The sequence below is a fragment of the Henckelia pumila genome, chromosome 2, assembly GCF_033568475.1.
Source record: "Henckelia pumila isolate YLH828 chromosome 2, ASM3356847v2, whole genome shotgun sequence".
In the NCBI taxonomy this organism is placed as follows: Eukaryota; Viridiplantae; Streptophyta; class Magnoliopsida; order Lamiales; family Gesneriaceae; genus Henckelia; species Henckelia pumila.
The window spans coordinates 98,819,691-98,891,779 of record NC_133121.1 but is presented as its reverse complement, the minus strand read 5'-3'; the positions used below and the strand labels follow the sequence as shown (position 1 = coordinate 98,891,779).

Genomic DNA, 72,089 nt, shown 5'->3' with positions numbered 1-72,089 from the left:
TTCACAACATTTTTATGCAAACATTTTTCAGAAAGAGTAAGAAACAATTAAAAGACAAATTTGATAAATAAAATTTTAGTTTAAGTAAAATAATATCATTGTTATAATAATATACAATAATTTTTGCTATAATATATAGATGCTAATTAATAAAAAAATTAGTTTAAGTAAAATAATATCATTTTTATAATTAAAAATATATAGTTTATACAAAAATCTTGTAATTGGAAGCTAAGGGAAAAATATGAAAAATGATCTTTGGTATACATAGTATTAAGTATATTATTAATGACTCTTTTAAACTATATAGAGAATGCTATAAATAACCTTATGTACAATGAACAACTAAGAGGTCAAAATAATATACAATAGTTTTTTCTATAATATATAGATGATAATTAATAAAAAAAAATTAGTTTAAGTAAAATAATATCATTTTTATAATAAACAAAATATTACTTTATACAAAAATCTTGCAATTGAAAGCCAAGAAAAAAATGAAAAATTATCTTTGGTATACTTAATATTAAGTATATTATTAATGAATCTTCTAAACTAACATATAGAGGGACATAAATAACTTTATGTACAATGAACAACTAAGAGGTCAAAATATGAAGCTCACATTTCAAACTCACATATTTATAATATAGATAGATAGATAGATAGATAGATAGATAGATAGATAGATAGATAAATAGATAGATAGATTTTGATACCTTGCACGAATGTGTGTGAGGTATTTTTTACGTCCACTAAAACCCGGTGGTGTGTTTAAAAAACCTGATGACCAAGCATTTTTTTTTTCCTAAAACACACCATTGGGTTTCTGAAGGCGCCGAATGATTCCTTGCCTACCTTTATAAAATAATCAACGTATTTAAAGATAAAGTGTGGTGAAAAAACAAACAAAAAATGCACAAAACAATTAATGAGGAAATGAAAAAAAAATACAAAAAAATAATTAATAAGGGCATTGAAGTAAATTCACAATAAAAATCACATATTTATATATAAAAAACAAAATTTATATATAAATAAAATAAATAACTATAAGATATGCACATCTAACATATAAGGATTATCTAAGGAGAACAATCATCCGCTTACTTTCACTATCTCTTATTTTTAACCATTAATTTAATCTATGAAGTCTCGATAAACTCAAATAAAAATGAGCAAATAATAAATAATAGATGCACAAAATATGAAAGTGGAAAACAAAAAATACTGTGTAAAAAACAAAAGCATTTAAGTTATTTCACAATTATTACTCAGATATTTATAATCGTAATAGAATTGATAATAGATAGATTAATAGCAAAAATAAAGTTCAATATGAAACTTTTTTAATTTCAAGTATACATAAACTATTTTGTAAAATTAATATAAAATACCATGTATTAAATAAGTTAAAATATTTTTTAGGAAAAAACTCAAATAAAAAGAAAAAATAATAAATAATATATGCATAAGATATAAAAGTGGACAACAGAGAAATACACAAATAGTGCATAAAAAATAAATTTTTTAAGTTAATTCATAATTTTTATTCATATATTTATAATAGTAATAGATAATAGAATATATAATAAATAGATTAATAAGAGAAAAAAAAATGCGATGTGAAATTTTTATTTTAACTATCTATAAATTTTTGTGGTCCCTAAATATTTCTATTTAATATTTGTGTCTCTGAACTTAAAATTATACAATCATTTTTCATAATCAATCGACTAACCATAAGTATTGAGGTATAAATAAGTCAATAAGTCAATACATTTTTTTTTTATTATAATCATATCTATGACAAATAAATATAATAATTTTCAAAATGGATTTAAATTAGAAATATAAACATTTTATTCGATTATGTTAAGATAATGAATTTCTTTCAAAACAAAGGAATATATAAAAAATCGGACGAGAGTTATAAATAAAATAACTCAGAAAAATATATATAAGTAACTCAGCGAAGATAAATATGGTGATGGAGTAAAAAAATTTACTTTTTCAAAGATTGTGATAAATAACCAAAAGTTATAAAAATAGTTAGTCAAAAATAAAAACATGTTGTTTTTTAAAAAATAAATAAATAAAAAACTGTTGTAAAACTATGTATTACAGCACCATTAGGGCCAAGAAATGCATTGTTTGTACTGGGTTGGAACGACAAAAAACTCTAGATCCAGGGGCTCTCGCTATAGCACAACATATGAAACGATCATTTATATCCATATTAAAAGAATATGTTTATCAGAGAATTGAGATATTCTAAACATTCCATTAATTATATATGCATGAACATTTCAATAAAAATACTTATCTGCATCAAAAACCCCAAACCTCGATTCGAACAGGAAGATTACACCATGCTAATGTGTCTTGGATGATCAACATCTCCAGGTCAGGCACGATGAACACATTGAACTATCCAAGTGACTGGGAGCTTTCACAACCCAGACACAAATCACAATGACACAATTATCAAGTGCGTGTTATACCACTGAGCTAATAGTCTGTCGTGCGATTCTCCCACTGGGAAAGGAAAACGATTTCTCTCGATTTTTAGCCCAATAAAAAAATGATTTGGTTCGATCACGCTAGCTATATATTGTGTATTATCAACTATTTCTACTCAAGGAAGTCAATACATATCTTGAGAAGTTACATATCCAGTACTCTGACACAAATAGATGCGTTACAAGTACCATATAGATTACTTCCAATGTCCCCGTGGATGGCTAACTCTTGTGTATTCAAAACATGTGTCACAAGAGAATTTTCAGTTTGGTTAACATCACAAACCAAACCGAAATCGATTATTCGATTTTTGAGTTTTTGTCATTTTCAATTTTCAGTCAATTCGTTTCTGCCAGTTAACTGAACCAAATCGAAAACCGTTCTTGTTTATTTCACGGACATAAATTTCATCATTTATGAATAATTGGGAAATATAATTTTTTTTTGTTAAATACAAGTTAGAAATCTTCCTAACTTTAAACATATTGTCTTTTGTACATCAATGACCCCATGGATAGCTCAGTATTGTGGATTCAAGACGAGTTGTCTCGCATAATTGATATTTACATTTCGGTTAATCACCCGAACCAAAATTAAAATTCCAGTTTTAGTTTGTCATGTATTTTTTTCGATTCAATTTTTTTTTCTTTCGGTTGACCTAGCCATACCAAAAACGTTATTTTTGTGCCAAAAATTTAAAATTAATTATGTATTTCATAAATTTTCTTATTATTTAAATTTGAAATCTAGGTAACTATATTTTAAATTTTATTAATTATGTATTTCATAAATTTTATTAATTATGTATTTCATAAATTTTCTTATTATTATATATTGTATTATTTATAATAAATTTTAAAATTTATTATATTATACTATATATTAATATGAATAATTGGCATTTTTGTGCCAAAAATTTAAAATTAATGCCATAAATGTATAATGATAAATCGAGGTTAACCAAGTAAATTTAAAATTTTATATTATATAGATATAGATTATTTTTTTAAAAAAAACTACTCTGTTATCTAATTTTTCTACATAATATTACGTATTTTGTGTGTCACGATATGCTAGTATTTTCAATGTCTATTAGAATTATAGGCACTGATCGTGACCATAAGAAAATACATGGAGATAATGGCACGTATCAACACCCCCTACAATTTTTAACAATGCTAAAGAAATAGAGACAAACAAGTAGAAGATAGATAGAAGAAGAGAAGAAGAGATAGATAAATAAATATATATATATATATATATATATATTATATTTTAGCATATTCTACTATGCTATAAACAAGAAATAACTTGATTTTTTAAAGTAATAATAATTTTTGACTACGTTAAAAAATAGGAACAAGTAAGTTTTTTCATCAAACTCATATATTTATAGATAGTTTTTTATTATATTTTAGCATACTTTACTATGTTATAAACAAGGAATAACTTGAATTTTTAAAGTAATAATAATTTTGACAATGATAAAAAAAATAAGAACAAGTAAGTCTTTTCATCAAACTCATATATTTATATGTAGTTTTTCATTTTTATTATATTTTAGCATACTCTACTATTCTATAAAGAAGGAATAACTTGAATTTTTAAAGTAATAATAAATAATAATTTTTTACAATTTTAAAGAAATTGGGAAAAAGAAGTTTTTTTACAATTAAAATCATATATTTTGTGATGACCCGAGTTCTAATCTCTCATTAATCAACACTGTTAGCCAATAATCAAAGTCTAAACAATTAATCAACAATGCTAGACAATAATCAAAGTCTAAACAAAAGAATAAAATAAAAAAAAAATTTTAAAATGGATTGCCCTGCGCACGCGCGGCCTGTCCTCTCGTGCGCGCGCCGGCACCCAAACCCGAAACTCCAAGGGTTGGCTCGCGCGCGCGCGAGCAGGAGCTCGCCCGTGCGCCGGCCACTGCACCAGAAAAAAATGTTGGCTCAGCTGCTGTCAAAAATGAAATCAAGCCTACAATTGATTCAAGATCATCTCCTACAAAAGTCTAGACATGGTTTAATCAATCATAACATCTAACATGCATTCTAACATGCTATAATTGTTAGGAATAAACCATTCCAAGGCTTTACAACATAATCAAAATCTCATAAACATGCAATAATCATGTCATATAAAAATTAGTTCAAGATACAACATGTTGGAGTCAAATATTTGAAACATTACTCAAATTTCAAATATAATAACAAGACCTTTAGATCATCCTTAACAAGTCTTGATACAAGTAACTTCTAAAATGATCATGTTTACGACTCAATAAACTTCATGACAGTTCAAACAACTCCTAACTCGGATCCTCACCCTATATCTCTTCAATCCTTGTTCTTCATGATTGCTTTTGCCCTGTTCCAATCCCCCTATTGCAATGACACATACAACAAAACAATAGCCGGATAACTCCGGTGAGAAATATATTTCCCAGTAAAAGCAACTAAACATGCATATCAAACATATATCAAGATCATGATATAACAGTAAATACAATGCATGTTTTCAAAACAAGGTTCATTTCATCATTCGTCGGTTGGGATCCCGAGAAGTAGATATCATAACTAATCCACCGACTCTCCCGCTCGAGGTGGGGTTACTTATCATTCTTCTCTAGACTTTGAAGCAATCATATATGAAAATCAGACGCTAGGCTAAATCAACCACCCAGGCCATACATATACGATTCCTCAAATCGTCTATTCGAACGTTTCCGTTCATTTCAAAATCAAGGAATAAGTCTTCAAGATGAATGCAACATATATCATCATCAAGGCATTCATTATATCAAGAACTTATTCAACAACTCAAATGAAAACACATAAGATCAAATAAACAAGCAAGTATGTGATTTAGGGGAACTCGATACAAACCATCTCGAGTTGTATTCCCAATCAAATAGTAGTCTACTTTTACCTTCGTATTTCGTTTGTTCTGAATTCTTCAACCTCAAAACATGTACATCAACCTTCATTCAATTCAATCCTTTCAGAATCGAGTCGAAATCATCAGCACATCTTCAATCAAACCATTTCAAATTTCAAGCGAACTTCCTCGGTTCACTATTCGACTTCTTGAGTTGCTTGAGCTCGTAGCATGTCTGAAATATACAGATTGCATCTAACAAAATCAGTATACAATCCCAAGTTCATTAGCTCAATCGTAGACTATCCATATGGTTTCAAAACATAACCAATCATCGTAGCGATTGACAATCGGGAATCGTTACGGTATCGAATTCATTTCTAATTTCAACTCAATTCATACAGCTTTTCAAATCAATACTACATCGTTTGAATCTTCAAAACAGTAGCTAAACATATCAAATAACATCTTATCTCGACAATCATCTATCAAACTTGTCTCAAAACATCAATCGACGGTGTAGCGATTAAAAATCGATACCCGACAAAATATCGTATTCGAATCCATTTGTAATTCAAATCATACGTATATGCACTTCATGAACCAGCATTCATATCATCATATCCACATCTATAATCCTGGATATACATGCTAACATCAACATTGAATACCATTAACATGAATTCTTCAAGCCGGTATCGAATATACAAACAATAGAATTCCAAAAACATTCTAAACTCATAACATCTGATCTCTGCCCAATTTCGTTCTAAAAAAATACTTAAAGTACTCAGAAACTTACTTCAAATCGAATTACTTATCGCGAGGATTCCAGAACATCTTTCGGAATTGAAATCGGACGAACGGATCAAAAGTTACGGGGTTTTGAAAATTGGAAAGAAAAATGAATCAAAGGTCTCGGCTCTCGGCTCTCCTCTGTGCAAAATTCTGAATGAAATCTGAGTGATACACGTATTCATGCTGATAATTATAATTAAAATCAGATAAGTGTTGACTAATTGCCATTTAGTCCCTGAAACCTCAAAAATTGCAATTTAGTCCTCGGCCTTCGTTTTAATTCAATTTCAATCCTAAATCATTTAAGAATATTAGAATTTAAATCAAAACTCTAAATATTCCCAAATTAAATATACTCGGATTAAAATTAAATAAATTCGGATTAATCAAATAATCCTGGTTATTTGCAATTTAGCCCTTCAACGTCGATAATTGCAAATCACTCCCCGATCAGGTTAAATCTTCACAATTCATCTTCTTTAATTTCCGAAACATGAAATTAAATCTTCAATTCCATAAATATTCAAATCGAATATTTATTCTTTTAATTTAAGAATTCTCAGAATTTAATTCTCAAAATCCGTAAATTCTCAAATCAAATATTTTCAGCTCGGAAATTAAATCTATCATTTTCAAAACTTCTCAAATCAATATTAGCCCATAATATGGAATTTAATTCTCAAATTCCATAATTAATAATTGAATATTTTCGGGCCTTACAATTCCTCCCCTCTAAGAAATGATTTCGTCCTCGAAATCGTAATCAAGTCAAATATCAAATCTGATAGACTGAATGATTATCTGAAGTTATTCTCACTTCAATCATCAGTTGTACTCAAGTACTGCAAAGAATTCTCTCTGAGTTGTTTATATTCTAAATCAAGAATCTGTCGAATATTCGACTTATCTCAGAATCTTTTCATTAGTCCTCTTGTCTGATTTAAGTCCACAGAAGGAATCTATCAATACTTTCTTTTTTTAGATACGTGAAACAATTCAGATTCATTGTATCAAGCTGAAAAGAATAAATCTTTCCCATCGTCAATTCCATCTGACATCTTATTCAATGAAGTTCAATATTCAACTTCATATTCTGAATCTGTAAATGAAATTCTAATTTTTTCTCTATTCTGAATTGAATGATGTTTCAAGAATAACTTTTCCGCTTAACTAATCAGTTTCAGCTTCACAAGTTATATCTATCATTCAATTACTAATTCTGGTTCTTCTTTTCCGTTTTCATTTCATACAGATTCATCGTCAAATTCGTTGTGTATTTCGAATCAAGTCCGATCGGATATCGACAAATCATGTCTGATCTGATGTCATATACCTCGGTAATATCATTACAACACAAGAAATCGGAGTTTTTTTCATCATATTATCATATCATTATCTCAAAATTGGCTCAATAGCTATTACAGGAATTATAATCCTTAAGTGGCAACATATCAAATCAAATAATACCGAATCAGGTATTGAATTTCTGAGAATATCCTCAATATTTGGAAAATCGACTAAGATAATCCATCAATCGAATTCAACTCTCAGAATATCAGTCAATCAATCGATGCCACATTCTGTCAAATAAATCTAAAGTCTTAATTCGGACAATAGATTTTAATCATTCCTGTATTTTCATCATATCTCTATCTTCTTCACGGATCTGAATAGATAGCTATTCATCACATCTCATACAGAGTATTCTGCCAAATTCTGATTAGTCTATTCGGACTATCAATTAATCAGAGTATAATATATTGTAGTCACAGATTTCAAAGTATTCAGAACTGTTGATAATCGGTATCATATCAGATAAAAAGTTCATTCTCACAAATTCGATTCATCATCTCTGACTATTCTTCCCATTCAAGGATAATATATTGTACCTTTTCCTCAAAAAGTACTCAAAGTCTTCGGATCTTCTGTATTACAATTAATAGTAAACCCAATGTTTCAATCTAAAACATTATTTCCTGGCTTACTGTTCATCTTGCAACGAATCTAATCACAATTCAATGATTTGTTCATACAGACAGATCATCGTATACAGTAATGTTCATGAATCAGTTCATAGCTACCACCTGTTTACCTCATCTATACTATTTCATCACGGTAGTTGTTGCAAAATATTCTTTCAAATTATAATCTTGGTTCAATGTTTGGAGTTTCCAAACTAATATTGAACTCATCTGATCAACGATTTTCAACTTCATCAGAATTTCTCTGTATATTTAACTTCAAAAACGTACTATTTCTATTACTTCTATTTGCTTTATCATCTGATAAAACAATTATCGAATGAATATTGAATTCATTGTTGTGCATTTCCTCAAATTCTGATATCTCTTTTCGGAAATATCAGGCACAATCAAATAATCAATCATAATATAATTCATTCATTCGGATCTGAGGCTTCAATTCATATCTCAATCTGGCATTCTGTACTGAATTCTAATTACTTCAGTTTACTTTCTGTGTTGTTTTCATCTTTTGAACAATTCTTCCTTACTTCCAATCGAAAAAATCATTCTGATTGGTGTTATATTCATCTGAATATTCAAATCAGAATACACAGAAATCTAAAATCAATTCATCGGATGCCTATTTTATTCCTTATTCCTATCTCCATATACCGACAAATCATATCATCTAACCCAAAAATCATGGATCATATTCAAATTCTTCTATCAGTTACGAGTCACTATCTTAAAATACGCTGAAATATCATCAAAGGATCAATAATTCTCAAAATCAAAAGAAAAAAATCAAGATTGAGAAAATCCCTCAATCAAGGTCATCCAAAATCAAATCTTCTGGATAACAAACTCTGCAAAGTGAAAACAACTCACTTGCATCACATAACTCAGAATGAGTAAATCAACACAGGCTCTAAATGAAAGCAATGTGCCATGAGAGCCAATCAATATTAACTCATTCAAGAATTATATCTCCAGTTGATGTAATCGATTCAGCATATTCAAAGAAAAGACTCATCTGTAACCAATTGTCATATCATCATTTATCTTCTAAACCTCAAAATTAATATCCAATTCATAATCTCATCAAGTCGGTAATTCATAAATTCTTCAATTATTCAATTCAATATTGAATTCCAGTTCACAACTTAAACTAAAGTCAAAAAATCTTACTGAAATATATCTGTAATCTCTATTCATTGGCATACCTATCAATGCTGATTTAGATCTTGAACATATTTCGTGCATCGAATATACTGATTTTGGAATAGTTCTATAATCAAACAGTATATATCAAATCAAAATCACAGAATCTTAATTCGAGATTCTATATCATATCATCATATTCATACGCACACTATGTTCTTGTTGATCTAATTTTATCGCTTCTGATCATCATTCTGATTGGGTAAATCACAAAATCCAGTGATTCAATAATCTGCAACTATCACTAATCAGTACTTAGGTAAATTCTCTCATGAACAATATCATGTTCAGTTTCAGTTCATCGAAGCAATAGTTCTATTCTTCAGTTCAATTCACAAAATCTCTTTTCTGATACAGAGGTAATCATATAATAAGCTTTCCGCTATCATATATCTATTGCACCATAATAACCAGGTCAAAACAAAATAAATCTGTTACCTGAAATTTCATTCTCAGGTGCAATTTCATTCTGATCCTCTGTATACTTTTGCTATTTATTCAATGAATAAATTTTAGCACATCTGTCTGACTTATCCTTACACTGTTTGTTCAGATATCCTCTTCCACAAAAAGTGTAATAATTTCTAATATACTCTGCATTCAGAATCAGACTAATTCATCTCGATTCGCTAGAGTTAGAGATTTATTTTCATATCATTCGTTTCATATTCATTTTGGAATAAAAATTGTAGATAACGTTGTGAGTATCTCACAGACTCTTTCATGTCTACAGTTTCATTTTCCTAACTCATCATTCAGCTTCAATTCTCCTAGACAAGGCTATGTCTTTAAACAAATATTTCAGTCGTCAACATTTATTCAGGCATAATCTGCGGATTCAAGACATTAAATAATTCACTCAATCTTGAGCTTTTCATCATCTACAATTCAAAGAATTGTAATAGACTTGAAAATTCTAATAAGGCATTCCTCAAATTCAAAATATTCAACTTCTACAGGGTATATTTTTCTTTCTCATCATTTCTATCTGTTGTGGCAAAGAACTATAAACAAAATTCTGTTCTAAGCACTTACCAACAATCAACATACCTCTGCCTTCTTATCATTTCTTTATCAAAATTCACCAGCTGGTTGCTAGGTTTCGAAGTTGGTATTCAATCAATCTGATCCGATATTCATCTGAATCTTTCCGGTATTTGAACAACTAGTCAAGTTCTTCAAGCCAACTGTTACCTACAACATCATCTATTCATTTGCTGATATTCTGTTCTGTTCAATCAGAGATACTTCATTCAGCTGAGTAATACCGTTCTGTTCTGTTCAATCTGACCATACAATTCTGTTCAGTCTGGCCATACTAGTCTGTCAGTCTGGGGTGCTTACGTCACCCAAAGAACACTGTTCTATTTACTATGGGTGCTTACATCACCCGGGAAAAATCTTATAACAAAACGGTAAAAATTTCAAAAATTTACAAATCAGTAAATCAGGCAATTGAATTTCAAAGATAGATCATGCTCACATGAAATTTATCAAATCATCGAATCATCAAATCAAGTAATGCATAATCATGCTATACTGTAAATGCATGTGACTCAATCTACCCCGCTCAGCTTCTATCTCAGTCCAAGAACTTACGCTTTGATACCACCTGTTGTGATGACCCGAGTTCTAATCTCTCATTAATCAACACTGTTAGCCAATAATCAAAGTCTAAAAAATTAATCAACAATGCTAGACAATAATCAAAGTCTAAACAAAAGAATAAAATAAATTTTTTTTTTTTTAAATGGATTGCCCTGCGCACGCGCGGCCTGTCCTCTCGCGCGCGCGCCACCACCCAAACCCGAAACTCCAAGGGTTGGCTCGCGCGCGCGCGAGCAGGAGCTCGCCCGTGCGCCGGCCACTGCACCAGAAAAAAATGTTGGCTCAGCTGCTGTCAAAAATGAAATCAAGCCTACAATTGATTCAAGATCATCTCCTACAAAAGTCTAGACATGGTTTAATCAATCATAACATCTAACATGCATTCTAACATGCTATAATTGTTAGGAATAAACCATTCCAAGGCTTTACAACATAATCAAAATCTCATAAAAATGCAATAATCATGTCATATAAAAATTAGTTCAAGATACAACATGTTGGAGTCAAATATTTGAAACATTACTCAAATTTCAAATATAATAACAAGACCTTTAGATCATCCTTAACAAGTCTTGATACAAGTAACTTCTAAAATGATCATGTTTACGACTCAATAAACTTCATGACAGTTCAAACAACTCCTAACTCGGATCCTCACCCTATATCTCTTCAATCCTTGTTCTTCATGATTGCTTTTGCCATGTTCCAATCCCCCTATTGCAATGACACATACAACAAAACAATAGCCGGATAACTCCGGTGAGAAATATATTTTCCAGTAAAAGCAACTAAACATGCATATCAAACATATATCAAGATCATGATATAACAGTAAATACAATGCATGTTTTCAAAACAAGGTTCATTTCATCATTCGTCGGTTGGGATCCCGAGAAGTAGATATCATAACTAATCCACCGACTCTCCCGCTCGAGGTGGGGTTACTTATCATTCTTCTCTAGACTTTGAAGCAATCATATATGAAAATCAGACGCTAGGCTAAATCAACCACCCAGGCCATACATATACGATTCCTCAAATCGTCTATTCGAACGTTTCCGTTCATTTCAAAATCAAGGAATAAGTCTTCAAGATGAATGCAACATATATCATCATCAAGGCATTCATTATATCAAGAACTTATTCAACAACTCAAATAAAAACACATAAGATCAAATAAACAAGCAAGTATGTGATTTAGGGGAACTCGATACAAACCATCTCGAGTTGTATTCCCAATCAAATAGTAGTCTACTTTTACCTTCGTATTTCGTTTGTTCTGAATTCTTCAACCTCAAAACATGTACATCAACCTTCGTTCAATTCAATCCTTTCAGAATCGAGTCGAAATCATCAGCACATCTTCAATCAAACCATTTCAAATTTCAAGCGAACTTCCTCGGTTCACTATTCGACTTCTTGAGTTGCTTGAGCTCGTAGCATGTCTGAAATATACAGATTGCGTCTAACAAAATCAGTATACAATCCCAAGTTCATTAGCTCAATCGTAGACTATCCATATGGTTTCAAAACATAACCAATCATCGTAGCGATTGACAATCGGGAATCGTTACGGTATCGAATTCATTTCTAATTTCAACTCAATTCATACAGCTTTTCAAATCAATACTACATCGTTTGAATCTTAAAAACAGTAGCTAAACATATCAAATAACATCTTATCTCGACAATCATCTATCAAACTTGTCTCAAAACATCAATCGACGGTGTAGCGATTAAAAATCGGTACCCGACAAAATATCGTATTCGAATCCATTTGTAATTCAAATCATACGTATATGCACTTCATGAACCAGCATTCATATCATCATATCCACATCTATAATCCTGGATATACATGCTAACATCAACACTGAATACCATTAACATGAATTCTTCAAGCCGGTATCGAATATACAAACAATAGAATTCCAAAAACATTCTAAACTCATAACATCTGATCTCTGCCCAATTTCGTTCTAAAAAAAATACTTAAAGTACTCAGAAACTTACATCAAGTCTAAGTACTTATCGCGAGGATTCCAGAACATCTTTCGGAATTGAAATCGGACGAACGGATCAAAAGTTACGGGGTTTTGAAAATTGGAAAGAAAAATGAATCAAAGGTCTCGGCTCTCGGCTCTCCTCTGTGCAAAATTCTGAATGAAATCTGAGTGATACACGTATTCATGCTGATAATTATAATTAAAATCAGGTAAGTGTTGACTAATTGCCATTTAGTCCCTGAAACCTCAAAAATTGCAATTTAGTCATCGGCCTTCGTTTTAAATCAATTTCAATCCTAAATCATTTAAGAATATTAGAATTTAAATCAAAACTCTAAATATTCCCAAATTAAATATACTCGGATTAAAATTAAATAAATTCGGATTAATCAAATAATCCTGGTTATTTGCAATTTAGCCCTTCAACGTCGATAATTGCAAATCACTCCCCGATCAGGTTAAATCTTCACAATTCATCTTCTTTAATTTCCGAAACATGAAATTAAATCTTCAATTCCATAAATATTCAAATCGAATATTTATTCTTTTAATTTAAGAATTCTCGGAATTTAATTCTCAAAATCCGTAAATTCTCAAATCAAATATTTTCAGCTCGGAAATTAAATCTATCATTTTCAAAACTTCTCAAATCAATATTAGCCCATAATATGGAATTTAATTCTCAAATTCCATAATTAATAATTGAATATTTTCGGGCCTTACATATTTATAGATAAAATAAAATAGAAGAAGATAGATAGATAGATAGATAGATAGATAGATATGCTATAAACAATGAATAAATAAAGTGTTTTGATTATATTTTAGCATATTCTACTATGCTATAAACAAAGAATAACTTGAATTTTTAAAATAATAATAATTTTTGACAATGTTAAAAAAAGGAAAAATAAGTTTTTTGGTCCAATAACTTGTCAATGTTTTGGTTTTGGTTCATTAACTTTTTTGATGTGGGTTTTGGTACACTAATTTTGCATTTTCAGTGTTTTTTTGTCCAACTGCACATGTGTCAACTTATGATTGGTCCAAAATGATGACGTGGACCAATTAGAAGCTGACACATATGTAGTTGGACAAAAAAAAACTGAAAATGCAAAGTTAGTGTACCAAAACCCACATCGAAAAAGTTAATGGACCAAAACCCAAAGGAAGTAAAGTTACTGGACTAAAAAACTTATTTTTCCTTAAAAAAATAGGAACGAGTAAGTCTTTTCATCAAACTCATATATTTATAGATAGTTTTTTATTTTTTATTATATTTTAGTATACTCTACTATGCTAAAAAGAAGGAATAACTTGAATTTTTAAAGTAATAATAAATAATAATTTTTGATAATGTTAAAGAAATAGAGACAAAGAAGTCTTTTTAAAATTAAAATCATATATTTATAGATAAAATAAAATAAGAAGAATAGATAGATAGATAGATAAATAGATAGATAGATATGCTATAAACAATGAATAACTTAAAATTTTAAACTAATCATAATAATAATAATTTTCATTTACAAATTGCTATATATAAAGGTGTCTTAAATTTTACGAGAAGTTAGCACAATGATTAAAATTTTTAATTCATTTATGATATAGATTTAAGAGCAAAATGATACCTACAAATTATTTTATGACATAAATTTCATGAACCAAATTGCATGAGTAGGAGAAATAAATGCAAGAATTAAAGTGTCTTACTTAATCAAGCTATGCAAGACGACACCAACACCCCCATAAATTTTTTAACAATGCTAAAGAAATAGAGACAAACAAGTCTTTTCACAATTGAACTCACATATTTATATATGTAATATAATATAATAATAATAATAATAATAATAATAATAGATAGATAGATATGTAATTGTTTTCAGATGTATAAACGTTTAATGCATTAGATTATTATATACTTTAAAGATCGCCTGATATATGCCATGATTCTAAATGTTGGAAGATGAACAACATGCAGTGACATGCATCTATACTTGTGATGCCATCGAGCTTGTTCCCTTTGAAAGGAATATTTATTCTTTAAATTTTTTCTATTTTAATAAGATTAAATATGATCTTTTGTCTTTCTTTTGCTTTAAGTTTTAAATTATTTTTGGAGATATTTTAGATTTGAGATATGATTAAGTTTCTCATAATATTTATTATCTTATCTCTAATGATTTGATTCCTTTGCTTTGTAGATTTAACTTGATAAAAAAGGAACAAGATCTAGAATCCCATGTCTACAAGGAAACATCTACAAAGAAGGATTCTAGCCTATATATGGAAATATGTGTGCAAAGAGAAACATACCGAGAAAAAATAAAAAGACCGAAAAATTGAGTTTTTCTAAAGAGCTTTATGTACGTACTTTGAGAGAAGAACTGAGATCTTCTCAAGCTTACATCGGTAGTGAGTACTTGAAGTCTTGAAGATCACTTGAAGATCATTGATCAAGAAGTGTGCTGCTCACGTGTTTTGGCTTCAATATTTTTCTCCTTGTCTCATTTTATTATTCTATCTTGCATATAATTTTTAGGAGAACGTTTATTCGTTTATTTTCTCACATGTTTGGAGAAAATTGATTTTGACAATAATTCACTAGAATTAGGGTTTTGTAAACTCTTTGATTGTTTTCTAGTGAAAGTTTTGCCCTGAGGCGCTGCAAGAGTATTTTATACTCTTGATTAAAATATTTGAGTCTATTTATTTGGTTGCTTGTTTATTTTATTCACGTTTAAATTATATTCCGCTGCAAATTACTCAAGGTTTTATTGTAGGTGTTGTCAACATTTTGTGACAACATCTCAAACTGTTTATGTGCAACCACTATTTCCTAAAAAGTGGCATCAGAGCCATATTTTTGATACACTAAGAACCGATCTTGGTTTTTTTATTTTATTACAGGGAATAAGATGGACTCATCGTCTGTTGCGAACTCGTTTTTGAAACCTCCGATTCTTGATGGCACGAATTACGCACTATGGAAGACTAGGATGCGATATACTATCAAAGCAATGGATGTTCCTGCTTGGCAAAGCATTCTGACTAGTTGGACTCCTCCAAAGATGTTAGATCCAGAAGGAGAATACATTATCAAGCCAGAAGAAACTTGGACCGTCGAGAAAACACAAAGTTCAAGATACAATGCTAAAGCACTCAATGCAATTTTTTCATCTGTGGATATGAGAATGTTTGGACTCATAGCTGACTGCACTGTTGCTGAGGATGCATGGGAAGCTCTTCAAGAACACTGTGAAGGAACTGATAGTGTGAGAAGAACAAGACTGAGATTACTAAACACAAAATTTGAGAATATCAGGATGGATGAGAATGAGACTATTTCTGATTATGATAAGAGACTTAGGGAGATAGCTACATAGGCGCATGCTCTTGGAGGGCCTATTTCTAGTGAAAGTATGGTGAACCTTTGATCTTTGCCAAAGAGATTCAATGGGAAAATTTGGACGCTTGAGGAAGTGAAAGACACCTTAAAGATGAAGATGACTAAACTGATCAGTATCCTTCATGTTTTTTAGATGAACCTTACAACACAAGAAAAGGATAAAGGGAAATCAATAGCACTTCAAGCTTCAAAGCCCTCATATGAGGAGTATGTTAAATTTCACCAAGAAGTTCATCACTCTGATTTAGAGGATGATTCAATCTCTCTCATGACTAGGAAATTCAATGATTATCTGAAGAAGATGAAAGAGACAAGAAAAACGGATAAAAAAACTCAAGGCTCCAATGTTTCCTAGCAAGCCTTTGAGAATTACTGGACCAGAACAGTCACCAAGGAAACCTACTGATACTCCTAATCCTCGACTGATGTTGGAAGGTAATAAGAAGTCAGTACCAAAGAAGTTAGACACGGTACAATGTCATGCTTGTCAAGGCTTTGGGCATTATGCAAATGAGTGTGCTAACACGCTTAGGAAAGATATGAATATGTCTTTAAGTGATGAAGAGTCTGATGAAGAAGAACAGGAAGATGAAGAAAGCCACACTGCTCTATCTTCCCTACTGGAAAGCAAAAAGAAGTTTCAAGTCAATCCTTTAGGTGTTGCCACACCTGGTCGTAACACCTCCCAAAGGTCAGTCTGTTTAAATTCTTCCATTACTGATAATGTGTGTGATAATGATTCAGGTGATGAGATAATATCCATGGAAGAAGCTCGGATGAGGTTTGAAGAGTTACATGCTGATTGGATTGAAAGGAATAAGATGAATACTATTCTTTCAAAAGAAAATTCTGATCTAAAGGTTGATGTGTCAAGGCTTGAAGTTATGCTGACTAAGAAAGACATGGAATTAAGTCAAGTGAAGGAAGAACTCGGAAAAGCAAAAGATACATTGGCCAAGTTTAATTCAAGCACCTCCAAGTTTGATTCTCTACTCATGATGGGAAGAGATGGTACGGCTGGTTTAGGTTTTGAAAACAGCAAATTTGAGGTTGGTGAAAGTTCGAAAGGCCCTGTGTTTGTCAAGGAAAGTAGCAGTACTGAAAACTCAAGCAAAAAGGCCTTACCAATTGATCCTCCAAAACCAAAGCCACAGCCTAATGCTCCTTCAATGTCTAGAAGGAAACGTAAGTATATTTGTCACTACTGTCATAGACCTGGTCATATCAAACCATACTGTTTTAAGCTGCAGGAAGACTACAGACAGATATCTGCATCAAAGGTGTTGCCTAAAGTGTTGCCAACACCCTTCCACAACATCTATAGAAACAGATTTTCTATAAGAAAATTTTGGGTACCAAAATCTGATAATAACTGTCATATGATTTATACTGCTTTGAGAACTAATGTTTCAGGTGCATGGTACTTTGATAGTGGCAGCTCACGTCATATGACAGGTTCCAAGAAGTTTCTCACTGATTATGTTGAACAAAAAAGTGGAAAAGTAACCTATGGAGAAGGTTCAAAGGGAAACATTGTTAAAAAGGGAACTCTGAATGTTGCTGGTTTGCCTAAGCTTCGCAACATGCTTCATGTTGAAGGACTATCTGCAAATATAATAAGCATAAGCCAACTTTGTGATGATAATTTGCATGTGTAATTTGATAAAAAAATTATGCAAAATTTTTTATGATTCAAATCTCTATGTCATGATAGGTACTAGGTCAACAGACAACTGCTATCGACTTGGAGAAGAGATGGCTTGTAGACACACAAAGTGAATGAGTTTGATCTATGGCATCAAAAATTGGGTCATGCAAATTTCAAGACATTAAAGAACCTAAATCTAAAGAAGAAAACAACTGAGGATGAAGTTGACGATCTGCTGGATAATTCTGGAAATTCAGATGTTGTTCAAGGTGTTACAACACCTCCGACAACACCTCCTGCAGAAATTCCAGAAACAAAAGTTGAAAAGCCTACTAATGAGAATATTGATGAGGACAGTGAGGTAAACAAAGCTGGAAAGAATGTTCCAAGAAGAATTCAGAAGAATCACCCAACCTCACAAGTAATTGGAGATGTGCATGGAGACTTGCAAACTAGAAGGAAAGAGAAGGTGGATTATCGAAAGATGGCAGGTTTAATGTGCATGAGTTCTACGTATTCTCAGGTAAGATTTTCTTGTTTCGTGTCAAACATTGAACCCAAAAAGGTTGAAGAAGCTTTAAAAGATGAATTTTGGGTCAATGCTATGCATGAAGAGTTAGAACAATTTGTTAGGAATGATGTTTGGTACTTGGTACCGTGTCCTGCTCATGGTAATGTCATAGGAACTAAGTGGATTTTCAAAAATAAAACTGATGAGTCGGGAAACATCATTAGAAATAAAGCTAGGTTGGTAGCTCAAGGGTATACACAGGTTGAAGGGGTGGATTTTGATGAAACCTTTGCTCCTATAGCCCGCATTGAGTCAGTCCGACTTCTACTTGCTATTTCATGTAATATGGGAATGAAACTTTTTCAAATGGATGTAAAAAGTGCCTTTTTGAATGGGATCATAAATGAAGAAGTTTATGTGAAACAATCTAAAGGGTTTAGGATCCAAATCATCTTGATTATGTGTATAAGTTGAAAAAGGCATTGTATGGATTGAAGCAAGCACCACATGCATGGTATGTAAGATTAACCGAGTACTTGCTCAATATTGGCTTCAAAAGAGGTGAAGTTGATAAGACTTTATTTGTGCGAAAGTCTCAAGGTAATATCTTAATTTGCCAAATTTATGTAGATAATATAATCTTTTGTGCTTCAAATGATAAACTTGTTGATGACTTTGTGAAGTGCATGTCCTCTACATTTGAAATGAGCATGGTTGGTGAGTTAACTTATTTCTTGGGTTTGCAAGTGAAACAAATGCATGATGGTATATTTTTGTGTCAATGCAAGTATGCTAAAAATCTTGTGAAGAAATTTTTTAATGACAACACTAAACATATGCGCACTCCTATGGGGTCTAATGAGAAGCTGTCTAGGGAGGATGTTGCCGAGGGTGTTGACAACACCCTCTAAAGAAGCATGATTGGTAGTATTTTGTATTTAAGTGCTACTAGACCTGATATCATGTATAGTGTTTGTCTGTGTGCTAGATACCACTCTAACCCAAATATTACTCACCTAAAGGCCGTGAAACGTATACTGAAATATGTGGCAGGTACTTTGAATTTGGGTTTGTGGTACACTAAAGAAACCAATTCGAATTTGGTAGGGTTTAGTGATGCTGATTGGGCTGGGGATTTAGATGAGAGAAAGAGCACTTCGGGAGGATGTTAATACTTGGGGAATAACCTAGTGTCATGGTATAGTAACAAACAAAATTGTGTCTCTCTTTCTACTGTCGAGTCTGAGTATGTTGCTGTTGGTAGTTGTTGCTCACAACTCCTATGGATGAATCAAATGCTGAATGATTATGGAGTTAAGAGTGATACTCCTATTGTGTACTGTGATAATTCTAGTGCCATTGATATATCCAAAAATCCAGCACAACACTCTCGAACCAAACACATTGACATTAGACATCACTTCATTCAAGATTTGGTCGAGAAAAGCATGATCTTAATTGAGTTTGTTGGAACAAATAACCAATTAGCTGATATATTCACAAAAGCTTTGGATTTCGAGAGATTTTCCAGTCTAAGGAATTCTCTCAGTATGTGTGCATTATAAACATAACTGAGATGTTTTCAGGAGTATTGCCAACACCTTGTGACAACACCTTTTGTGAATATATCAGCTAATTGGTTTGGATTTCGAGAGATTTTCCAGTCTAAGGAATTCTCTCAGTATGTGTGCATTATAAACAGAACTGAGATGTTGTCAGGAGTGTTGCCAACACCCTGTGACAACACCTTTTCATGCATGTGCATTTTTAGGGTCATTAGATATATTGCATTCATGCATTCATTCTGTTTTGTGATGTGTTGGATACTTTGTAACCATCTACTGTTTTTCACTCAGGATTCTTTGCAAAATTGTTTTTCAGTTTAATATGAATTAATCAAAGAAGAGTTCTGACTAAGTCACAAAGTAGTGGAGGGATGTTCGTGAATTTCATGTTCTTGTCCCAAATGAAAAATGACTTTGCAATATTAGAATCTCAAATGAACAAAAGAATTAAACTTGAATTGAGTCAATCATCAAATTTGATTGAAAATCAGAAGCAAATGGAAAAAGCTACCTAAAGAGGTTCATTGAAGATCGTTTCCTTTAGTGTGCAGGCTACCACTTCTGTAATAATGAATTGGATACCAAAAAATTTTCTGAATCCTGAAGTGTTGCTGGAAGATGTTGCCAACATCGTGGAAAACACCTCAATTGTCAACATTTTTTTTGTGATCGCATTTTATTTTTATGTCACACTCTGTTTTAGACATAATTAGGACATGAATTTTTTTATTTGTGAATATCTTGGGCCGAAAGGTTATGAATTCTGATCAAACAAAATTATTTAATTTTGTCCTATCCTCAGAATTTTTGAATTTGATTGAATTTTATTTCAGTGGTGTTGTATTCTGATGAGGAGTTAAATTTGGAAATATTTGGTGAAATATTTGGGCCTAGATTATCAGTGGGAATCGAAGAGATTTATTGCCTAATTTAAATCGGATTTGTTACCGTTTTTGGATTGTTACCATTGGGAACTTTGTTACCGTTAGAGGGGCTGTAATTTGAGTGAGATTAGGAAAGCTTGTGTGTTATAATTGGGTGTTTATCTATTTTTGGGAAGATATTATTTCCTTTGTTTTCACCCTCACATCGCAACATTCTCATTACCCCTACTGTTTATTGGCCTAAATTTCTTTTTGTGTGTTCACTTTCGCATATTCAAATGGCATGAAAGGGTTTTTATTCGCACGTCATCCGATCGGAGATGGGCTATACGGAAGATGATACTGAAGGTGTTACAACACCTCAGTCACCACACCCCATGATTGAGCAAGCCATCGTTCCTGTTGCTGAGGAACCCATGCCTCTGGATGTTATCGCACCTGGAGAGCCTGGAAACGCACTTGATGTGGATAATTTGCCAGACATGGCCGTCCTGAACAAGGTACTCCCTGCGAAACCCTTGACCCATCGTTCCAAGAGACATGCCGGATACAATCCTGACTACACTGCATCTAAGAGATTCTGTGGGAAGGGTCAACCATCAAGGCCTTCTATGATGGATAAAGAGTATTCTTCAGGTGATGCCAGTGATGATGAAGATTACAAGCTAATATATCAAAAAAGAGGAAAATCTAGTGCTATGGAACCCACTGTTCCAACCATCCCAGTTCCATTTGATGTTGTCGAAGCATCTGAGGATGATTCCAGCTATGATGATGAGTTTTTTGCCTCAGAGACTCAAACTTTTGTTCCTGCTGTCGAGGAAGATGCATCTGTATCTGTTGCTGTTGAGGAGACTGGCCGGCTAAATCGGTATGATTAAAAATCAACTGGCAAGCGCACCAGGTCAAATTATAATATAGTGGACAAAGGTAGATGTCGAACTCACAGGGACTGTATATATATGAATACCAAAATATATTTATTTCTACTTAATCTAGACTAATAAAAAAAAAGGGATTTTAGATTTTAAACTAATAATTAAAATTGCAATTAAAATAAAATTAACTAAAGCGCATCAGAAAAATTTGGATTTAACTCAAATTTGGGAAAAGCTCGATCAAGGACTCACGTAGGTACCAGATAATTCATGTAAAAAGCAGTAGATCTAAGACATCAGACTTAATCTTAATTCACGGGAATTTTCCTGATTTGTTCGAAGGACTATTTTTAGAACAATCAAACCTATTCAAATATTGATGAACTAATCTTTCGTAATTCTAATCAAATTTGAATTCATAACGAACTGTGAAAATGCAGTAAACACCTAAACCGCATAATGAAACCGAATTCTATTTCTAGTCAGTTTTACACTATGTTAATTATTGAAGTGATCAAAATCGAAACCTCCTCTGTCGAATTGGAATCAATTAACAAGCAAGTAAATAATTGGCCAGGAAATTCACAAGACAAATATAAATTCGACAAACAATAAATTCAAATCAAGTCTAAAAATCTCAAATAAACAAATCAAGTTTTCTACATCAATTGTCTGGCCCAATCACGTGGCCTTGATAAAAAAAAAACTACTCAATAAATAAATTCATGATCAAACAAGGTTTTTAATCATGAAAAGTAAAAATAAAATAAAATAAAAGAATAAGAAAATCTCCCAAGCAGTAGCAGTAGCCGCCTCTGCGTTGTGTTCTCTCTGCTGCGATCCGGAACCCTTTCTCACGTCTGAATGAGTCCCTTAAATATGGGTTCAAAAAGCCCATGAAAAATAGCCCGTAAAATAAGACTTTTTAATTTCCAAAATTCTAATTTTTTTTGATTCCCGACGTCGCGCTCGAGCGAGCACAAATCTCGCTCGAGCGAGAGACTCTCTGTTCCGAGGATTTTAATTCACGTATTTCTCACTCGAGCGAGCACAAGCTCTCGCTCGAGCGAGCATGGTTCTGCCCCAAAGAAAATAACACAGCACAAACTTAGCGCGGTTCCCATCTCCTCAGCGCGATAGCGCTTCCACCTAGCGCTAAACACCATGCGCGTTAGCGCCTTTCCTTGCGCGATTGCACTGGTTCCAGTGCTATTTCCCATCGTCTTAAGTGCGATAGCGCTGGCTCAAGCGCTGATAACATGCTTGTTAGCACAACATGTTGCGCCTTTCATTGCCAACTTCGCTGCATCTTGATTCGTCTTCAGGTTCTGCACAGCTGCTCTTCTTCTTGTTCTTCATCGCTTCGAGCATACGCCGTGCACAACAAACTCACAATTGTGATCTGATTTCTGCTTTCGTTCATGCCACAGCAGCTGTGCTCCATTCCTTTGTTCTTACCATGCCCAACTTTATTTCTTCATTCTTCCAAATGCAGTAGCTATCTCTTCTTTAAGGTATGCAAATACTTCAATAATTTAGCTGCCTCGGCTCTCTTTTGCACTTGCTCAAGAATCCGGATTTTGTGTAAATTTCCAACAAAATTACCAAGGATAGTGAAATACACACGCATGCATAAATAATAAATAAAATACACAAAGACACACAAAATGAATGCAACATAAACATAAAAACATCACAATAATATGCATACAAAATGTAGTTATCAAAACCCCCATACTTAACTCTTGCTCGAGGGCGAGCAAGACATGCAAAAACAAAATGCAAACAAAAACATGAGTAAGGACAAGTCATGAATGTGCACAGCCTCTGAGAAATTCAATCACAAAACCAAAAACACAGACATGCTCTCAACTTTTCATAATACACTTTCGGTTTAACGTGAACGTGTGTGTGTGAAATGTCATTCCAGTTTCATGCAACTTAGACCAAATTCGTCTCAAATCTGTTTAGCGACCTATAACAAATCAGTGCAAGTTTCACTTTTCAAGTGCCCATTCCTTCAAACGACCTCTAGACATACCCACCTCCTTTGAGATAATGAATTACACACCTCCGGATTTTGCACCCAGTATTGCTTTAGCCCCAATAATTACCCGCTGACTTAGCTATAACTGGCTAGGATACGAAAAATCATTCTATTTTTTCTTTCTAATCCCCTCGTCTATAGCCCGGATGGAGCATCAATCCCATTTAATCCGCATACTTAGCCTTAAATTTAATTTTTTATAGGATTTTAATCCTTTCAAAGCCCGGATGGAATTGAATAATTTTTTTTTCTAGGTGCGCCCAAGATCATAAGTGTCTTACTAGAGCCTCATCAAAATTCATAAAACACAATTAAGATCCACAAACCACCTATTGTCGTGCAATGGTCAAACAGACAGAAACTTCATCAAATCTTTCGCTACAATTCACTCGTCTAACATTAGTGCTTAAAAATATTCACGGTTCAACCTACAGTTTCTCATGTCCAGTCAAGAGCAAAATTTTTCAAAAAACCATTTTTTTTTTTCAAATAAACTTCATCATCATTGGCTATTATGACTCATCCAACTCATGCAAGACAACACAAACGAACAAAAACAAACAATATGAAAACAAACACGAAACATGACAGATGCAACACAAAAACATAGATAATAATGCAATAACTAATCTACCCCCCCCCCCCAATACTTATCCAAAACATTGCCCTCAATGCTCCAGAACAATAAACAGAATGCAAGACAAACAAAAACACAATGAAAACACAAATAACACTCCCCTGGTTTTTGATTCATCCTTTTCCTTCTTGACAGTATCCGCTGGGATGGTATCAGCAGTCTAGATTTATCGGCGGGCATGGCAAACTGGCATGGGAAAGAAACAAAAATCAAATAAAAACAAAACAAAAACAAAATAAAAAGCAAAAACAAAAACACTAGGTTGCCTCCCAGTCAGCGCTAAATTTATAGTCTATACCCCGAATCTACTCCTCTCTTGAGTGGCGACATTCAAGGTGGTTTATCCATCGTCTTTGAAAAACTCAGATTAGTCATGCACTTGCATGTCACACCATTAAAGAAATTGTGCAAGGGACTAATTCCTGCAAGAATTTGCACCTGCAGACATGCACCAACATCATGCATCTCATCAACTAAATAAACAGCAGAGCAAGATTTTAAAATTGGGCTCTCAGTAGCCGACTTTAACATTTTAAATATAACTTGCTCATCCTTCAGTCTCAAAACTAACTCTCCTCTCTCAACATCAATTAACGCCCTACTAGCAGCAAGAAAAGGGCGTCCTAAAATCATAGGCACCTCACAATCCTCATCCATGTCAAGAATAACAAAGTCTAAAGGATAAATAAATTGTTCTATCTTGACTAGGACATTCTCTACGATCCCCCTCGGGTATTTAATAGATCCATTAGAAAATTTAAGGGAGATAGCAACAGGTTCAATATTTTCTACACCTAGTTTGCGAGCAATAGAATAAGACATTAAATTTATGCTCGACCCAAGATCACACAACACATATTCAAAAGATAGACTTCCAATTTTACAGGGTATAGAAAAACTCCCTGGATCTTGAGATTTTGTTGGAAACTTCTTTTTCAGCACTGCCGAGCACTCCTCATTCATTGTGACTTGCGTTATATCATTCAATTTCTTCTTATTTTTCAGCAAGCCTTTCAAAAACTTTGCATATCTCGACATCTGAGCTAATGCATCTGCAAAAGAAATGTTAATATGCAGTTTCTTGAAAATTCCAAGAAACTTTTGAAATTGAGATTCAAACAACAGTTGCTTAGCTCTATGGGGGAAAGGTAAAGTAGATATATCAACATTCTCATTAACTTCAAATTTCGAAGTCTTACCTTTCTTACCTACCGTGGAGGATTTTTCAGTACGCACCTTCTCCTTCTTCTCTGAAGTTTTCGCCCATTCCATAGTTTTCTCTTCTTCCGGTTGCTTCTCAGACTGTTCAGATTGTGATCTCGTCACTACCATAATTGCATTCAGGCCTTTGGGATTTGGTTCAGTGTTGCTCGGCAAAACTCCAACAGGACGTGTGGACAATTGGGTTGCAATCTGGCCCATCTGAATTTCCAGCTTCTGCAGCATGCTCTCCTGATTCTGCAAGCGAGCCTCAGTACCCGCCACGTACTTCATCATGATCTCCTCAAAACTCGGCTTTTTCTCCTCTTTCTTGGTCTGCCAGTTCTGACTGTAGTTGTTGTTTGAGTTGTATGTCTGCCTTTCTTGATTGTCCATAAAATTCACAGCCTCAACTTCAAACAACTGCTGGTCTTGTTGCATATTCCCTTGTGCTTGATTTACCGGCGCTATTTTCATGAGTGCCACTTGGTGTGTCAGCGCGTCAATCTTAGCATTCAGGGCCATTAAAGCATCGACCTCTAAAACTCCAGCCTTCTTCTCTCTCTTTACATCCGGCCACCCAATGTTACTCTCTGCCATGTTGCCAATGATCTCCCAGGCTTCAGCTGGCATCTTCCTGAATAAGCATCCATTAGCAGCAGCATCTAGCATAGAACGCACTGAAGGATCTGCTCCATTATAGAACGTCTGGGTTTGCTAGATTTGTGTGAGATTATGCTGAGGACACATCCTCAACATCTTTTTAAATCTGGTCCACGCCGCATGTAGAGATTCTCCCTCCTTCTTCTTGAAAGATATAATGTCTGAGAACAACTTCGCCATCTTCGTAGGATGGAAATACTTGTTCATAAAAGTCTGAACAAGTTGATCTCATGTAGTAATGGAACCAGCAGGCAGATCATCTAACCACTCCGTAGCTTCCCCTTGTAGAGAGAATGGGAATAACCGCAGTCGCACTGCATCAGATGTTACCCCATTCACCTTGAACGTGTCACAGATTGATAGAAATCGCTCCAGATAAGTGTAGGGGTCTTCCAAGGATGTGCCCCCAAATCTAGCTTTCAATTGAATCAGCTGAATAGTAGAGGGTTTCAGCTCAAAATTGTTCGCCTCAACAGCGGGGCAAACTATGCTAGATCCATAGCCTTCGGTTGGCGGACGGATAATATCCCAAACAGTACGGTTGTCCGCCATGTCTTCTTTTGATTCAGATTCTGTTTCAAGTACTAGATTAAGATTCTTCCTTGCTTTTCGGATCTTGCTGAGCGTGCGTTCGATCTCCAAATCAAGTGGTAGAAGCTCCTTAGATCGAATTTTATGCATGCACAACAAGCTAGTACCTGAAAATCACAAAGAACAGAAGAAAATTCAGAATTTTTAATAAAATAAAAAAATAGTCTAATCTCAAGCGAAATAAAAATTCTGATATCAACACAGTCCCCGGCAACGGCGCTAAAAACTTGACCGGCTAAATCGGTATGATTAAAAATCAACTGGCAAGCGCACCAGGTCAAATTATAATATAGTGGACAAAGGTCCAGATGTCGAACCCACAGGGACTGTATATATATGAATACCAAAATATATTTATTTCTACTTAATCTAGACTAATAAAAAAAAGGGATTTCAGAATTTAAACTAATAATTAAAATTGCAATTAAAATAAAATTAACTAAAGCGCAGCAAAAAAATTTGGATTTAACTCAAATTTGGGAAAAGCTCGATCAAGGACTCGCGTAGGTACCAGACAATTCATGTAACAAGCAGTAGATCTAAGACATCAGACTTAATCTTAATTCACGGGAATTTTCCTAATTTGTTCGAAGGACTATTTCTAGAACAATCAAACCTATTCAAATATTGATGAACTAATCTTTCGTAATTCTAATAAAATTTGAATGCATAACGAACTGTGAAAATTCAGTAAACACCTAAACCGCATAATGAAACCGAATTCTATTTCTAGTCAGTTTTACACTATGTTAATTATCGAAGTGATCAAAATCGAAACCTCCTCTGTCGAATTGGAATCAATTAACAAGCAAGTAAATAACTGGCCAGGAAATTCACAAGACAAATATAAATTCGACAAACAATAAATTCAAATCAAGTCTAAAAATCTCAAATAAACAAATCAAGTTTTCTACATCAATTGTCTGGCCCAATCACGTGGCCTTGATCGAAAAGAAAAACTACTCAATGAATAAATTCATGTCAAACAAGGTTTTTAATCATGAAAAGTAAAAATAAAATAAAAGAAAAGAATAAGAAAATCTCCCAAGCAGTAGCTGTAGCCGCCTCTGCGTTGTGTTCTCTCTACTGCGATCCGGAACCCTTTCTCACGTCTGAATGAGTTCCTTAAATATGGGTTCAAAAAGCCCATGAAAAATAGCCCGTAAAATAAGATTTTTAATTTCCAAAATTCTAATTTTTTCTGATTCCCGACGTCGCGCTCGAGCGAGCACAAATCTTGCTCGAGCGAGCATGGTTCTTCCCCAAGAAAATAACACAGCACAGACTTAGTGCGGTTCCCATCTCCTCAGCGCGATAGCGCTTCCACCTAGCGCTAAACACCATGCGCGTTAGCGCCTTCCCTTGCACGATTGCGCTGGTTCCAGTGCTATTCCCATCGTCTTAAGCTTGATAGCGCTGGCTCAAGCGCTGATAACATTCTCGTTAGCACAACATGTTGCGCCTTTCATTGCCAACCTCGCTGCATCTTGATTCGTCTTCAGGTTCTGCACAACTGCTCTTCTTCTTGTTCTTCATCGCTTCGAGCATACGCCGTGCACAACAAACTCACAATTGTGATCTGATTTCTGCTTTCGTTCATGCCACAGCAGCTGTGCTCCATTCCTTTGTTCTTACCATGACCAACTTTATTTCATCATTCTTCCAAATGCAGTAGCTATCTCTTCTTTAAGGTATGCAAATACTTCAATATTTTAGTTGCCTCGGCTTTCTTTCGCACTTGCTCAAGAATCTGGATTTTGTGTAAATTTCCTACAAAATTACCAAGGATAGTGAAATACACACGCATGCATAAATAATAAATAAAACAAAGACACACAAAATGAAGGGAAAATAAGTTTTTTGGTCTAATAACTTGTCCATGTTTTGATTTTGGTCCATTAACTTTTCCGATGTGGGTTTTGGTACACTAACTTTGCATTTTCAGTGTTTTTGGTCCAATTACATACGTGTCAAATTTTGATAGGTACATGTCTCATTAAGTGGACCAATCAGAAGTTGACACGTATGCAGTTGGACCAAAAAATACTAAAATGCAAAGTAAGTGTACCAAAACCCACATCAGAAATGTTAGAACGGAATTAGGGATAGAAACAATCATCGATCTCTAATCAGTAACCGATAGATTAAATTCGATCTTTAAATATGACATTTTCTAAAAAATTAAAAAATATCTTTTTTACGACCGAGATTTCATATCTGGTCTCTAATTTTGAAACGTACAATATATTTTGGTCTCAATTTTGGAACAGATTGATTTTCAGTACAAATTAGGTATTGGTAATTATTTTGATCTCTAATTTGAAACCGATAATTAATTTGGTCTCTAATTTGGAACCAAATCCAAATATTGGTCGCTAATAAGTATTTTTCTTAAAAATATATAAAATAAAATCCAGTCTCTCCCTCCGTCAGCTGGCATTCATTATCCAGGGCAGAATTCCACCGCTGCTATGCTCGATCTCCTCCGCCATCCGCCCGTTGCGCCGACTCTCCTCTCCGATTAGAGGTTTTTTGGTCTAATTTTCTATTTGTTTTCTTGTTTTTACAAGATTCGATCTCAACTTTGTTGGTGTTTAGGGAAATCTCTACAAGATTCGATCTGAACCATTCTCATTGCCTGCCCCCTTTTCCGATCAGAGGTTTATTTGAGGTACTCTCTGCTCTGAGTTTTTTTTTTAAAAAATTTTGATTCCATTCAACAACGTGGTTATGAGCTGGGATATGGAAATGTACATAAGGAGAATTGGTCCTTTCGTTCAAAATGATATATTTGCGGCTGTGTCAAACTCTGTATCAGTTTAAATTCATGTTGCTACATCTTTAGTAGCCATCAAGGGAAGAAATTGTAGTGTTTATTTGTGAGCAAACGTCTTAATCGTGACCGATCCATTGTCTTATGGTCATGAATTCTCGTAGCTTTTGTATAGATGTATTAATGAAGGAAAACTGTTAAAAGATTTTTGGTCCAAATTGGCCATCTTTACTGAATTTCCAGATGCGTAGCCCCTCTACAAAGGATAAAGAGATACTGGAGATTTCAAGCACATCCCTTGGTAGAAAAAGTTCTTCCAAAAGTTCGAGAAATTGGAATAAGTAGATATTCAGACACTTTTATTGAGTCAAAACTAGCCGGTATTGAAGTGTCCACATATATAGGAGTTATTGGTATCCTCCACACAAAACTTGGGTTTGCCCCTATGTTCGAACTTCGAACACAAAAATTCCCTTCTTTTGTTTAGTTTTTCACACCTCCGACTCCTCTCTCAAGGTTTTTTTTTTTATAAAATATTCATTTCTAGAGTAAATAATGTGATAACATATTTTTAGTTTGTTCTGAGTTAAATAAAGCTTAATTGTTAAAGAGAATAAGAACACTGGAAAAAATCGACTCATTCATTCACAAGTTTAATTACAAACGGATACATCCTTAATTGAACAGTGAAATTCATTTGCCGGGAGTGAAGTTTGTGGCGTAGGCCCATGCATTGTTGTTGACTGGGTCTGCAAGGTGGTCGGCGAGGTTCTCCAATGGACCCTTTCCGGTGACGATAGCCTGAACGAAGAATCCGAACATGGAGAACATGGCAAGCCTTCCATTCTTGAGTTCCTTCACCTTCAACTCAGCGAATGACTCAGGGTCGTCAGCAAGACCCAATGGGTCGAAGCTGCCACCTGGGTACAGTGGGTCAGTGATTTCTCCCAATGGCCCTCCGGCAATACGGTACCCCTCAACAGCTCCCATCAGTATAACCTGGCTAGCCCAGATGGCCAATATGCTCTGTGCATGCACCAAGCTCGGGTTCCCCAAGTAGTCCAGTCCACCCTCGCTGAAGATCTGTGAACCAGCCTTGAACCACACGGCTTCACCGAATTTCACACCGTTGCGAGACAAGAGCTCTGGGAAGACGCATCCCAGGGCTCCAAGCATGGCCCATCTGCTGTGGATCACCTCCAGCTCACGGTTCTTGGCGAATGTTTCAGGGTCTGCCGAGAGTCCAGCGGTGTCCCACCCGTAGTCTCCGGGGAACTCACCGGTGAGGTAGCTTGGGGACTCACCAGAGAATGGTCCCAAGTACTTGACACGGTCGGGGCCATACCACGGGCTGCCGGATGAAGCAGGTTTTGAAGCAGTCTTCCTCATGGAGATCCTCCCGGCGCCGGTGATCTCTGAAGTTGATGGTGATTTGACCGCCTTTCCGGCCAAGGCTGGGGAAGAGAGAGCCATTGTAGATGAAGCCATTGCTGTTTGTAGAAGGCTGGTTTTGCTAATTGTATTGTTTTGGAGTAGTGGTTGATTTTTGGTTGAAGTGCTAGTAAGGTATTTATACAAGTGGGCTCTATCGTATTCTTTATCTTTGGAAATCAAATGGGGTGTTGTGATTGGTTAGGGACATTTTGATATCACCACTAGATTCAGATTTTTGTATGTTTGGTGACAAAAATCTAAAGATTTGTTGTTGCAACCAATGGGAGTTTGCCAAGCGTACCATTTGATACGATGGAATTTAGATTAGTGGTGAATTTATCTCAAAGGAGGTTGGTAGAGGGGTTGTGTGTGTGTGTGTATATCAATCAATTGACGTTTTCCGATGTTTTAATTGTGTGGAAGAATTAATTCGACACTCGATTTTGTGTAGCGACAAAACGAAAAAAAAATGACAAGAGTGAAAATGTCCCAAACCGATCACAACACACCATTTGATACGATGAAATTTAGATTAGTGGTGAATTTTATCTCAAACGATGTGTGTGTGAGTATGAATGGATGATAGTGAAACTGTCATCTTTTGACAGCCACGTGAAAATTTCTAGACCTTGGGAAAGCATTAAAATTGGATGAGTTGGTTATTCATTGCCAACTAGACAAGAATAAATTGCCATATATCTTGTGTAGCAACTAAACAAAAAAATGACAGAGTGAAAATGTCATCTTTTGACAGCAACGTGGAAATTTCTAGACAAGCATTAACACATTTTTTCTTTATTTTTTTAGCATAAATTGTTTCTATATTTAGAATAATATAACTGTGTAATATTAATTGGAAAATAAATTTATATATATGTGTATTATTGTTTCAAAAGTGGAAATTCCATCCAAAAACGAATAATATGTAGAGATTGCTTGCAATAACACAAAAGTGATTATTGGATTTCAATTTTAAAATTTTTTTAGTTTTGTGTGTTTCTACACCTATAGGATATTTCCTTTGATCGGAGACCATATTATTTGCCATAAATTATTTATGTAATCGACATGAATGTTAACATGGATTTTGGAATGAAACTTTGTAATTTCTTTAGAATATTATGTGACCTTTCAAAAATACATGTCGCCATCCGTGACCACCACAGAAGCAATTTTTCGCTAACATGATGGACTCCAATAAAAAAAGAAAAAAAAACAAGTTTCAAGATTGAAAACAAAAATTCATTATTAACATATCAAAATAAAAAAATGTAAATTACAGGATCCATTGATGAATAGATTGTTAACCTTCCCATGGTATGATAATCGAATCTGGTAATTTTATAAAATCCTCATTCACAGTATGTTGCAATCCATCACCTACACGCAAGAGGAATTGTGAAAACTCCATATCTTGAGCATATCTCATATTTTCTTGAAGGCGTATTATCTGAACGCAATGCCAGAATGTTGACCTTGAAATGCTTGCAGCAATCTGTGCTGCTTTTGATCCTCGTTTAACAACCGGTAGTACTTGCCGAAAATCACCACCAAAAATAATTGTCTTCCCTCCAAATGGAAATTGGTTTTCCATAATATCTTGAAAACTCTTATTAACACTCTCAAAAGCATAGCGATTTGCCATTGGAGCCTCGTCCCAAACTACAGCTGATGCACGCCTTATGAGTTCTGCAAGATCTGCTGTTTTTTTATTCTGCAAAGTGTTGATGCGGTTGGTGTAAGTGGAATTTGAAAACGTGAATGTGCAGTTCTTCCACCTGGCAACAATGTAGCAGCAATTCCAGATGTTGCTACCGCAATGATTATTTTACCGGTTTTTCTTAATTGTGCCAACATTGAGCGGTACAAAAACGTCTTACCAGTACCTCCAGGACCATCAATGAAAAAAAGTTTTGATTGGTTTTGCATAATACTTTCCATGATGGTGTCAAATGCAATTATTTGTTTAGGATTTAAACGTTCAATTGATCTCAAATCATCATCAGAAATCTGGATAGAAAGTTCATCTTCAATTATTCTAGGTAGTGGTGTGTCTTCAAGAAACTCAGCACTTAATGATGGCAAATCGAAATCATCAAGTTTTTTGTTGTACTAATGCAAAAACCTTCGTAGCTCAAGCAATAATTTGTTTATAATGAAGTTACTTGATGAAATTGCTCTACCATAATCTTCACACATATAAGGATGGTACTCATCCCATAGTTCTCGAACTCTGCCTGGTTCACAGAACACCAATATGGATACAAATAATCTTCTTAGGGAAGATGGCATTCTAACAGAGCATGCTTCTCGCATACATTAGTGGACATAATCATCTTGTTGCAAAAGTCCTCTATTTTCAGCAGCCTCTTTAAATGTTGAATATCGAACCTCATTTACAGTCATCAGTTCCTCAAAGGATCTTGGTCCCCTCACATGATTTAGAAGGACACGAAGATAAAACCTCTCACCTTCAGATGGAGACACGACATATACTCTTCCGACCACTTTATTGTTGCTTCTTCGACGAATCCACTTTTTTCCCGCTTTTATCCATGTGTAATATTGTGGAAATTCTTGATATAAATACTTTCCAGTCAACTGAGAATCACAATTCATTTTGAAAAACTCAGTAAGCATTGTCTTAGAGTTACCATCATCTGCAATTAGGTCACTTACGTGTTGTTCGGGATGAAAATAAATCAAATGTTGGTTAGGTGTATGTAATTGCAGCCTAATTACTGAAGGATACATCCTACTGAAGTCAAAAGAGAAAATTCTCCACAATGCTTCAGGTGCACAAATCCACCTTCCATCCACGTATTGTTGGATTTCATCACAGTTTTGCCCATTTCGTATCTCTAGTGCAACCCGATCAGGACCTTTATGGATGTACTTGTATATGTACTTGACACATTTGATTCCTCCACACACTTCAACATTAATATGACAATCATATTTCAATAATAGGTACGGATTATATGGGACAACCCAACCATTATCAATGAAAAATTCATGATTGTTTGGAACTGATACTTGTGCACCTTCACATCTTTGATACAAAGGATATGAATCATTTCCTCGAGATGTATACTCGACAAATGGCTTTGGAAAGTTCTTCTTACATTTTCCATTTATCATGCATGGAGAATTAGGATTGAGTAATCCACATGGGCCATGTACCATATGGGCGAGAACTGATTTGTGTAAATTGGGTTCTTCTGTCTTTGAAGGTATTTCAGCATGCACAATTGAGTCAAATTGATCTGGACTGCACAATTTGTCATTATTTTGAAATATGATCAACATATGGACATGAGGAAGGCCTCTTTTCTGATACTCAATGACATACGAATAAGAGAGAACCTTTCCTAAAACTCCTCGATCTACAATATCTTTCTTAAACTCTTCAAATTTTGACCTAAATATCCTTGTAATCAAGTCAGGACGGTCTTGAGGTGATTGCCCAGGGAGTAGTTGATACTTTATCTCACTCCAATTTGGATTGCAAGTCATTGTAAGCATTATATTGGGTTTTCCATATGTTTGTACCAAAGTCATGGCATCTTGATATCGCTGGTACATATCACGTGGACTTTCACCAAACGATGACGGTAGTACGATTCTGGTACCAACATTTCCTGGCGAATTTATTTTTAGAACATTGCATGAGATGTGTGTGTGTTGTAATATATGGTTTAAATCATAATAATATTATAATTATTATGTTATTGTACCTGCATTATTTTCACCTCCATGTAAGCAATCTTGTAGTCCTTGATAAAGTTCTGAACGTATTTCACGTTGATTTGAACGTATCCATCGTAGCCTTTGAGATTCAATCTTTACATAATTGTCAACTACGTATTGTTGAAATAGACGCCCTCCTCGCAGCAACAGTGATGGTGAATGTTCTCTTATCTGGGTGAATTGAGAATTAGAATATATGAGTTTAGATGTATATGTTAAAAAAAATTTAATTAAGAAGGATAATGATAGAGTATGATAGGTTTTTTTTGCTAACCTGTAGAATATACGCATAGTAATTTAAGCATGTTAGCCGAGTACCATCGATATTTCGACTATTTATGTCCCAACCATATGTACCATGTGGCAGAAGGAGTGGATACTGCAGAGGATCATAGTAGCCAACTATATCTTGAATGCTGATTAGATTTCCACCTATTCCTTGTATAATAATATCTCGAGCATTCAAATTTTCTTCACATTCATTGTCGACAATGACAACTGCAACTTGAGATGCTGTTGGTAGATTGTATTGATGTTCATTAGGTTGTTGTTGCCTAATGATGAGCCTACAGTTAGGTATGTCTTCACGCTGGCCAATTTGTCGAAACACGTGTACAAATGGATTGTGTTCATCAAGAATTTTTTGTATCTTGATCAAGAGTTCTCGCCTTAGTTCTGGATTTTCTTGAAGTCTATTGTTTATATCATGATCTGTGTCTACAATCCACATCTGCATGTACCGTGGCCTATAGTTCTCATTTGGTAGAAGACTTCCAATGGAGTGATATATTGATCCATGCACACGAAATGAGTAAACTCCATTTGTACGTGTTGCTAAAGACTCATCCACGTTGACTCCCATAGATGTAAAAGAGAAAACATGGTTGTATGCCCTTATGTATTGCCGAAAATGTTTGCCCTCTTCATTGTTCATAGAATAAAGCTCTTGAAATTCAACTGGAGATGGAATAGGATCTAACTTTGTATTTCCATTTCGACAACAAAATTGTGATGTTTCACCATGAAATAATAGAGCTTGACAGTGTACACAAAGTGATGAGTGAGGCAACTGCCACTGATAATTATTCTCAAATTCGCTGAAATTTCTTGCTAGGTTATGATATCTACGTGGACGTGGAACTGGACGTGTACGTGGGCCTCGTTGTACGTTAGTAGTTACATTGTTTTCATTGAAGTTGATTTCTGCAAGATTGAATTTGGAAAAATAAAAATTAATTGAAATATACATATAGAACAGTGAACCGATAAAAATATGGAGACAAATTATTATTACATATTTTTTAAAAACCATATGTACATTTAAGGTAGCATATTTGCATAATTTTTATAATTTATATTTTACATTATGTATTTTCTAAATATATATATTTTAATCCTATATTTTAGCAATAGGTTGTTTTTTTTCAACAGAAAAGTTCTATATTAGTTGTTTTGAAGGTTAATATGAACTATTTACAACCATGTTTTGTATTTTACATATAAAAGTTAAACTATTTCAAATGTTTTGAAGTAATACAAATATATTATAATTGAGCATAAAATTTAGAGAAGATGAAGAAAAATCTATTCACCTGGCAGATAGACTTTTATGAAATTACTAAAAAGTAAAAAAGAGAATTTGAGATATTAAATTGATGGCAGATCCATTAATAAAAATATTATTCAATAGAATTTGAGATATTAAAGTTGATTTTTATGAAATTATAAAATAGTGAATAAAGAATTTGAGAGAGAATATTGATGGCAGATCCATTAATAAAAACATTATTCAAGAGATTAATTCAATGCACTTGATAAGACTTGGATTGTGAAGACATACTTTGTATTGTAATTATTAAACTAATGAGTTATGATATAGAGTGGATATTATGGCAGGTGGCAGAAGAAGTGTATATTGCAAAAGTAGTAAATATCTTTTCAGTGTGATACAATAAGATTGTGATTAGAATTTTAATTAAAAATAAAACTGTTATTTTTTGTTCTTTAAATATGACAGGTATGAAACGTATATCAACAGTACTATAATTTTGTTTACATTTTTAACTTATGTTTTTATAAGCGTAACGGTGAAAAATTTAAAATGGTTCAGCAAATTTGTTTATTTAAAAAATATATTTAACAAATTTTAAATTTAAAACCTAATATAAAGACATATATTCTTTTAAATATAAAAATGTTTATTAATATGTTTATATTTATATACCAAAAATAAATAAAAATAAGATAAAATAATATTATTTTTTGAAGACAAACTGTTGAACTGTTGAAGTGGTATTAAATCAGTTTATTGAATGAAGACAACGATTGGTGACCGGGTTGTTTTGAAAGGTAATACAAATAATTTAAAATTATATTTTGTATTTTACGTACTTGCAAAGAAAGTATGTTTTGAAATAAAATTTATAATTTGGGAATAAATCGGTTAAACTGGAACAGATCATGAATAATGCAAAAAAATATTACGTGTATATACTGCATCAATTATATAAAGATATAGTAGAATACCTCGAGGAACATAATTTGTTTGTGGTGGACGGGTGCTACTACTTCCACGCTCAAAATTTGATGTGAAAGTTCGATAAGATATTGACTCTGTGCGACATGTTTGGCGCACCATAGTTGCATCAACAGCTAGCATGAATAACAGACATAAACTTTTTAAAAATTGATTGATGTGATAATATCTGAGAATGAGAATCATTTATGAGGTGTTGTATATTATATAAAATTATTTTAATTTTTTATATTTATCAATTATTTTACAATAAACTAATAATTTAATTCCAAATATTATAAAAGGTACATACAATTTTGACCGAGGTTATCAGTTGATTCATGAATCCCAGTAGTTGGTGCAAGTAAATCATTATTAGCATGAGAAGATACATCGGGAATTGATGAGCTTGAATTATTTTGTCTCCTCCGATAAGTTTCACGACGGCGAGCCAATTCCGCGTTTTTTGTTTGTTCATTCATTGACTGTGTTGAATCCGATATTTTGGTGATAACAAACAACAACTCATTGTATAGGAATGTGCTGCCAACCATTGTATTTCAGGAATCTACTACAACTTCTACCGGAAGCTTGTCAACCGCCTTTGCTCTCGACCGGCTGAAGTCACAAGCCTATCGACTGGCTATCAAAACCAGCAGAGGATAAATCTATCTACCGGAAGCTTGTCAACCGCCTTTATCTCTCGACCGGTTGAAGTCACAAGCTTATCGACTGGTTATTCAAACCAGCAGAGGACAAATATCTCTACCGGTAGAATGCCAACTGCCTATCTAGATATCTCGAGACAAGTACCTGTGACAAGATGTTCTTTGCAGGATCTTTTATTAAAAGCAGAACCGGCGTTTCAGAAGATTTGTTGACTCCTGCAAATCAAGACAACAGGTTGTACCAAAATGGCAAAAACACAGAATGACTGCAGATAAAGCATTCGACCGTTTATTCCAGTTTTGGACCCTGGAAGTTGTCTGCAGTGTACGATCCTCATGCAGAATCATCAATGCATTTATGAGCATTAAATGTGCATTCAATGCAGCATCAGAACGTTCAAAATAAAGACGTTGATGATTGACCTATATAAAGGGAAGATTGCTCAAAAAGAAAACATACAACGTGAACAACAAGTGATACGAGACAACGAAGAGAGACAAGCAACTCAGAAAAATTTCAATCACTTGACTAATATCAGAAGTCCTCATCTGATATACCTGAGCACACTTACAAGATCATTCATCTGCTGCTCAAATAAACCCTCGCCTACAGTTCACATATCTGATCGTCAAGGATCATCCTAGGGTTTTCAAGCCTCTCGACCGCTCTGCAGTCTGAGAAGCTCAACTCAACTATACTCAGTGTTGAAGAGACTTGAAGCTGCTCTGAAAGCTTCCACCAGTCTGATAAGAACTGAGAATCTTATCTGTGTAAATCTAGGAGTTTCGGATTAGGCATTGGATAAGTCCTAAGTCTGAAGTGGGTGTATTACAAGACGTTGTAATAACCAAAGTCTTCTAGTGAATTCCTTCCTAAGTGGAAGAAGGGGAGACGTAGAAGGATTAAGCCTTCGAACTTCCATAAAATCGTGCTTTAGCATTTACTGCCATTTATCTTACATCCTGCTCATACATTGCATTATAAACTTTGCATCACTAAAACCTCTGAACTATTTCCGCACTATTTAAAGTTGTTCAAAACGTTTTAGAAGTTGAGAAAACTGATTAAGTGAACTAAACCTCACTTGATCATTTTAAAGAAGAAGAAGAAAAGTTTCAGAGTGTATTCACCCCCCCTCTACCCTCTGAACCGATCCCAACAAGTGGTATCAAAGCGGGTTCCTTTCTCAACTGCTGATCTGAAGTTTTCAAATCATGACTTCTTTCAACAGAATTCCTATGTTCTCTAAAGAAGAGTATGATGATTGGAAAATTCGCATGCAGGCACATCTTGCAGCACAGGATGATGACATGCTATATGTCATAACAGACGGTCCTATCAAAATTATGAAGGTCAACCCAGCTCTAGCCGATGGTGCAGGACAAATGATTGAGAAACCAAGAGCTGAGTGGACCACTGAGGACAAAAAGAAGGCCAATCTTGACAATGTGGCCCGGGACATCCTATACAAAACACTGGACAAGAATATGTTCAGCAAAATCAAGTCATGTTCCACAGCAAAGGAGATTTGGGAGAAGCTCACTCAGCTGTGTGAAGGGAATGACCAGACAAAGGAAAACAAACTCACTCTGGCCATTCAAAAATATGACAACGCCAAAATGAAGCCAGGGGAAACCATGGCTGAATTTGATGAACGGTTCAGTAGTATCATCTGTGATCTTATTGCTTTAGGTAAAACTTATACTAACCGTGAAATTGCTGTGAAGGTTATGAGAGCTCTGCCCAAAGAATGGGAGATCAAGACAGTGGCCATGAGAGAGTCAAAAGACTTGAGCAAGGTTGAACTGCATGATCTCTTTGCAGATCTCAAAGCCTATGAGTTCGAGCTCAACATGAGAACAGAAGATGAACCATCTACTTCTCAACCAACCAAGGCCTTAACCTCAACCGTGATATGTCCACCGGTCGAGGAAGCTCCAAAGAGATCAGCTGAGCAAATCAGCAATGAAGCCATGACACTCTTTGTCAAGAAATTTGGTAAATTTATGCGTAAAAACAATTCTAAATTTAAAAATTATCATAAATCGGACCATACAAACGATGGTCCTACTTGTTTTAACTGTGGAAAGCCAGGCCACTTCATTGCAGACTGCACCAAGCCTAAGAACAATGATCAGAAGCAATTCTCCGAAAGAAGAAGGGGTAAGGAGGATAAAAGGACGTTTAGAAAAAGAAGAGACCAAAGGGTTCTAGTAGCAGACGAAAGCAAAAACAAGTGGGCTGAGTCTGACTCTGACAACTCCAATACCGGAAGCTCTTCAGATGACAGCGATGATGAAAAAGTGGAATGCCTTATGGCCGACATCGAAGAAGAAGCTGAGGAGGTATTTGACTTTGGCTCACCTGAATTTACTCACAGTGATTTAGTTACTGCTTTACACGAAATGGCTAATGAATACAAAGCATTATCCAAGGAGTTCGAGGAAGTAAAGGCAGAAAGAGCTGACCTAAAAGATAAGTCAAGCAAATCAAGCTGCATGCAGCAAAAAGAGCTTGATGGTCTTAAGGTCAAGCTAAGTCTGCTGGCTACTGAGAACGACACCTTGAAAAGAGTATTCCAAGCTACCTTGATTGAGAATAAAAAACTACTTGAAACCATTAAGGCTTGGAATAAATCTTCGGTAACCATTGACAAGATTCAAGAAATCCAAAGACCGGTACATGATAAAACCGGTCTAGGGTTTGGAACAAATGAACAGTCTATGGAATCCTGTATTCAGTCAAGCCTGGACAAAGGCAATCTTAACAAAATAAGATTTGTCAGGTCCAGCACGATATATGAACACGATAAGTGCAGCTTTGACAAAAATCAGAAAGTATCGAACGAACGAAGCTCTAAGCATAGAGGGCTGGGATATGTGGATCCCCAGACCTCTAATCAAAGAGGAACTTGGATCAAACCAAAACCTAATGAAAGAAGAAAGGGAAACCAATCTAATTTCAAAAGGCCATGGAATGAGTCTAACTACTCTAAGAAAAGATGGTCAAAGGAGAAGCCTTACCAGTACTTTAATTGCAGGCCAGTTCAAAAGAGGTACAGGCTAACTGATGAAAATAAAAAAGGCAAGCAGCACACAGCAACCTCACAAGCACACACATTTACTGCCTATCGACCGCACAGATTTCTGGACACACACACGGGCAAACCTGTAAGGGTGTTCCAGGTGTGGGTCCCGAAAGGGCTAATCCGACCTGGACCCTACTAGATATGGGTACCAAAAGTTCTTCACTCTTTGCAGGTACTAAAAGTCCAAACGGGCGAGAAAACCACTTCTATCAAGGACACTACCTGGTATTTAGATAGCGGTTGCTCACGACACATGACAGGGAATCCAGAACTTCTAACAGAAGTGGTGTTGTGCAAAGGACCAAAGATCAGCTTTGGAGACAACTCCAAAGGTAAAACCGTGGGTAAGGGTAAGATCATCCATGGTAACATCATTATTAAAGATGTGTTACTTGTTGACAAACTATGCTATAATTTGATAAGTATTAGTCAACTATGTGACAATGATCATTCGGTCGAGTTTCACAAACACACTTGCCTCATAAAAAATGACAAAGGTGAGACTCTTATGACCGGTGTACGAGACCTAAACACCTACAAGGTAAACTGGTCTTGCTCACATATTTCTTCACCTACTTGTCTTACTGCTCATCATGATAAACATTGGTTGTGGCATAAGCGATTAAATCATCTAAATTTTAAGTCCATTTTTAACCTGAGGAAGCATGATTTGGTTTCTGGTCTGCCCGAAGGAGATTTTATAAAAGACAAAGTTTGTCCTGCTTGTCAACTAGGAAAGCAGGTGAGAGCAACTTTTAAAAATAAAGGGTGTATGTCTTCTTACAAATGTTTAGACTTACTTCACATGGACCTATTTGGTCCTATACCAGTAAGAAGCATAGGGGGAATGAGATATGCTCTTGTTGTTATAGATGACTTTTCTCGATTTACTTGGGTCATCTTTCTCTCTTCAAAAGATCAAACTGCACCTCACCTGATTAAGCTTTTTAAACGCTTGCAAAATGAACAATCTACTGTGATAGATAGAATCAGGAGTGATAGAGGGACTGAATTTTTAAACACCACTCTTATGACTTATCTAGATGATCAGGGAATCAAGCATGAGTTGTCAGCTGCTAGATCCCCACAGCAAAATGGGGTGGCTGAAAGAAGGAACCGTACTTTAAAAGAAGCAGCCAGAACTATGATTGCTGATTCAAATGTTTCTCAAAGACTTTGGGCAGAAGCAGTTAACACAGCTTGCTATACTCAAAACAGATCTATGATTAATAAACGATTTAACAAAACTCCATATGAGATCTGGAATGGCACAAAACCTGATATTTCTTATTTCAAAATTTTTGGGTGCAAATGCTTTATCCACAACAATGGCAAAAACCATTTGACAGCCTTCGATGCCAAAGCAGACGAAGGAACTTTTATTGGTTACTCAGCCGTTAGCAGAGCTTATCGAGTGTTCAATCAAAGATCACTAACGGTCGAGGAAACCATTCATGTTGTTTTTGATGAATCTACTCTATGTACAGAACAAACTCAAGGGAGCATAAATGATCTGAGTCACAGACTGGAAAACACAAATCTACAGGAAGAGAGTGACAGTGATCTATATCCTCCAAAGAAGGATGATCCAGTTCCCTCTACCGGGTGTGATCAAACAAGGCCAGAAGTGGATCCACCGGTTGATAACAATCCTCCAGCCAATGATGATCCAGTAAACGAGGACGTTCATCAACCAATTGATGACAACCCTTTAGGGAATTATTTTAGGTGGAACAAAGATCATCCACCTGGGTTGGTCATAGGTGACCCTTCTGCTCCTCGAAAAACACGTGGTCAAATGATTAATGAATTCTTGCATGCCGCTTTCATATCTCAGGTAGAGCCCAAGAAAATAGATGAAGCTCTATCAGATGCCAGCTGGATTGAAGCTATGCAAGAAGAGTTGAATCAATTCACCCGCAACAATGTTTGGCATCTAGTTCCTCGACCGAAAAATCAAAATGTGATTGGAACTAGATGGGTGTTTCGTAACAAGCTCGATGAACATGGCACTGTTGTGCGTAACAAAGCTCGACTTGTTGCTCAAGGATTCAGACAAGAAGAAGGCATAGACTTTGAGGAATCCTTCGCGCCAGTTGCAAGACTAGAAGCAATCCGCATCTTTCTTGCTTATGCAGCCTTCAAGAATTTTAAAGTTTATCAAATGGATGTGAAGTCTGCATTCCTCAATGGTCTACTTCAAGAAGAGGTGTACGTTGAACAACCACCAGGTTTTGTCAATCCTACTCATCCTCAATATATCTATAAACTTGACAAAGCTCTCTATGGATTAAAACAAGCACCGCGTGCTTGGTATGACACTTTGCTAAAATTTTTACTGGAACATGATTTCCAAATTGGAACGGTCGATAAGACCCTGTTTAAATTTGTAAAAGGTGATCATGTGTTACTAGTACAAATTTATGTTGATGACATTATATTTGGGTCAACTAACCCCAAGTTGTGCTCAAAGTTCTCTAAACTGATGAAGGAGAAGTTTGAAATGAGCATGATGGGCGAGCTAAACTTCTTTCTTGGACTTCAAGTAAAGCAACTTGAAACTGGAATATTCATCAATCAGTCCAAGTATGCCAAGGAATTGGTAAAGAAGTTTGGAATGGAACAATGCTCAACTGTATCTACCCCCATGAGTACATCAATTAAGCTTGATAAAGATGAAGGGGGAATTCCGGTCGAAGTAACCATGTATCGAGGCCTTATTGGTTCACTGCTCTATTTGACTGCCAGTCGACCGGATATCATGTATTCAGTTTGTTTATGTGCTAGATTTCAAGCCGCACCTAAGCAATCTCATTTCATTGCTACCAAACGAATACTTAAATATATTAAAGGAACTACTAATGTGGGTCTTTGGTATCCCAAAGATTCAAATCTTAATCTTATTGGCTATTCAGATGCAGATTATGCAGGTTGTAGAATTGATCGCAAAAGTACAAGTGGCACATGTCAATTCCTTGGAGATAGACTAATTTCGTGGTCAAGTAAGAAGCAGACATCAATTGCTACCTCGACCGCCGAAGCAGAATACCTTGCTGCTGGGAGCTGTTGTGCTCAAATACTCTGGATTCAACAGCAGCTTAATGATTATGGGATTCGGTCGAGTAAAGCTCCAATCTACTGTGACAATACAAGTGCCATAGCCATCACTCACAATCCAGTGATGCACTCTCGGACAAAGCACATTGATGTCAGGCATCACTTTATCCGAGATCATGTCTTAAAGAAGGAAATCAGGCTGGAATACATCTCTACCGATCAGCAAGCAGCAGACATATTCACCAAGCCTCTACCGGACGCTAAGTTTTCATATTTTCGAAATATTCTTGGCTTAGTAGATTTAAGTTAGTATGCATGTGTTTAGGGGGAATGATTGTCAATATGACATTAATAGATTAGCTGTTACGATTGCCATAAATATTGGCATATCATCCGCCTTTAACTAGTCTCTGACAGGCTTCGTACTAGCAGCTTGGTGCTTTGAACCAAATGACATTAATTGAGGCGCCGTGATTATGCACTTCAAAACTTTTTGAATTTCAAAAATACTTTTCATGACGTCACCCTATGGCCCATAGGTTCCTATATATACTTCTTTACACTCGTATATCAATCTTTCACCTTTGCTAAAAGCTTTCATATTGTATTAAACGCTCCATCGAATTACTCTCAAGCTCTTGCTTACTCTTTGCTCGAGTTCTTATCTACAGATATCATGTCGATCCAGAAGACTTGCCTTGCCATCAACTTTGATTCCGTTGTTAAGGCAAACAACGCAGGAATAACTGAGGTCTTCACCATGCTTGAAGCCTCTGGACTAAAGAAATTTCTGGAATGCAGCGCCATCTGCGATTTGCCTATTTTGAAGGAGTTCTTCGCAACCGCTCAAATCGAGCATGGGACTATCAAATGCTTGATTAAGACAGAGGTCTACTCCTTCAATCAGAAGTTCTTCGCCAGCACATTTGATCTGCCCTCCAGGGGTTTGACAAAATGCACGGATCTTCCAGATGGTAACTGCTCTTATTGGTTGAAGGAGTTCTCAACTACTGATGCTCCGATCAAACTGCCGGCCCAGAAGACATCTCTCAAAGCTCCATTCAGGCTACTGACTAATATCGTGGCCAAGAATCTTCTGGCCAAGGCTGGATCTTACGACAAGGTGACGCTGGAGAAATTTCAATACATGGCTTGTATTGCCTCCAAGATCAACATAAACTGGTCAGACATTCTGTTCAATATTCTATGTGAAATGATCAGGGGCAAAGGGCAATCCGAGGGATTTGCTTTGCAAATCTGCCACATCTTGGGCGTCCTTGGAGTGGACTTTTCCAAGACTGAGCCTCTGCATCCCACCAAATGGCTCAACAAGTCTACGATTCTCAAATTCCTGAACAAGAAAGAGACTGCGGTCGACACCTTGCCCTCAACCGCAAAGGTTATTGCTATCCCTCAACCGCTTTCAACGGTTCCGGTCGTGGCCAAACCAGTCCATACCAAAAAGTCTGCCAAGCGTCAACTGATCATCGAATCTGACTCTGAAGATGAATCACGTGAGAATGTTCCACTGATTCAAGCCTTCAGCAAGTCATCCCCTTCGGTCTCCAAAGCAGCTGTGTCATCCACGCCTGCAGGCGAGAAGAAGAGGCAGCACAAGAAGCTAAAGTCTCTTTCTGGACTTGCTCCTACCCTGCCAACGGTCGAGACTACTACCGTTGTTGCTTCTACTGCTCCTCGTCCTACAAAAGGTGTGATAATCCGGGAAGGTGCCTCATCAGCTCCTGAGGTCACTCTAGCTGATCCCAAAGACAAAGGGAAAGGTGTGATGATCTACACACCCAAGGCTCAACCAGCAGCTACGATAGAACTCAATATGATCATCTCTCACGTGCTCCGTACTGTCAAGCGTCATCTACAACGTTTTGACAGATGGCATCACTCCCGCACTCACTTGACACTCGCTCAAATATTTCCTAAATGGAAATCTCTAAACGTCATTGAGCAGAAGATGCTTCTATTTGCTGATACTGAAGACATCGTGGAGGCTCTGGGAAGAAGACATCTCATAGACTTGAAGCTTCGAGGAAGCCTGCTATCACTGCTAATTAATGAGCGTGTCAAGAATTTCAAATCCAAGAGTCCTACCGCTGCCGATGACTTTGTGATTTTGACTGGACTACAGGATAGTCTACGTCAAATCACTCAACTACTTCAGCACTTCCAAGCTCTCAACAATGTCAAAACACCAGCTTCAGCAGCCTGTTTACAAGCTTATGTGCTGGAAGCACAAGTGATGATGAAAACCTTTCTCACTCAAGATCAGGGTGAAGAAGACGTCTATGCTCTCCCTTCTTCAGATGGGATTCTGACCGATCTCATCACTGCTGACCTCTTTCAATCATATGCTCTAAGATCGAGTGTAGCAGCATCTTCATCGGTCGACCCCTCCTCAACCGCAGTCCAAGCAGTTACTCAACCGGAAGCAGTTGTGATTGCTCACTCCTCTCCCGTGACGACCGCTCACACTTCTCCCGGTCATTCACAAGATGTTTTAGAAGTGGTTGCACAAGAGATACCTGTCACCTCTGTGACAGAGGCTCCTTGCAGTAGTGAAGCAACAGTGCCCCCAACGGAGATATCAAGCACTATTGTATCACCTGCATCTCCAGAACAGCAAGTGACTGATGCTGATCCAGCACTTCAACCGTCTCCATCTACTGAAAAGTTTATGGAAGATCTCATTATGGATGAACCAAGTGCTGATCCTGGTACTCCACCAACCATATTGGCTGCAGTCGAAACTATTACATCTCCAACTGTACCATTATTGGAAGGTCCATCGGGTAGCTCTCCAGCAAATTCACCCGTACCACATCATCGTGAGTCTAGCCCGGTTTCACCAAGAAATGACCCAGAAGGGCAAATGCTTCAGACTGATGATTCTTTAATTGAAGCCATGGCCGCAGCTCTAGATCATACCTTGATAAATCGGCTTCATGAGCTCATGCAAACGGTTAGGTCCTTCTCTCAAGACATAACAAACTCATCCTTATCGGTCGATAATTCACGCCAGACGATGATTCGGCATTTCGAGACCGTGTCTCGAGACCTTGCTCGTCTGTCCACAGAGATCACTAATCATCATCGCACTCAAATCAACACGCTCTCTACCGTCTCCGAACAAGTTATCCGATCCGAAAATCGCCTTCATAAGCAGTTGAATGATCGGATGGACACTATGCAAGCCACTCTACTTGCTCAAATCGATGCAAAAATAGACACTATGCAAGCCTGCATTGGCACTCAACTCACTGAGGTCATCCTTCGGCTCAACCAAGGTGATGCCAAAAAGGGGGAAGAAGAGCAACGTAGAGCAGCAGAGGCAAGAAGACGTGAAGAAGAGTCCAGAAGAAAAGAAGAAGCCGACAGAAGAAGAAGAGAAGGCGATAGGTCAGGAGGAGCCAGTTGGTTCAAAAGATGAACAACTTATCTCTTCTTTACTTATCGCAGCCGCATCTTATTTTTTTTCTGTAGGTGTAATAAAAATGCTTATTGTACTTAATGAAATTCATTCTCTCAATGAAGTTCATTTTAATGCTTTCATATTGTTCTTGGAGCACTTAAGTTTTGTCATCACCAAAAAGGGGGAAATTGTTGAATCCGATATTTTGGTGATAACAAACAACAACTCATTGTATAGGAATGTGCTGCCAACCATTGTATTTCAGGAATCTACTACAACTTCTACCGGAAGCTTGTCAACCGCCTTTGCTCTCGACCGGCTGAAGTCACAAGCCTATCGACTGGCTATCAAAACCAGCAGAGGATAAATCTATCTACCGGAAGCTTGTCAACCGCCTTTATCTCTCGACCGGTTGAAGTCACAAGCTTATCGACTGGTTATTCAAACCAGCAGAGGACAAATATCTCTACCGGTAGAATGCCAACTGCCTATCTAGATATCTCGAGACAAGTACCTGTGACAAGATGTTCTTTGCAGGATCTTTTATTAAAAGCAGAACCGGCGTTTCAGAAGATTTGTTGACTCCTGCAAATCAAGACAAGAGGTTGTACCAAAATGACAAAAACACAGAATGACTGCAGATAAAGCATTCGACCGTTTATTCCAGTTTTGGACCCTGGAAGTTGTCTGCAGTGTACGATCCTCATGCAGAATCATCAATGCATTTATGAGCATTAAATGTGCATTCAATGCAGCATCAGAACGTTCAAAATAAAGACGTTGATGATTGACCTATATAAAGGGAAGATTGCTCAAAAAGAAAACATACAACGTGAACAACAAGTGATACGAGACAACGAAGAGAGACAAGCAACTCAGAAAAATTTCAATCACTTGACTAATATCAGAAGTCCTCATCTGATATACCTGAGCACACTTACAAGATCATTCATCTGCTGCTCAAATAAACCCTCGCCTACAGTTCACATATCTGATCGACAAGGATCATCCTAGGGTTTTCAAGCCTCTCGACCGCTCTGCAGTCTGAGAAGCTCAACTCAACTATACTCAGTGTTGAAGAGACTTGAAGCTGCTCTGAAAGCTTCCACCAGTCTGATAAGAACTGAGAATCTTATCTGTGTAAATCTAGGAGTTTCGGATTAGGCATTGGATAAGTCCTAAGTCTGAAGTGGGTGTATTACAAGACGTTGTAATAACCAAAGTCTTCTAGTGAATTCCTTCCTAAGTGGAAGAAGGGGAGACGTAGAAGGATTAAGCCTTCGAACTTCCATAAAATCGTGCTTTAGCATTTACTGCCATTTATCTTACATCCTGCTCATACATTGCATTATAAACTTTGCATCACTAAAACCTCTGAACTATTTCCGCACTATTTAAAGTTGTTCAAAACGTTTTAGAAGTTGAGAAAACTGATTAAGTGAACTAAACCTCACTTGATCATTTTAAAGAAGAAGAAGAAAAGTTTCAGAGTGTATTCACCCCCCCTCTACCCTCTGAACCGATCCCAACAGACTGTCGTCTATTACGCTGCGCCAATCTCCAATTTAGTTGCTGAGCTGTTGAACAATATTTTTATATTGTAAGTGGAGCAGTTGTATAACTAAATTTTGAATTATATAACATACAATGTTGGTTTGACGTAGAATTTGGGGAAGTGAAATTCATTCTTCTTCTTGCTTGGTAATTTGATCGACGTCGAGCAAGGTAGGATTGTCGTTGTTCTTGGGTCAAAGAATGTATTCTTCGACGCTCAGTTAGTGCTAGCATTTGACGTCTTTCATTATCGTAAGAGTTGGAGTTTGTCATGTCCTACATAGCACCATAGACCAATAGTTACAATTTTTTTTTTGAAATTTTAAGGATTATTTTTACTCATTACTTTGCTCTATCTTTAATTTAATATATTTAAAGAAGAATTCGTAAATATATTGAGATGAAAGCAAAAGTATAAAAACCACTTAAAACAAAAGTAAGAGTATAAAATTATTTAGTTTTGATCTTTTTTTATAAAAATTTTGTCAATATATAAAACTCAAAATAAAAATAGAATGTTTAAAATTATTTGAAATTTGTTGAAAATAAAAATTAAAATACCTGTTGTGACCTTTGTTCTTGATGTGCGATGTCATTTTGGATAGAAATTGTGTTATTGACATAATTGTCAGGTCTATGTTGTCCCGAACCACTGGCCTCCATTTTTAAAAAATTAATCTTCTGGAAGAGAAATATATTAATATCCGAACAAAGCTAACATAAAGTTCAAGGTAAACCGATGTTGACAATATAAAATATAATTAAAATATTTGAAAAAACTTAAAAAATAAGGAATAAATTATGGTAAATTTCATTGTGGTCTATGAACACAAAATTTTAAAAATAAGTGAATTGTAAAGTCAAGATATTACAAAATATTTTAACATTATCAGACTTGCAAAAACATTCTATTAATGTACTGTACGTGAGCAAATTATGATTCAATCCCCTTTACCGCATTTCTTTGAACTTCATGTGGGTTTCATCGCCATTCTTTCCAAAACAATTAATTAAATAATTGTAGGTGACGAACTGATGATATCGGGCTCAAGTTTCTCTTAATTGAGGGTCCTTGAATTAAAATTGAAGCTCCAATGTTCGATATTGGTTTGAAATATTTCAAAATTTACAAAAAAAAATACTATATTGGTTAGAAGCTTTTTTGAAAATATTTTAAAAAATACAATATTGTTTAAAAGCATCAATTAATCTAGCATCGTGAAAGTAATAGAAGATTTTGTGTGGAATCATTCTTCATTACAGAGGAACTTGTATATTTACTTTTTTATGAAAAATTTTCGTAATTATAGATGCCCAGAAATATAAATAAGAACAATACTCCCGTACACCTATAAAAAATCCACGACTTAGAAATTGTTTATGAATTCATCACCATAAATAAAATCTCGTTCAACATGCATAGGCATTAAGATTTGAAAATTCAGAAACTATAGTTCTTTGCATACACAACATTAAATAAGCTCCCAAAGGTAGAAAAATACAAAAAATCGACACAGATTGATTACTTAAAAATGTGAGAAGTAGTAACATCGGATTAACAATTGATACCTGAGCAAGTTAGGTGACGTCAACAGGGCGATCTGAAACGGGCTTATGTACATGAGGATTGGCAGCAGCAGAAGGTCTTGAGGATGCCTGACATGCCTGAGAGCAATCACATATCAATACACAAATGTTCCATTGGAAACAATTCATATGCACTATTGTGTAGCATTATTAAAATGAAAGATTGAGCCATATCTTTTACTAAAGGTAGGCAAAATTCAATATTCTGTTTACATTTCATTCAAGTATAAACATCAGCATTAAAAAATTATATTTTCTATATAAATGTCAAAGCTTTATGTATCATGTAGTTTAATCCAACAACAGCAACCAAGATGTGTAATATTACGAAGCATCAAAAATTTTCAGAAAAATTAAGTAAACACCAACGACGTGTCGATACAATCCCATGTAGAAGAAGAAGCAAAGAAAGACCAAATCGAAGCAAATTACCTTAAATCGTAGTGGGGTTGCTTGTCTGAATAAACTCAGAAACACATTGAAAATCCTTAATAAAATGCTCCGTGAGCCTAAAATCAATTGTTATGGTATGTGAAAGGAAATCAAAGGGAACAAAAGGGAAATTAAAAGAATCCTGCAAGTAACCAAAAAAATTATGATTAAAGACGCAAAGATAACAAAAGCAAAATTAAAACAATCTTGCAAGAACCCAAGTAGAAAATCACATTCAAATCGGCTATCATGAGACGCAGCGTATTCGGAAATGGATTTCGTGCAGAGAATACAGCCGAAGATTTTGATAAGGAATAGTGACGTGGGGTGTTTACTATAAGTATTGGAAGTGGAAAAAACAGACGGTGGAATTGATAATCTGTGAAAGCCGAAGAAGAAGCAACCACCATCTAGGAATTTCGATTGTACTGTTGCACAAAATCTGCCTGTTGCGATTTTTCTGTTTGAGAGAGACGGATGAATTTGACCTAAGGTTTGAATATTGAAGAGAGGAGAGAATAAACCAACTTATCCCAAATAAAATAAAACTTCTTATACACGATCTGAAATTGGAATTTGAAAAATAATCTGAGAAAGGAAAAACGTGAATGGTATCAGGGGCAATTATGGGATATCAAAAATCAGACCAAGACACTACAGTTTTTAAAAGGTGTGTAGACTTAGTAAATAGTAAAAGATTGTTGAATCCGACATTTTGGTGATAACAAACAACAACTCATTGTATAGGAATGTGCTGCCAATCTTTTGTATTTCAGGAATCTACTACAACTCCTACCGCAACTGTCTAAACCCTTCAAGTTATCTACCGGAAGCTTGTCAACCGCCTTTGTCTCTCGACCGGTTGCAGTCACAAGCCTATCGACTGGTTATTCAAACCAGCAGAGGATAAATCTATCTACCGGTAGAATGCCAACTGCTTATCAAGATATCTCAAGACAAATACTTGTGACAAGACGTTCATTGCAAGATCTTTTATCAAAAGAAGAACCGGCGTATCAGAAGATCTGTTGACTCTTGCATCGAGACAACAGGTTGCACTAAAATGGCAAAAACGCAGAATGGCTACAGATAAAGCATTCGACCGTTTATACCAGTTTTGGACCCTGGAAGTTGTCTGCATTTAAAGAAGTGTACGATCTTCATGCAGAAGCATCAATGCATTTATGAAGCATTAAATGTGCATTCAATGCAGCATCAGAACGTTCAAAATAAAGACGTTGATGATTGACCTATATAAAGGGAAGATTGCTCAAGCAACATGAAAAATCTCAATCAACTCAATCACTTGAATACTATCAGAAGTCCTCATCTGATATACTGAAGCAATACTTGAGCACACTTACAAGATCATTCACTTGCTGCTCAAATAAACCCTCGCCTACAGTTTACATATCTGATCTTCAAGGATCATCCTAGGGTTTCCAAGCCTCTCGACCGCTCTGCAGTTTGAGAAGCTCAACCGGACTGTATTCATTATTGAAGAGACTTGAAGCTACTCTGAAAGCTTCCACCAGTCTGATAAGAACTGAGAATCTTATCTGTGTAAATCTAGGAGTTTCGGATTAGGCATTGGATAAGTCCTAAGTCTGAAGTGAGTGTATTGCAAGACGTTGTAATAACCAAAGTCTTCTAGTGAATTCCTTCCTAAGTGGAAGAAGGGGAGACGTAGAAGGATTAAGCCTTCGAACTTCCATAAATCGTGCCTTAGTCTTTACTGCATATTTATCTTATATATTGCTCATACATCGTGTTATAACTTGCTTTTGCATCACTAAAACCTTTGAACTATTTCCGCACTATTTAAGTTGTTCAAACCGTTTTAGAAGTTGAGAAAATAGATTAAGTGAACTAAACTTCACTTGATCATTTTGAAAGAAAGAAAATAAGTTTCAGAGTGTATTCACCCCCCCCCCCCTCTACCCTCTGAACCGATCCCAACAAGTGGTATCAGAGCGGGTTCCTTTCTCAACTGCTGATCTAAAGTTTTAAAATCATGACTTCTTTCAACAAAATTCCTATGTTTTCTAAAGAAGATTATGATGACTGGAAAATTCGCATGCAGGCACATCTTGCAGCACAGGACGATGACATGCTATATGTCATAACAGACGGTCCTATCAAAATCATGAAGGTCAACCCAGCTCTAACCGATGGTGCAGGACAAATGATTGAGAAACCAAGAGCTGAGTGGACTACTGAGGACAAAAAGAAGGTCAATCTTGACAATGTGGCCCGGGACATCCTATACAAAACACTGGACAAGAACATGTTCAGCAAAATCAAGTCATGCTCCACAGCAAAGGAGATTTGGGAGAAGCTCACTCAGCTGTGTGAAGGAAATGACCAGACCAAGGAAAACAAGCTCATCATGGCCATTCAAAAATATGACAATGCCAAAATGAAGCCAGGGAAAACCATGGCTGAATTTGATGAACTGATGATATCGGGCTCAAGTTTCTCTTAATTGAGGGTCCTTGAATTAAAATTGAAGCTCCATTGTTCGATATTGGTTTGAAATATTTCAAAATTTACAAAAGAAAATACTATATTGGTTAGAAGCTTTTTTGAAAATATTTTAAAAAATACAATATTGTTTAAAAGCATCAATTAATCTAGCATCGTGAAAGTAATAGAAGATTTTGTGTGGAATCATTCTTCATTACAGAGGAACTTGTATATTTACTTTTTTATGAAAAATTTTCGTAATTATAGATGCCCAGAAATATAAATAAGAACAATACTCCCGTACACCTATAAAAAAATCCACGACTTAGAAATTGTTTATGAATTCATCACCATAAATAAAATCTCGTTCAACATGCATAGGCATTAAGATTTGAAAATTCAGAAACTATAGTTCTTTGCATACACAACATTAAATAAGCTCCCAAAGGTAGAAAAATACAAAAAATCGACACAGATTGATTACTTAAAAATGTGAGAAGTAGTAACATCGGATTAACAATTGATACCTGAGCAAGTTAGGTGACGTCAACAGGGCGATCTGAAACGGGCTTATGTACAGGAGGATTGGCAGCAGCAGAAGGTCTTGAGGACGCCAGACATGCCTGAGAGCAATCACATATCAATACACAAATGTTCCATTGGAAACACTTCATATGCACTATTGTGTAGCATTATTAAAATGAAAGATTGAGCCATATCTTTTACTAAAGGTAGGCAAAATTCAATATTCTGTTTACATTTCATTCAAGTATAAACATCAACATTAAAAAATTATATTTTCTATATAAATGTCAAAGCTTTATGTATCATGTAGTTTAATCCAACAACAGCAACCGAGATGTGTAATATTACGAAGCATCAAAAATTTTCAGAAAAATTAAGTAAACAACAACGACGTGTCGATACAATCCCATGTAGAAGAAGAAGCAAAGAAAGACCAAATCGAAGCAAATTACCTTAAATCGTAGTGGGTTTGCTTGTCTGAATAAACTCAGAAACACATTGAAAATCCTTAATAAAATGCTCCGTGAGCCTAAAATCAATTGTTATGGTATGTGAAAGGAAATCAAAGGGAACAAAAGGGAAAGTAAAAGAATCCTGCAAGTAACCAAAAAAATTATGATTAAAGACGCAAAGATAACAAAAGCAAAATTAAAACAATCTTGCAAGAACCCAAGTAGAAAATCACATTCAAATCGGCTATCATGAGACGCAGCGTATTCGGAAATGGATTTCGTGCAGAGAATATAGCCGAAGATTTTGATAAGGAATAGTGACGTGGGGTGTTTACTATAAGTATTGGAAGTGGAAAAAACAGACGGTGGAATTGATAATCTGTGAAAGCCGAAGAAGAAGCAACCACCATCTAGGAATTTCGATTGTACTGTTGCACAAAATCTGCCTGTTGCGATTTTTCTGTTTGAGAGAGACGGATGAATTTGACCTAAGGTTTGAATATTGAAGAGAGGAGAGAATAAACCGACTTATCCCAAATAAAATAAAACTTCTTATACACGATCTGAAATTGGAATTTGAAAAATAATCTGAGAAAGGAAAAACGTGAATGGTATCAGGGGCAATTATGAGATATCAAAAATCAGACCAAGACACTACAGTTTTTAAAAGATGTGTAGACTTAATAAATAGTAATTATTTTTTTGCAACGGTTTTTAAAAACCGTCGCAAATGTTAAAAATCGTTGCAAGCAAAATCTCCGTTTTTTTTGTAGTAAATAGTGGGGACTGGGACACAAACAAAACAAAAACAAAAAAACATGTAAATTACCGTAGTAAAAATACAATTCACTGTTAACATGAATGTAAATGAAAAACCTACAAATTACGATATTAAAAATGAAAATTTACAGTTAATATAATCAAAATTAGAAAAAATACAAATTACAAGAAAAAAATATAATTATTCATTTTTCTTCAATTCCTAAATACTCTAGTTTACATTATATATTAATTAAAATAAACCAATTTAATATTAATTTAAATAAATTCTGACGTAATTTTTCATTCATCTTTCCAAATCAAAAAACGAACAAAATAAAATTATTTTATTTTACAATATAATTTCTCCAAAATCCAACATAAACCAAAAGGGAAAAAAATTGGGTTCACTATTTTGTTTCATCTTAGATTTTGGTTCATTAAGTTTTCACGTTTCAATTTTTGACTATAACTTTTAACTTTTAGTTATTTTAGTTGAATTATTAACATAACTTTTGATAATTAAAAAATTTTCGATGTCATGTCGATATTTTCTTGTGTCACATCAATACTCTGATTAAATGAGATTGAAATCAAACAAAAAAAAAATAAAAAATAATACATCAAAACTAAACTTCAAAAACTTACCCAATCAAAATCCTATATAGGAAAAATTAATAGCCTAAAAAGTTATTTCTCCTACACTCAAACTAGTCCTTTTATTATTACTTCATTCCATTTAGGGATTGTTTGCAAGCATTTCTACTTTTAAAGAAGTGATTCTAATACTAACTTTTTATTAATCATTTTTGTAGAAACAGAATCAACATCCCACCAATTTTTTTATTTCAATTAAATTAAAAAAAAACCAATGAAAATAGCCAATAGTTGTAAGACACAATACTAATTTTTTTTTAAAAAATTGAAATCCAATAATCACTTTTGTGTTATTGAAACACTCTTTATTATTCGTTATTGGACGGAATTTCCATTTGTGAAACAATAACACACACATATATCTTACTATTTAATAAAGTCTCAACCTCTTATTGTTACTGATTTGGTAATTTATGTGTGTAGACTAAAATACTCTTTAATTTTATTTATTAATAAAAATAATTGAATAACAATATTGTAATTTACATGACTCATTTTAAATTCAGTTTCTCTACTCAAGCCCATGTTCTCTCCACTTTTCTCACTATCCTTTATTTTTTATAGATTATATTTCACACATGTTGTGTGTGCGTGTGTAGCTAGTATAACTTTATTTTCCAAGCAATATTACATAGTTATATTATCTTTACTATATTATAAAAGATTAGAGGCTTATAAAAATCACCCAAGTGAGGACACCATTTTTTATACCATTTTTACCCCGACCCTCATTCACGTTTGCTTCTGATTTCTTATTTCTCATGATCCACCCACTCACCACTCCACTCTTATTCTCCCAACTCTATTGATGCTTCTTCGGTTCCACTCTCCCACCACTATTGAGGTTTCTTCGACTCCAGATTTACGCTTCCTCCCCAAATTTGGCTTCTTTGCGTCCACTATCCCAACGCTATTGAGGTTTCTTCGACTTTAGATTTACGCTTCCTCTCCCAAATTCTGCTCTCTAACGCTACGAATCAATCGATGGTACTTTTCTCTTATAATCCCAGATTTAGTAAAGATTTATTTTTGGAATTCTTTGTTCTTGGTTCTCATTAATGGTTTTCTAATGTGTCCTCTTCCATCCGTCACAACCACAGCGCACCGCCGCCCAATGTCCAGAATAAAAAAATACAAGCGTTGTGCTGGCCGATGCAGATGAACAAAAGCCCCTGGTACTTTGACAGTTGCTAATTTTTATTAAGATTTGAAATTTCTGCTTTTGCACTGATTTCATTAATTAAAATTCGTTAATTTTTTAATATGTGCCGCCAGAAAAATTTTATTCTTTCTCAATTGTATTGCTGAATTTCATCTTACTTTAACATTATTTTTACCAATAAACCATTTACTGTTTAATTATACTTCTTTCCCTAAAAAAATTAAATTTGTATTCAATATTTGTATTTGGAATAGATTTCTTCCGATCGCAATGTATTCATGTTTCTATTCCATGTTAGGAATAAATTCAATTTTTAGTGAAATTTAATTTAATACAAAGATTTTTAAAAAAGCGTAGCAAAATTGCTACAGTTTTTCAAAAACCGTAGTAATGTCTTGTATGGTAAAATCGTTGCAAAACCGTCGTAAAATGCGACAGTTTCTAGAAAACTGTAGCAATGTGTTCCCGACGAACTATTAAGCGATGCCTTCGAAAATCGTTGGAAAAAGCGTCGTAAGTCCACATTTGCGACACAATTTGCTACAAAAAATCGTAGCAATTTTTTTTTTGTAGTGATTAGTGTTTTCCTTTGATCGGAGACCATATTGTTTATCAGAAATTACTTATGTGATCGACATGGATATTTTCATAGATTTTGGAATGAAACTTTGTGATTTTTTTAGAATATTATGTGGCCTTTCAAAAATACATGTCGCCATCTGTGATCACAACAGAAGAAATTTCTCGCTAACAGGATGGTCTCTAATAAATAAAATAAAAAAAAAACAAGTTTCAAGATTGAAAACGAAAATTCATTATTAACATATCAAAATAAAAAAATGTAAATTACAGGATCCATAATTCAGGAATATTAATTTACCTTCATTGTGCATACTTGACCTCTTACACAGAACGATAACTTAGAATATTACAGTCTTTTGAATTCACCTTTTGAATATTACAGTTTCTAGATCATATCACATTCCAAAGCCAATGACATCCAACTTCCACACAAAGAATTATACAAGATGTAAAAATATTGAATTTGTAGATCTTTATTTCACAAGAAGTGAATATGTAAAACCAGCATATAATGTTAGCAACAAAAAGAAAAACCAGCATATAATGTTGTTATAGATAGAAGCTATACCAAAATTTTTGGTTTATACGACATTTTCAACTATGTACGAGGGAAAGGGTAAATTAAGTAGAAAATATTAAATCTATTATTTCTTTGCATTGTATATATATTTGTTTCAAAAATTGGTTATATATATATATAAATGTGAAAGAACATGTCGTGCACATTCCTTTTAAATTATTTCCTAATTGCATTCAATTCTTAATTCTAGAGTTTTGCCTTTCTTAGACAAGTTTTAAATTTGGTGATATTTATTATTACTTCATGGAATTATTTGATTTCTGATTATACATTGTTTTCATGCTTTGTAGGATCTTATTTATGAAAATATATTGAAGATCTATAAAAGGTAGTGCATGGACCGATCAGAACAGACGAGAGACAAGAGAGTGGAACATTGAGAGCAAAATACATAAATAATTCACTACGAAAATTCTGGAGCTTTGAAGATCGATTGTTGAAGAATTTCTGGAGTGTTCGTCGCTGTTACACTGTGTTTTCGAGAAGTGTTGGAAACACTGAAGAACACACGAGTGAAGTGTTGTTCTGAAAGTGGATCCTTGGTTTTTGTTTTTCGGCTTAGAACTTTCTATTGGTTTATTATTCTAGTTCTTACTAGTTTTTAGGAAGTCATTTATTTTCTCAATCTGTTGAGAAAATTAGATTTTTAATAAACAATAACTAGTTGGGTTTTGTAAAATGATTTGATTTTCTAGTGATTATTTCGCCATAAGGCATCGCACAAGTATTTAATACTTGTGCATAAATATCTTCGTGTTATTTACTGTTATTTATTTATTCCGTTGCATAGTGTTTTCTTGAAGTGTTGACAACACTGAAAGATAACACAATCTCTTAAAGTCAAAAAGTTATTTCTGGTATTTCTGTGATTTCAGACTGTCCAAACCTAACAAGTGGCGTCAGAGACATTCACTTGACGATACTAAGTGTGATTCTATTTTTGTGTTTGACAGGACATCACAATGGAGATACCAGGAACTGCTCAACGTCCTCCAATATTGGATGGATCCAAATACACTATCTGGAAAGTCAGGATGCGTGTCTACATCAAGTCGATTGATGAAAAGGTCTGGCAACGTGTGCTACAAGGCTGGAATCCACCAAGGAGAACTGATGGAGAAGGAGATTTTCTCCTCAAACCAGAAACAGACTGGAATGCCGATGAAACTGCTTCTTCGAATATGAACAACAAAGCCCTTAATGCTATATTTACTTCTCTTGATTCTAATATGTTTTCACTGTTCACTAACTGTGTATGTGCTAAACAGGCTTGGGGAAAACTTCAAATGCACTGTGAAGGATCCGAAAGTGTGCGTCGAACCAAAAGAAGGATTCTCACTACTCAGTTTGAAAACTTGAGGATGGACGAAAGTGAGACAATTGATGATTATGAACGAAGCTTGAGGAAGATCGAGAATGAGGCAATTGATCTTGGTGATGCTATTTCAAATGAACGACTTGTGAGCAAAGTGTTGCGATCACTGTCTGAAAGATTTCAAATGAAGATTTGTGCAATTGATGAATCAAAAGACACATTAATTCTGGGCTTGGATGAATTGATGAGTTCTCTTCGAACTTATGAGTTGGAGATGAATTTTGGAAAAAAAAGACAAAGGTAAGTCTATTGCAATTCAAGTTTCTAATGACTCATGCAATGATTTTGTTGATCTAACACAGGGAGTCAACGAGTCTGACTTAGGAGATGATTCCATTGCCTTACTTACCAAACACTTCGGTAATTACTTAAAGAGAATGAGAGAATATAAGAAACATGGTCAGAAACCTAAAGTGTTGAATACTCCTGCTGCTGGAAGACCATTGAGAATCTGCGGACCAGAACAGAATACCATTCCATCAAAGTCAAAATCAAATTCAAAAAGAAGGAAAAACACAGAATATCTCAAAGAGGTTTGAGTCTGTGAAATGTCATGAGTGCACAGGCTTTAGTCACTATGCTAATGAGTGCCCAACCAGACTTCGCAAAGGAATGTGTGCTTCCATGAGTGATGATGAAGATGAGGAGGGTACAGAACAAGGAGAAGAAGAGACTCACAATGCACTTTCAGTTCTGGTGCAGCAGAAGAACGGTGTTGTCATAGGTGCCACAACACTTGGCCACAACACTGATCAAAATCTACTTTGTCTGAATGCTTCGGTACCTAAAGACTCTAACAATCAGGATGCTGATGAGGAAGAGCTGTCTTTAGATAATGTCCAGAAGATGTATGAAGAATTGTATACTGATTGGATGTTAAGGAACAAATCAAATTCAATTCTATCAAAAGAGAACAGTGAACTGAAGGCATCAGTGGCTAGACTTGAAGTTGTTCTGAGCAAGAAGGATTTAGAACTATGCAAGGTAAAATAAGAGCTTGGAAGAGCCAATGAAACTCTCGCAAAGTTTAATTCAAGCAAAACCAAGCTGGATTCAATACTGATGATGGGAAAAGATGATAGAGCTGGTCTAGGCTTTCAAAATAACAAGTTTGAAGTAGGGAAGTCGTCACAAACTGTTTTTGTCAAAGAGAACAGTAACTCTGCTAGTGTTCCAATTGCAATTCCAAAGAAAAAACCAATTCCATTGAAGACACAAGCTCCTGTTCAAAGGAAAAAACAAAATAAGCGTAGGTTTGTTTGTCATTACTGTCACAAGCAAGGTCACATCAAACCTTAATCTTTTAAGCTCAGGTATGACTATATATACTGGAATTCCAGGTAAGTGTTGCCATCAGTGTTGCCAACACTGAACCAGAACACTGCCAAGAGGAAAAATACTGAGAAAAATGTTTGGGTACCAAAAACTAAATCCAGTTTTAATGTTGTTTATACTTCCTTGAAAACTAATGTTGCAGGTCATTGGTACTTCGACAGTGGCAGTTCATGCCACATGACAGGGTTGAAGAAGTATCTTTCTGACTATGTTGAACAGGATAAAGGAAAAGTGACATATGGAAGAGGAGCCAATGGAAAGATTGTTGGAAAAGGAACTTTGAATGTAGAAGGACTGCCGAAACTTCACAATGTTCTACATTTTGAATGATTAAATGCAAATCTTATTAGCATTAGTCAACTTTGTGATGATGATCTTTATGTTAAATTTGATAAGAATCTGTGTCAAGTATTTGATAAGAGTAATTCTTGTGTTTTGACAGGCACTAGATCATCGGACAATTGTTATCAACTTGGAGAGGAAATTGCTTGCAAATTCACCAAGGTTGATAATTTGAATTTATGACATCAAAAGTTAGGACATGCTAACTTCAAAGCACTGAAGAAACTGAGCAAGTATGATGCTGTATGTGGGATGCCAAATTTGACTTCTGGAGTTCCATACGTGTGTGGAGACTGTAAAAAAGGTAAGAAAACTCGTGTGTCACATCCAGTGTTACAAAACTCTGCGACAACACGATGTCTTGAACTCCTACACATGGACTTAATGGGACCTATGGAGGTTGAAAGTTGTGGAGGAAAGAGATATTCATTTGTGTGTGTTGATGACTTTTCAAGGTACTCATGGGTGAGTTTTCTAAGAGAAAAGTTTGAGACATTCGAAGTTTTCAAAAAATTGATAAAACAGATTACTAACTTGTTTTCTTTTAAGGTTATCAGGATTCTAACTGACCATGGTAAGGAATTTGAAAACTCATTGTTTGATCAATTCTGTGAAAAAGAAAGGTATATCATATGAATATTCAGAACCTAAGATACCTCATCAGAATGGCATTGCCGAAAGAAAAAAAAACAGAACCCTCCAAGAGATGGAATGTGGGGCCTCGGGTTGCTAATCTCAAATCTTAAGGGGTAATTAATGAATAAGCATCATTAATCTAATAAGGAAAGAATAAGGATCAATAAATTTTATTTTATTTTTTTCAAAAGGGGGTGGGCTCGGGCGGTCAAAAACTACCGCCCGAGCGCCCCTGATTTTTCCAAAACAGAAGGCTCACGCTCGGGCTGCTAAAAACTGCAGCTCGGGCGCTTCCTGGGCAAAATTTCACCCTGTTTTTCAGCAGTCATTCTTGATCCTTTCCATCCATTCCAAGCTATCAAATTCAATTCTAAAACATGTATATTAACATAGAACAACATCTAAACATGTCCATAAAGTATTGATACTTTAAACTAGAAGTTTACAATGCATCAAAAGCAACAAAAGACACAACTAGTCGCTAAGCTTTCCAAGTCCAAAACCCAGATGTTCTCTAACATGTCTATAAAGACTTAGCTACAACGTTCCATCTCGAACAACCCGAGTCCACATCTAATCATCTCTCATGAGCTACCCACGACGTCCTTGGCCAGCTCCTGCCCCATCTGTTGTCATGCACACATACAAAACAAGACAACAGCCGGATAAACTCCGGTGAGAAATCAATCTCAGTATAACCAACATATAGAAAGCGTTAAATAAATCATATCGACTCTATTTAAACTCGACTCAACAAATAGAGTAAATTAACGCTTCGCATAAGAAATGATTCATATAACTTCGAGGCCATCAAGATTCATAAATGATCTTGACATGGATATCCATCTATCGTAGCCATTCCGGGCTAGAAAATAAGGTTAACAGCAACCTTGGCATAGAATCAATTCATTATAGCATCATATCGACTCAAATTCAAAGATCCACTACCTGAGATGGATCGACAACATCAAACATAAATAAAAACATATCAAGTATGTGATTTTTGCGGGCCAACTCAAGAATAGTCGTTCTTGAGTTTCAAAGTCCCTAACTTGCGATGTCGTCATTATACCTTCGTATTTCTTCTGCTTTGAACGCTCCAAATCTGAAACATAGCATCAAAACATTCATATCAATCTTCATTCTATTCAATCATTTCAAATTCAGTTCAAAATGATGAATCTAACTTCATTCAAAATCATTTCAAATCTCAACTTCTTCTTATTCGGTACAACTCGGAGTCGTGAGTTGTTAGCCATCGAAACTAGTCTGAAACTGAGAATTAAAATTGCTATATCATCGATAACATCTAAAAGAACATCTCATCTCAGTCATAGGCTATCAAAATGGTCCAAAAACACGAATCGACGGCGTATCGATTAAAAATCGGTAACCGACGAAATATCAAATTCGAATCTAACTTCCTTTCCAAGCATTCGTATATTCAATTCAAAAAAACAGCCTTCTACTCTTCATACCAGTAGTTATCAACATTAAATATAGGCTGGAATTCATAGAAAGTTCATTCAATACGCAATATTCGATTCGGTTTCGATATGAACTTGTATACAAGCTCAAGAACACAAAACTAACATCAAGTTCTGATCTCTGCTCATAACTTATTTCGAAACCTATCAAACACATCATAATACTTACACGATATCGAAGCCCTCATTGCAAGGATTCCAGAACATCTTTCAGAATTGAAATCGGACGAGCGGATCAAAAGTTACGGGGTTTCGAATATCGGAAATCAAAAGAAATTGAAGAAGGCATCGGCACTCTGTTCTCCAAATTCTGAATGCAAATGAAATAACACGTATACATGCTGACTCCTTATTCACAAATCAGATAAGTATTGCATCATTTGCAATTTAGTCCCTCAAGTCTTCATTAATTGCAATTTAGTCCCTCAAGTCTTCATTAATTGCAATTCAGTCATCGGCCTTCGTTTTAATTCAATTTCAATCCAAAATAATTTAAGAATATTATAATTAAAATCGAAACTATAAATATTCCCAAATTAAATATACTCGGATTAAAATTAAATAAATTTTGATTAATTAAATAATCCTGGCCTTTTGCACTTTAGCCCTTCAAACTTCGATATTTGCAAATCAGTCCCTGATCGGGTTTCACTTCCGAATTAAATCATAATAATTCTCAAAACTTGGAATTTAATCTTAAATTCCATAAATATTCAAATCGAATATTTATTATTTTAATTTAAGAATTTTCGGAATTTAATTCTCAAAATCCGTAAATTCTCAAATTAAATATTTTCGACTCAGAATTAAATCTATCATTTCCATAATTTCTCAAATCAATATTAGCCCATAATATGGAATTTAATTTTCAAATCCCATAATTAATAATTTAATATTTTCGGGCCTTACAATTCCTCCACTCTAAGAAATGATTTCGTCCTCGAAATCGTAATCAATCGAACTATTCAATCTGATAGATTGAATGATTTTCTGAAGTTATTCTCACTTCAATTATATAGCTCTGAACTTCGTATTTCATCTTTTCATCTTCGGTCTAGTCATCTCTTCTATTCTGTATCTATTCGTTTGCACTTTAATGAATTGAAAAGAATTCTCTCTGAGCTATTTTACCCTCAATCAAGGATTTGTCGAATACTCGACTTAACTCAGAATCTCTTCAATATCTATATCATCTGATTAAAGTACATAGAAAGAATCTACTGATACTTCCTTCACTTATATACGTGGAACAATTCAGATCCATTGTATCAAGCTGATCAAGAACATCATCAATTCTGTCTAACATCTCAGTCAGTGAAATTCAACTTCACTGACGACTTGTTTCTTTCTGAATATCATTCGATGTTCTGTATAGAACATATATCAAGTCTACGCTATCATTCAATTCATCGCTTCAATATCAGTATTCTCATTCATATTCTGAATCTGTAAAACAACTCTGCTCTTTCTCAATTCTGAATTGAATAATGTATCAAGAATAACTTTTTCGCTTAACTAATCAGTTTCAGCTTCAAAAGTTATATCTATCATTCAATTACTAATTCTGTTTCTTATTCTCTGTTTTCATTTTATACAGATTTATCTTCAAAATCTTTGTGTGTTTCAAATTAAATCTGATCTGATATCTACAAATCATGTCTGATCTAATGTCATATACTTCGGTAGTATCATTTCAACACAAAGAAATCTGATTTCTTTTCCTCATATTATCATAGCATTATCTCAAAATCGACTCAATAACTGTTACAGGAATTATAATCATCAAGTGGCAACACATCACGTCAAGTAATACCGAATCAGGTATTAAGGTTCTGAGAATATTCTTAAAATCTGGAAAATCAACTCAGATAATCCATCAATTGAAGAATGGTATAATGCATTCACATATAATCAACTCTCCAAACATCAGTCAATCAATCGATGCCACATTCTGTCGAATAAATCTAAAGTCTGAATCCTGACAATAGATTTTAATCATTCCTGTAATTTCATCCTATCTTTATCTTCTTCACAGCTATCTAGTCATATCTGTATCACGTTTTATACAGCGTATTCTAAAATTCTAATTAGTCTATTCGGACTATTTATTAATCAGAGTATAATATACTGTATTCACAGATTTCAAAGTATTCAGATCTGTTGATCATCGGTAACATGTCAGGTAAAGTTCATTCTCGAAATTCGATTCATCTTCTCTGACTATTCTTTCAATTCAAGGATAATATGTTGTACCCTTACTTCATAAAGTACTCAAAATCTTCTGATCATCTGTATTACAATGTAATAGTAAACCCAATGCTTCAATCTGAAACATTATTTCTTGGCTTACTGTTCATCTTGCAACACATCTAATCACCATTCAGTGATGTGATCATACAGACAGATCATCGTATACATTACTTTCACTCAATCTGTTCATAACTACCACCTGTTTACATCATATAAATTGCTTCATCTTGGTAGTTTCACAACATACTCTTTCAAATCATAATCTCATAACAATTCTGGAGTTTCTAAACTGTCATTGAACTAATCTAGTCAATGATTTTCAACTTCATCAGAAACTCTTTGTACGTTTAACTTCAAAAACGTACTCATTCTGTTGCCTCTATTTGCTTTATATTCTGATAAAACAATTATTGGATGAATCTTAAATTCATTGTTGTGCATTTTCTTCAAAATCTGATATTTCTTTTCGGAAATATCAAGCACAATCAGATAATCAAGCATAATATAATTCATTCATTCTGATCTGAGGCTTCAATTCATATCTCAATCTGGTATTCTGTACTGAATTCTCATCGCTTCAGTTTACTTTTTGTGTTTCTTTCATCTTCTGAACAGTTCTAGCTTACTTTCAATCGAAAATCATTCTGATTGTTATGCATTCGTCTGAATACTCGAACCAGAATACACAGAAAACTGAAATCAATTCATCGAATGCCTATTTCATTCCTAATTTCTATCTCCAAAATACTGACAAGTCATATCATTTAACCCAAAAATCATGGATCATCTTCAAATTCTTCTATCAGTTACGAGCCAACAATCTTAAAATATGCTGAAATATCATCAAAGGATCAATAATTCTCAAAATCAAAAGAAATAAATCAAGATTGAGAAAATCCCTCAATCAAGGTCATCCAAAAATCAAATCTTCTGGATAACAAACTCTGCAAAGTGAAAACAACTCACTTGCATCGCACAACTCAGAATGAGTGAATCACTCAGGCTCTATGAACAAAACAAGGAGAGCCACTCGAAATCAAATATTTCAAGAATTATATGTCCAATTGATGTATTCGATTCAGCGTAATCAAAGAAAAGACTCATCTGTAACTGATTTTCATATCATCATCTATCTTCTAAACCTCAAGATCAATATTCAATTCATAATCTCATCACGTCGATAATTCATAAATTCATCAATTCACCAATTCGTTATAAAATTCCAGTTCACAACTTAAACTAAAGTCAAAATCTTACTGGAATATATATTTAATCTCTATTCATCGGCATATCTATCAATGCTGATTTAGATCTCGAACATAGATCTTGAACATATCGAGTGCATCGAAGATACTGATTTCGAAATATTTCTGTAATCAAACATCATATATCAAACCGAAATCACAGAATCTTAATTCAAGATTCTCTATCATATCATCATATTCATATGCACATTATGTTCTTGTTGATCTAATTTTATCGTTTCTTATCATCAATTCTTTTGCTAATCTGTATTCGATTATTGCATCATCATCTATCATGCAACATAAACAGATATTTCAATATGAACAAAATCATGTTCAGTCTCCTTTCATAAATTCAGTAGTTCCATTCTTCAGTTCAATTCACAACTTCTCTTTTCTGATACAGAGGTGATCATATAATAATCTTTCAGCTATCATGTAACGCCCCACTGTATCAAGACGGGTCTTTTCAGCGTGCTTATGTCCTCACTCACACGCACCCTGGAAAACTTCCCAGGGGGTCACCCATCCTATAATTTCCCCAAGTCAAGCACGCTTAACTTTGAAGTTCTTATGTGATGAGCTTCCGAAAAAAAGATGCACCTTCTTAATATGAGCAGTACATATGAAATCTTTTAAGCCCTCCTCAACTATGTAGTCTCATACCTACACAATCTCAGAATTCCCTCTCATTCCGGCACGAGATCGGTTCATTCATGTCTCCCTCCGCCTAGAAGCCTACAAGGAGCCGCTCATTGTCCGTGCAACCTCTTGGCACCGGCGATCACTCCCTGCCTCTTCAGCCCCGGGCGTCACATGCCCACCAGCTTCCGCTTGGTTCGTCCCCGAACCATACCGTACTAAAAGAGGTCGGCTCTGATACCATTTGTAACGCCCCACTGTATCAAGACGGGTCTTTTCAGCGTGCTTATGTCCTCACTCACACGCACCCTGGAAAACTTTCCAGGGGGTCACCCATCCTATAATTGCCTCAAGTCAAGCACGCTTAACTTTGAAGTTCTTATGTGATGAGCTTCCGAAAAGAAGATGCACCTTCTTAATATGAGCAGTACATATAAAATTTTTTAAGCCCTCCTCAACTATGTAGTCCCATACCTACACAATCTCAGAATCCCCTCTCATTCTGGCACGAGATCGGTTCATTCATGTCTCCCTCCGCCTAGAAGCCTACAAGGAGCCGCTCATTTTCCGTGCAACCTCTTGGCACCGACGATCACTCCCTGCCTCTTCAGCCCCGGGCGTCACATGCTATGTAATGAACTGGGCCAGCCCAGTTCATTCTTGAACTCATGATCTTCTCCCCCCTGGTGGGGAGTTTTTGCCCTCCCCAGGATTCGAACCTTGCACTCCAGGTCATAAATGCAATGTTCCCTCAATCCTGGTACCATTGAGCTAGCTAGCTCAATGGTACCAGGATTGAGGGAACATTGCATTTATGACCTGAAGTGCAAGGTTCGAATTTTGGGGAGGGCAAAAACTCCCCACCAGGGGAGAGAAGATCATGAGAGCAAGAATGAACTGGGCCAGCCCAGTTCATTACATATCATGTATCTATTGCACCAATAATAAACAGGTCAAAACAAAATAAATTTGTTACCTGAAATTTCAATCTCAGATGCAATTTCATTCTGATCCTCTGTATACTTTCTTCATTCAAATTTCCTCTGACTCTGATTTACTTAGGACATTGCCTAATACATCTGCCTGAAATATTTCTGCGCTGATTGCTAGGATGTATCCCTCCACAAATGAGTGTAATAATCTCTAACATACTCTGCATTCAGAACCGGACTAATCCGTCTTGGTTCGCTAGAGTTGACGAACTACTTTCGTATCGTTTACTTCGTACCTGCTTTGGAATAAAAATTGTAACTAAAGTTGTGTTTATCTCACACACTGTAGCATCCTTACAATTTTATTCCTTCTGTCTCATCATTCAACTTCAGTTCTATTAGACAGGGCTATGTCTTTCATAAAATGTTTCAATCGTCAACAGTTATTCAGACATAATCTTCGAATTCAAGCCATAATTAAACAACTCACTCGTGAGCTTCATTAGTACCATCTATAATTCAAAGAATCATAGTAGACTTGAAATCTAGCAATGCATTCGTCAATATTCAAATTACTCTGCTTCTGATTGGTATATTCTTCTTTTTCCCATCATTTCTATCTGTTGTGGCAAAGAACTATAAATAAACTTATGTTCTATGAACTTACCAACAAATAAATATACTTCAATTCTTTCAGAATTTCTTCATCAAAATCTATCAGCTGGTTGTTAGGTTTCAAAGTTGGTATACAGTCAATCTGATACGTCATTCATCTGTATCTTTCAGGTATTTGAACAACTGGTCAAGTTCTTCAGGCCAACTTCTACCTGCAATAACATCTATTCATTTGCTGATATTCTGTTCTATTCAATCAGAGGTACTTCATTCAGCTGAGCAATACCGTTCTGTTCTATTCAGTCTGACCACACCATTCTGTTCAGTCTGGCCATACTATTCTGTCAGTCTGGGGTGCTTACATCACCCAAAGAACACTGTTCTCTTCGATTCTGGGTGCTTACATCACCCAGGGAAAATCTTATAACAAAATCAGTAAGAAATTCAAAACTTTACAAATCAGTAAATCAGGCAGTTAAATTTCAAAGATAGATCACGCTCACATGCAATTTATCAAATCATCGAATCATTAAATAAAGTAATGCACAATCATGCAATACTATAAATGCATGTGACTCAATCTACCCCGCTCAGCTTCTATCTCAGTCCAAGAAACTTACGCTCTGATACCACATGTTGTGGGGCCTCGGGTTGCTAATCTCAAATCTTAAGGGGCAATTAATGAATAAGCATCATTAATCTAATAAGGAAAGAATAAGGATCAATAAATTTTATTTTATTTTATTTTTCAAAAGGGGGTGGGCTCGGGAGGTCAAAAACTACCGCCCGGGCGCCCCTGATTTTTCAAAAACAGAAGGCTCGCGCTCGGGCTGCTAAAAACTGCAGCTCGGGCGCTTCCTGGGCAGAATTTCACCCTGTTTTTCAGCAGCCATTCTTGATCCTTTCCATCCATTCCAAGCTATCAAATTCAAGTCTAAAACATGTATATTAACATAGAACAACATCTAAACATGTCCATAAAGTATTGATACTTTAAACTAGAAGTTTACAATGCATCAAAAGCAACAAAAGACACAAATAGTCGCTAAGCTTTCCAAGTCCAAAACCCAGATGTTCTCTAACATGTTTATAAAGACTTAGCTACAATTAATGTTCCATCTCGAACAACCCGAGTCCACATCTAATCATCTCTCATGAGCTACCCATGACGTCCTTGGCTAGCTCCTGCCCCATCTGTTGTCATGCACACATACAAAACAAGACAACAGACGGATAAACTCCGGTGAGAAATCAATCTCAGTATAACCAACATATAGAAAGCGTTAAATAAATCATATCGACTCTATTTAAACTCGACTCAACAAATAGAGTAAATTAACGCTTCGCATAAGAACTGATTCATATAACTTCGAGGCCATCAAGATTCATAAATGATCTTGACATGGATATCCATCTATCGTAGCCATTCCGGGCTAGAAAATAAGGTTAACAGCAACCTTGGCATAGAATCAATTCATTATAGCATCATATAGACTCAAATTCAAAGATCCACTACTTGAGATGGATCGACAACATCAAACATAAATCAAAACATATCAAGTATGTGATTTTTGCGGGCCAACTCAAGAATAGTCGTTCTTGAGTTTCAAAGTCCCTAACTTGCGATATCGTCATTATACCTTCGTATTTCTTCTGCTTTGAACGCTCCAAATCTGAAACATAGCATCAAAACATTCATATCAATCTTCATTCTATTCAATCATTTCAAAATCAGTTCAAAATCATGAATCTAACTTCATTCAAAATCATTTCAAATCTCAACTTCTTCTTATTCGGTACAACTCGGAGTCGTGAGTTGTTAGCCATCGAAACTAGTCTGAAACTGAGAATTAAAATTGCTATATCATCGATAAAATCTAAAAGAACATCTCATCTCAGTCATAGGCTATCAAAACGGTCCAAAAACACGAATCGACAGCGTAGCGATTAAAAATCGGTAACCGACGAAATATCGAATTCGAATCTAACTTCCTTTCCAAGAATTCGTATATTAAATTCAACAAAACAGCCTTATACTCTTCATACCAGCAGTTATCAACATTAAATATAGGCTGTAATTCATAGAAAGTTCATTCAATACGCAATATTCGATTCGGTTTCGATATGAACTTGCATACAAGCTCAAGAACACAAAACTAACATCAAGTTCTGATCTCTGCTCATAACTGATTTTGAAACCTATCAAACACATCATAATACTTACAAGAGATCAAATCCCTCGTTGCAAGGATTTCATAACATCTTTCGGAATTGAAATCGAACAAGCGGATCAAAAGTTACGGGGTTTCGAATATCGGAAATCAAAAGAAATTGAAGAAGGAATCGGCACTCTGTTCTCCAAATTCTGAATGCAAATGAAATAAAACGTATACATGCTGACTCCTTATTCACAAATCAGATAAGTATTGCATCATTTGCAATTTAGTCCCTCAAGTCTTCATTAATTGCAATTCAGTCCTCGGCCTTCGTTTTAATTCAATTTTAATCCAAAATAATTTAAGAATATTAGAATTAAAATCGAAACTCTAAATATTCCCAAATTAAATATACTCGGATTAAAATTAAATAAATTCGGATTAATTAAATAATCCTGGCCTTTTGCACTTTAGCCCTTCAAACTTCGATATTTGCAAATCAGTCCCTGATCGGGTTTCACTTCCGAATTAAATCATAATAATTCTCAAAACTTGGAATTTAAT

At 35.1% G+C, this 72,089-nt stretch overlaps 2 protein-coding genes and 2 long non-coding RNA genes across 6 annotated transcripts; 1 reads left to right on the top strand and 3 right to left on the bottom strand.

Moving 5' to 3' along the window:
* Window positions 1–30,441: 30,441 nt before the first annotated feature.
* On the bottom strand, window positions 30,442–31,521 carry LOC140881065 (chlorophyll a-b binding protein 3C, chloroplastic-like). The gene has a single exon (XM_073286059.1). It carries the CDS (start codon window positions 31,304–31,306, stop codon window positions 30,512–30,514), a length of 795 nt encoding a protein of 264 aa, XP_073142160.1. The 5' UTR covers window positions 31,307–31,521; the 3' UTR covers window positions 30,442–30,511.
* A 2,050-nt stretch (window positions 31,522–33,571) lies between these two features.
* On the bottom strand, window positions 33,572–38,071 carry LOC140878002 (uncharacterized). Its single transcript, XM_073281605.1, has 5 exons — window positions 37,831–38,071; window positions 37,529–37,654; window positions 35,277–36,205; window positions 34,990–35,173; window positions 33,572–34,893 (listed from the first exon to the last, which is right to left on the bottom strand). Exons 1-5 carry the CDS (start codon window positions 38,069–38,071, stop codon window positions 33,572–33,574), a joined length of 2,802 nt encoding a protein of 933 aa, XP_073137706.1.
* Window positions 38,072–49,286: 11,215 nt separating this feature from the next.
* LOC140884129 (uncharacterized) lies at window positions 49,287–55,333 on the bottom strand. Of its 3 annotated transcripts, XR_012150555.1 has the most exons (8): window positions 55,005–55,333; window positions 54,772–54,913; window positions 54,322–54,417; window positions 51,329–51,470; window positions 50,879–50,974; window positions 49,871–49,990; window positions 49,402–49,585; window positions 49,287–49,332 (listed from the first exon to the last, which is right to left on the bottom strand). It is a non-coding gene; the product is annotated as an uncharacterized lncRNA (long non-coding RNA). The 3 variants fall into 3 exon arrangements; XR_012150554.1 differs by lacking the exons at window positions 54,322–54,417; window positions 54,772–54,913; window positions 55,005–55,333 and adding an exon at window positions 51,562–51,858 and having other exon boundaries at window positions 49,871–49,987; XR_012150553.1 differs by lacking the exons at window positions 54,322–54,417; window positions 54,772–54,913; window positions 55,005–55,333 and adding an exon at window positions 51,562–51,857.
* A 1,641-nt stretch (window positions 55,334–56,974) lies between these two features.
* Window positions 56,975–59,061, top strand: LOC140879270 (uncharacterized). The gene is made up of 3 exons (XR_012149379.1): window positions 56,975–57,174; window positions 57,288–57,362; window positions 58,802–59,061. It is a non-coding gene; the product is annotated as an uncharacterized lncRNA (long non-coding RNA).
* Window positions 59,062–72,089: the final 13,028 nt, after the last annotated feature.

What these genes read in the sequence shown, in the direction of transcription:
- LOC140881065 (XM_073286059.1), bottom strand. Translation starts at nt 31,306, where the DNA reads ATGGCTTCATCTACAATGGCTCTCTCTTCCCCAGCCTTGGCCGGAAAG.
- LOC140878002 (XM_073281605.1), bottom strand. Translation starts at nt 38,071, where the DNA reads ATGGTTGGCAGCACATTCCTATACAATGAGTTGTTGTTTGTTATCACC. An exon ending in TGATAACCTCGGTCAAAATT is followed by an intron (nt 37,655 to 37,830) that starts GTATGTACCTTT and finishes TATTCATGCTAG; the next exon opens with CTGTTGATGCAACTATGGTG. An exon ending in AACAAATTATGTTCCTCGAG is followed by an intron (nt 36,206 to 37,528) that starts GTATTCTACTAT and finishes TCAATCTTGCAG; the next exon opens with AAATCAACTTCAATGAAAAC.